At 34.7% G+C, this 72089-nt stretch overlaps 3 protein-coding genes and 1 long non-coding RNA gene across 14 annotated transcripts in view; 3 read left to right on the top strand and 1 right to left on the bottom strand.

Annotated features, from left to right (window-relative positions):
- Positions 1 to 13717: 13717 nt before the first annotated feature.
- LOC120080372 (putative disease resistance protein At5g66900) lies at positions 13718 to 26386 on the top strand. Of its 11 annotated transcripts, none has more exons than XR_016530285.1 (10): positions 13718 to 13947; positions 14060 to 14703; positions 14801 to 15210; positions 15315 to 15673; positions 16299 to 16507; positions 16606 to 17465; positions 23912 to 23927; positions 24037 to 24332; positions 25824 to 25993; positions 26186 to 26386. XR_016530285.1 is itself a non-coding variant. In XM_039035021.2 (6 exons), the coding sequence occupies exons 2-6, from the start codon at positions 14073 to 14075 to the stop codon at positions 17439 to 17441; spliced, it is 2445 nt and encodes an 814-aa protein (XP_038890949.1). In that variant the 5' UTR covers positions 13718 to 13947; positions 14060 to 14072; the 3' UTR covers positions 17442 to 17466. The 11 variants fall into 11 exon arrangements, 1 of the variants encoding a protein (XP_038890949.1); XR_016530293.1 differs by having other exon boundaries at positions 13778 to 13947; positions 16606 to 16804; positions 25852 to 25993; XR_016530290.1 differs by having other exon boundaries at positions 13810 to 13947; positions 14063 to 14703.
- Positions 26387 to 28055: 1669 nt separating this feature from the next.
- On the top strand, positions 28056 to 29080 carry LOC150035746 (uncharacterized). Its single transcript, XR_016530282.1, has 2 exons — positions 28056 to 28462; positions 28592 to 29080. It is a non-coding gene; the product is annotated as an uncharacterized LOC150035746 (long non-coding RNA).
- Positions 29081 to 55033: 25953 nt separating this feature from the next.
- LOC150035745 (uncharacterized) lies at positions 55034 to 57697 on the bottom strand. The gene is made up of 6 exons (XM_090314415.1): positions 57540 to 57697; positions 57291 to 57489; positions 56655 to 57104; positions 55773 to 55953; positions 55577 to 55674; positions 55034 to 55402 (listed from the first exon to the last, which is right to left on the bottom strand). Exons 1-6 carry the CDS (start codon positions 57695 to 57697, stop codon positions 55034 to 55036), a joined length of 1455 nt encoding a protein of 484 aa, XP_090170541.1.
- An 8380-nt stretch (positions 57698 to 66077) lies between these two features.
- LRS1 (Transducin/WD40 repeat-like superfamily protein) overlaps positions 66078 to 72089 on the top strand; it is a 16339-nt gene continuing 10327 nt past the window's right edge. Inside the window, exons 1-11 of the mRNA XM_039034146.2 lie at positions 66078 to 66377; positions 67156 to 67265; positions 68838 to 68993; positions 69270 to 69335; positions 69436 to 69525; positions 69694 to 69999; positions 70113 to 70210; positions 70845 to 70880; positions 71126 to 71246; positions 71388 to 71624; positions 72055 to 72089. The exon at positions 72055 to 72089 is cut by the window's right edge and continues 61 nt beyond it. Of these exons, the coding sequence (XP_038890074.1) occupies positions 67167 to 67265; positions 68838 to 68993; positions 69270 to 69335; positions 69436 to 69525; positions 69694 to 69999; positions 70113 to 70210; positions 70845 to 70880; positions 71126 to 71246; positions 71388 to 71624; positions 72055 to 72089 (1244 nt within the window). The 5' untranslated portion in view covers positions 66078 to 66377; positions 67156 to 67166. The remainder of the gene's footprint in view (positions 66378 to 67155; positions 67266 to 68837; positions 68994 to 69269; positions 69336 to 69435; positions 69526 to 69693; positions 70000 to 70112; positions 70211 to 70844; positions 70881 to 71125; positions 71247 to 71387; positions 71625 to 72054) is intronic.

The following is a 72089-nucleotide window of genomic DNA, read 5'->3' as shown; positions in this document are numbered from 1 at the left end:
CATTCTTTTTACTCGTCTTCAACCACATAGCACATCGAAAACCAAAAAAACAAACAAAAAATCATAGATTCATTTATCTCGCTCACATTCGCTCTCTCTGGTGTTGCTCTACCAATTTCACTCCCACTTATCTCGCTCACAAACTCTTTCTACTCGTCTTCAACCACAGAGCACATCGAAAACCAAAAAAACCACATCAGTGTATTTTTAAACCCAAAACGACCCACAAAGCCCCATTACCGATCAATGTAAGACATTTTCAAGCACATATTGAAAGATTTACCGATCAGATTCGATTTGTCGACGACAGTAGAATCGTTTGCAAGCCAAAATAGTTTTTTAGTTTATGAGCGATACGAAGCCGTTAGCCTTGGAAAATTTGAATGAATAATAGTTTTTAGTTTTGGTGGGTTCTCAATAAAAAGGTAAGAAGACGAAGAAGTAAGGGCAATTTACGTAATTTGGTATGGCGATGATGTCAGCAGAGGGTCAATTGATATTATTTTTTAAAAATTGGTCATTTGACATTTGGGCTCAATTTTTGGGTCATCGGTACAAATTCCCCAATTGGTATACATATATGAATATATTAGCGACTAAGAGGTTTGTGGTTCAAATCATCTATCTTTATTGTACTTAAAAAAACATTAGGAATTGTTTTAAGATTTATCATAAGTGTATGAACTAAATTTAGATATTAACATGTAACTTAAATTAAATAAAACCCAAAATACAAAGTTTAAAATGATATCTAGAGATGGTAATATGATAACATGACAACAAGACTTTACTTGTTATTATATTAGATAAATTATAGGGGTGAAGATTGAACTTCCAACCTTAAACATGAGAGTGAAGGTCATTTACCGTTGAGCTATGAAAAAAACAATTTATTGTACTTGAGAGCATATATTATATATATATTAAACATGACATTTGAGCTTCGTATCTCCTGAAAAAAAAAAAAAAAAAAAGGTACAGATCAACTACCATTAAATTATGTTCTCTTTTGCTTTATAACATGTTATTTATTCATGTGAAAGACTCCTTAATCCATGAAATTAATTCAATGGCACAAGCTTCAACATAGCTCAACAACAATCAACGTGTAACCTAATTCCTTTCTCAAAGTCATGTTGTTTGAGTAGGAATATCAGAATTTAAAGTGTAACCAACTATATATGTGTGTATATGTGAGGAACTTCATCGATGAAGTCAAAGAGCTAGCACTCTCTTTGAGTCCATCCACGTTGTCTATTTCTTTGTAGGATGAAAATCACGGAGCTCACTGTATTGCGGTGTTGCAATTGGTTTTGAGAAATTTTTTGAAGTGAATATTCCTTCCATTTCAGAAGATGATGATATTTTGTAGATTCTGTTTACCCTCAATTGGTTGCTAAATGTTGTAAATAAGGAGTTAGTGTTACCTAAATCTTCCCAACTTGATTTCTAATGAAGTTCTCTTTTTAAAAAATTATGGAATTTTTTGTACAGACGGCCTCATTTGGGAAGCCCAAATGAAAAAAAGCCATCTATAGAAAAAGTAATGGAAATGGCCTTCTGCTGACGTTGTCCACGTGTAATTTTACCGTTTCACCCCTTAGATGCACCCCGCGCACCTGGGCCTACCAAGGAACTTAATCCTCGACTCTTTGTCACTCGATCCTTGATTACTCATCACACGATCGTCATTGGCTCATTACACGATCCTTGATGCACGGTCACTCGATACCCGGATGCTCGTAACTCAATACGTGTGCAATCGACATGTGTATACTTGATCATAGCCACATCATACTTGATACTCGATTAACGTATACTCGATCATTTTGAACTTTTTTGAATTCTTAACCTGTTTGAAGTCCATTATTTCACCACTTCCTCGTTTTTTAGACTATTTTCTCTCTCTTCCGATTTTATATCCTCGACGATTGTACCTCACACTCGAAACTATCTTCCGATACGCTCTGCATCAGGTAATATTTCTTAACATTCTCTTTGTTTATATTTTTGGCATCATTCATCATATTTGTTTGTTATATTTTTGTCATCATAATTTGCATGTTCCTCGATATTAGACCGATACGATTTTCATTTTGGTTTTATTCTTATCTTGCATGTTTGGCTGGAGCTCAAATTTTTTTTCGTTTCAGTTTTCATATTTATGGTTATTTCGGATCTAAAGTTTAGGGTTTCAGTAGGATAAGTCAAGGAAGTAGAAAATCAAACCAAATGCTCGATAATCAACCATTTAGCCACATGTAATGTTTGAATAAGGGACACTATGCAGTGAATGGATAGAATCCCGTAGCGGAAGCGTTATGAACGCCTTGCATCTTGCAATTTGATTTTTACTTAAACAAATTCAGTATACTAAAACATAATATACAACATGTAATATAACATGCTTTAGGGAAAAAGATTAGAACCATTCTTACCTTTGTAGATTCCAAGCTTCACGAAACAACCTCTTTAAGTTCCGACAAATGGCTCCTCCAACGATCTTGATTATGAATGATTTCTTGAACAATCTCGAATATTACCACGAGAGTAACCCCGTTCTTCTCTAGGATTCCAATAGAGGGATTGATGGTATCCAACTAAAAGGGGAGGAGAAAAGAGTTTTCGAGAGTAAAGAAGATTCTCTTTGTGGCTTAGGAAAAATTTTTCGTACAATAACACTTGTGTGTTGTGTATTTCAGTGTCTGTCTCAGTATCTCCTAAAGGGATATAGGGAGGTTTTTATATAGAAAACCAAGTCCTTTTCCTTAATCCTTTTCCTATTTCCTTTTCCTTAATTAATTAATTAATAAATTTAATTAATTAGTTAAATTAATTAATTAACACAATTAATTAATACTTATTTAATTTAATTTGCACATTAATTAAATAATTATTTATACATTCAATCTAATTTAATGCGTGTATATATATTATATTATATATATAAATATATATATATATATATATATATATTTAATCATCATAAACATCGTATGTATATATGCAATACCTCTCTATTAATTAATTCTTTGTGAATCCAATTCACTTTAATTAATTAATTGAATCTCATTCAAATATTACTTTCCAATTTAATTTGAATTATAGATCATATCCATGATCAATTATATATTAATCACATTAATATATGGTTACCTCAAATTAGTTTGAACAATTCAAATCATCCCTCTTAAATATCCTTTAGCAAGCTACAAAGGGGCATGGTGGATCTGTAGATCAAAAGCTCTAACTATATGAGATTAATTGGCTTAAATCACTAACCAAGTTAATAAATATTCACTAACTGTGGTTACACTCTACTAAAAACTTGCAACTGCACTATTCTCACTACAGGCATATTTCTGTGTCCACGGATATAGACCCATAACAACAAATTAGTCCTTCACGTATGTTCGTAACTGCAATTGGGCTTTTACCTTCAGGTTACTTTTGACTGCTTAAGTACCAGTGCTTCTCTAATGAACAATCTGTTTATGGTCCAACGAATAAACAGAAACTCCTCTCGGGTCGATGAGAGGGTAGGGCCCTTTGTTCAAGTCCCAGAGACACCACTTAAGGAAACACTCATCTACTTGCCCCTAAGAGGGGAATTAGTGGATTCCATCTTGTATTATTATGTTTCCAGCTCCACACTTAGTCTTGTCCCCAAAATGGTAGGCATATTGAGTTGTAGACCCGACCACCCTTACCTATATAAATCAAAGGACAATCTCTCATGAACAGGAGTTCATAATGTACTCAGGATTAAGACTAAGTTGCCTAGGTCATCTAATTAATATAGGAACCTAACTAGTTAACGGTGTTACATCTAGTGGTTACTATTTCGCGGTTCAGTCTTATGCAAACTCATTGCATAGGATACTCTCACTCGCATATCAACTACATGAACGCGTTGGATCATTGCATTTATATCAAATACAAAGTAGGTCGTATCCATAATGTTACCAAGATAAGGTACTAAACCTTATCCCTATACTATAGACCATTCAGGCTCTATCTTGAATATTGATCCCTATATGTCTCCACATATTGTTCAAGACTCATAAGATAGCCTTGGATGTTAGTTTATTGGATTTGGGGTTATCAAGACAGAAATAGAAAAACAACACAAACAATAACATTTATTGAATTAACATCTATAACTCTTTATTGATGACAACCAATTAATAACATTTACTATTTACGAGTTTTAGGGCATAAAACTCAACATGCAACATGTATCGTGTATATGGTATTAAGCAAACGTGTATTGTGTATCGTGTATCGAGTATTGAGTATCGTGTCTCGTGCATCGAGTATCGAGTATTTAACAGAATGCTTAATTTATGGTGTTCTTTGTTATTCCGTGCAGTATGGCTAGACAATTTAAGATTCCTCCCCAGGATTGTTTCCCAAGCCAAGCGACCAGCTTATCCTCTCACATTGGGACGACTAACAAGAATATGAAAGAGAAGCTTACTCCCACCCAGCTTGTCCTCTTCAAGAAAACGGTATTTAGGCGATTCGTGGACATGGACATTATCTTCAATAGTCCATTTTTCCACTACATTCTATTTGTTGAGAATGTCTTAAACTCGCAGTTCGTATTTTTAAACATATTCTATGTTGAAATAAAAGTATTAATGAGACTTCATTCAATAAAGATGTTATTGAAATTACATTATGTTATAAAATCCAATAAACAAACCCAAGACTATGGTATGAATACTTAAACTTTATGAGAGACATAAAAGATGATCAAGTTTTAGTATATAGCCAAAAAAGTCTATAAGTATATGCATGAGGTTGGGCACCTCATCCAGGGGACACTATGGATACAAACGATGTGGTCCCAAAATTGTTCATGTGAAGACATACGAGTGGAGACATCCTATGCGAAAAACGTTTGCATAAGACCAAACCATGAAATAGTCATTTTTCTTTATAACAACCGTTTACTATTAAAACTGACTATTTCAAATCGATGATCTAAGATAACTCGATCTTAATCCTAGGCTAACTATGGACTCTTGTTTATTCTGGATTATCCTTTGATCCGCATAGGTGAGAGTGGTTCAACATCACAGCTTAATAAGCCTCCCATTTTGGAGATAAAACCAGATAGATAGTTAGGGACATAATCCTACAAGAAGGAATTCATTCCTACCCATCTTAGGGTTAGCAGATAGGTAGTTCCCTTAAATACTGATTCCTAGACTTGAACAAAGGGGCTCCGACCTCTCATGACAGAGAGGGACATAGTTTATTAGTTGGACTATAAACTAATTATTCAATAGAGGATTAGTGGAGACTTAAGAAGCAAGATGTATTTACATGGGTAAAATGGTAATTTTGACCTAGTTGTAAATATGAACGACCTGTGAAGGTCGACTTAATATTTATAGTTAAATCAAGTGGACAAAAATATATCTACAGTGAGAAGAGTGTAGCTACTGAGTTATAGCGGTATGTCTCAATAGTAAATGAATATTGATTAATTCGATTTAAAGAGTTTAGCCAATTAACCTCAAATCGTTGGAGCTCATGATCTATAGGTCCATAAGATCCCTCTACTATCTCGTAAAAGGATTAAACCTTAGATTAGAACATTGAATGCATTTGAAATGTTAATTCAAACTAGGATTTGGACAATTATATTCGATATAAAATTAAGCGAATTTTTGGAGTTCAAAATATTGATTATATGAATAGAGATTCATGTTTGAATTAGGTGTTTTATTAATTTAATATTTGATATTAAATTATTATTATCGAATGAATTAAATTTGTTTAATTAATTATTTAAAATAAATCATTTTCAATTTATATAATTCAATTTCAGAATTGATTTTTTGTTTTTGTTTATTTGATTTTAATAGAAAATTAAATTAAGTAAAAATTGAAATTGAAAAATATTTTTAAATGGATAGTGGATTTATCCTACATTATCCATTAATCAACACCTAATTAATTTTTGAAGTGCCGATATCTAAATTAGTTGATGATGCATGGTCAATTAGATTAAATACTTCATATTTCAGTTTAATTAATGGACATGCAAAATCGAAATTCTTGAAAAATTGAGCTGAAAATTTTGGTTCTCTCCCTAATTCTTCATTTCAACCAAGTTCCCTTCAATTGGAGTTCCACAATTCTTTCTAAGGCCTGAGAATTGTAGAGCAGACACTCTTGGTGGTCTATTGAGGAGATTGAAGGTCAAGTTCATGGATATTGCAAAGAACAAGTATAAATCATCAAAGATATACAAATTGAAACACTATTTTTGAAAACTATGAGTTTGCATGCTTGTTACTTAAATTAGCATAATTAGAGTACTTAATGATTATGTTATCTTCTATGTATTGCATGTTTGCTCTAATAATTGGTATCAGAGCATGATTTAAGCATTCAATTAACGTTAATTTGAGTATGGTGGATGAATTTCATGAGATGCATATTATGGTGTCTGATATGGTTTTTCTTCCAGATTTGGCATTAGATTCTTCTTTGATTATGTCATAATAATTGTAATTGGCTATTGTTTGATGAGCCTTAATGTGTGGTTGAGGGTCTGTAATTTTATTGGAGTCAATAGAGTTGAAATTAGGATATAATTGAAGATTCAAGCAAGCAAGGTTAGCTGGAGAAAACTGGATTTGGAGCTTTTGCCAAGCAGCATTCTAACACTGCCCACTGAGCGTTGCAACGCTGTTCTTGAAGGCTCGAAGTGTTACAACGTTATAATGGAACATCGCACCACTACTCATCTCAGCCCAGAAACGCTTGCGCACGAGGACCGGTTCGCAAGGGGGCTCGGTTTGACTGATTCAGTTGCTTAGAGGTCCGGTTCAACACCTTTTGGAGCATTGAAGGACCAGTTCGGGTGGTTCAGGTCCAGTTTGAGTTTGTTCGAGCAGTCTAGAAGCATTTTGAATATATATATATATATTTGTATTAAATATGTAATAATCAGCTTATTTGCTCTCTTATTGACAATTTTCATGTGTTGCTTCATAGACTACTCCCTATTGGTATTTGAGCATACCTACCAAAGAACGTATCAACTGTTATTGTTGAATTCTGTGCATTCTTTCGTGACTTATGTGCAAAAACAATACATGTAAGTAATTTGAATAGACTACAAGCAGACATCATAGTCACACTTTATAAGTTGTAGAAAGTATTCCCATCTGCTTGCTTCAACGTAATGGTACACCTTGCTGTTCATCTACCATATGAAACTAAAGTGGTTGGTTCGATTAGTTACAGTTGGATGTATCCTGTTAAAAGAAGTTTATAAAAATTAAAACAATTTGTACGGAACAAAGAACGTCCTGAGGGGTCTATAGCGAAAGCATATATATTGAATGAATCATGGAACTTTTGTTCGTGATATCTAAGTGGGATTGAAACGAGATTCAATAAAGATGAACGAATTCCTGATCATGATGAATGTGAATATTTAGGCAGAGAGTACGATCATTAGGGGCGTTAACTTTACAGACACTATTGACAGAGGAAAAGCGTATCGCAGATTGGTATATTCTCAACAATTATAAAGAGATAACAGATTATCACAAGTACGTTTCAAACTTTATAAATTTCAAAGTTCTAAGATAAATTCTTTGATAACTTTCTAATGATCAATTCTAGGCAATACTTGAGGTTATTTCATCGTGAAGCTCAAAGTGCCTCTAACTTATATATAAAACATCAATACAAATTTCCTAATTGATTCAGATCTTAGGTATACATAGTATTGAAAGTTAAGAGGTGATTCATTTTTTATTCATTTTTAATGTATAAATAATTATCAGGTTCGCAAGAGAGAAGATCTCTTTGATGATTTCTTTTCACTTGCAATGAGACCTTCGTCTGAGGTGCACTCTTACAATAGATGCATTCTTAATGAGGTACAATTTCACACTGTAGAGCGTGATAATTGTTGGCCAACACAAAATGGTGCAGTCCTGGTGCCCAGGGAGATCAATGGGAATAGAAGTGTGGATAACAATTCCTATGGTGTCGTAGAAGAAATATTACATTTCCAATATGCGAACAGAAGACATGTTTTTATGTTCAAATGTAGATAGTTTGACACAAAAAACAACAAAAGCAATAGGGCACATGTAGATTTAGAATACAAATCGATCAATACATCGCACTTTTGGTATGTTAATGAGCCTTTCATCTTTCCTATCAAAGCACAACAAGTCTTTTACCTTAATGACATAAAATATGGTAGTAATTGGAAAGTTGTTCAAGTAGTCCAAAATAAGTGAATATGGGATGTACCAGAAGTGGATGATGTTGAAAATGAACAACTAGATTTACTAGAAATTGTCGGTGGAGTTCGAGTGGATGAAACCATTGAGAAGGTTACTTTATGCAGAGTTGACATTGATCCTACAGTTGTGGAACGACCAATTATTCGACTTGGCGATGATGACTTCATAAATGATGGTGAAGAACAATTATCTCTCAGTAACAGTTCAAATGCTGATGAATAATTTGATTTAGATGACGATGATGAGTAATCATGTATCTACTTAATTATCTTTCTCAGTTTACACAAATTTAATATTAATTTTATATTGTTTTGTCTTTTTTGTGTTTGTATAGATATGATGTCAACCCCTAATAGGCAACATGAGACTGAAGAAGAATTTCGAGAGCAAAGATATATCTAGGCAACATGAGATCTTCTGTGGGTGACACTTCAGGTTAGTATTCGTACACATCTTCAGTTGACTGAAATACATCCTAAACTGTTTTAAAATTTTTATTCCTCAGATAGTAGCTCTCCACCCATTCGGAAGAAACGTGAGTATTCATGAAACATCGAGTTGGAAAAATACGTCAAAAAACCTAGGAGAACTCCAATTGTGATAAATGAGGCGGAGAAGAAGCCGATTTGTCAACATTCGATACGATTAGTAATGCAATTGGTGTTGTCGTCAAATCTGTATTTCCAGTATGATGTCATACTTTTGTTAATGTTCCAAAAAATTTTGTAGAATTGGCTAAGAGTCAATTGTTGGTAAGTTTATAAGTTTGTTTTCTAAGATTGTCATGAACATCATATATGCTAATTATTCCTTACTTCTTTTGTAGGTTCATTTCGTGCTTGATTTATCTCATCAACCACTTAATAATTTTATAGAACATCAAATGAAAAACTTGTTCAAAGAATTTAGAGTAGATTTACACAAACATTACAAGAAATGTAGCAATCCTCAGCAAGCACGTGCCAACCCGCCCAACTTGCTTAAAAATAAACTAAAAGATTGACATTTTTTGTGTGACCCTTCGAGAGTGAAGAGTTTCAGGTTAGAATAATTTAGGGCACGTATCATTTACTTCATTTACTATTACAAAATATATATTTTTTATTCGAATGTAGGAAATTTCAGAGACGAACGGGAAGAAGGGAGAAATTACCGTTCGACCACGTAGGCAGATTAAAGTCATTCCTGCAAATTCAATCTGAGCTGTAGAAAAAGCAAGGTCGAGAAATAGGACGTGTTGACCTATTTAAAGAAACACACTCAAAATGTGGCAAGTTCGTGAATCAGGCAGTTGAGGATACACATGTGATCAATTTTGTTTTAATTTCATTTTGTTTTTCATTTATAAGTTCAGTTGCTCATACTTACACACTTAATTAATATGTGTAGAATCGAATGTTAGAATTAAAATCCAACCCCACTCTAGAAGGTTCCAAACCACTAACCGGAGATGAAATCTGTGAGAGAGTTTTGGGTAGACGACCCAGTCATGTAAAAGGCCTAGGTTGGGGCCCTAAACCTAAGTCAAGAAGGGGTAACAACTCATCGAGTTCGTCATCTACTCAAGGAACGAAAAATAAGGAGGTGAGAAAATTGAAAGCCAATTTCGAACAGTCTCAATCGAGGATTAAGGAACTTGAAGACGTTAAAAAACAAATGAGAGAGGATCATGCAAGACAAATGGAAGAAATAAAAAAAATGATTGAAGACATGATACGATCACAAAGAGGAGGGCCATCGAATTAGGTATGATTACTTCATTATTTAGTTGTCTAATATGTTGTTATCCTGTAATTATAGTAGCAAAGTAATTATGTCTTACTAGTAGCTTTATGATAAAGAATTATTGGCTATCTTGCAGTTATGGTAGCCAAATAACTTGATTTTGATGTGTTTTTTGTCGTTATTGTGTGTTTGTGGATGTTTATCAAGTTTGAATGTTATAAGAGTAGGTAGAGTTTGGTTATACTCGTTTAGGAGTTAAACTTAGATTTTTTTTTTGTGTGTGTTCTTGGATGTTTATGAGCGTCGAGAATGCTATGGAGGATGGGTAGAGTTTGGTTATACTCGTTTTGGAGTTGAACTTGGAGTTTTTATGTGTTTATGGATGTTTATGAACTTTGAATGTTGTGAAGAGTAGGTTGAGTTTGGTAGTTGCTTTGGGGGGAAAGTTGGAATTTTTTGTATGTTTATGGATGTTTATGAAGTTTGAATGTTGTGGAGGGTGGGTTGAGTTTGGTTATACTCGTTTTGGAGTTAAACTTCGAGTTTTTTTGTTTGTTTCTGAAAGTTCTCATGACATTTGAATATTTTTGTTTTGTTGTAGGATATTGTTCGGAAATGAGGTTGAGATGTTGTTGGAGATGTTGTGTTCCATATGTTGTTTTCATGTTCTTTCTTTTATGTATTTGTGAAGACATATTTCTTGGCGTTGTTTTCATGTTGTTTCTTTTATGTATTTGTGAATATTTCTTTTATAAACTATCTTGTAACTTTTCTCTATTTTAGGTAACAAAAAATAGTATGAACTTTGTTTGTTTATTTTATTATTTCTTATGTGAATATGTTTGAGTTGCTTAATGATGTTTTATAGGTTATTCATATCAAATTTTAAAAATATATAAATTTAAAATTTAAAATTAATTTTTTTTAAAAAAATTACTATATAAGCCGTCGGGAGTTAGACAAACTCCCGACAATTAGAACATGTGCGTCGGGAGTTCCCAAACTCCCGACGCCATATTGTATGCGTCAGGAGTTTGTTTCAACTCCTGACACCTAGTATATGGCGTCAGGAGTTTGTGCCCAACTCCTGACGGTTGGGTTTTGGTGTCGGGAGTTTTATTCCCGACGGTCTTCTCCCGACCAATGTCTCGATCAGTACATCGTCGGAAAAGGATCTCCCGATGTGGTTTCCGCCATTTCTTGATGATTTTTAGCATCGGGAAAGGTGTGATGTCATGTAGTGAGTCTCGGTCCTTGCCCGTTTGTTGCGTTTGGACGTATCATGTGGTTTGTTGCACTTTTGTCTATTATGTCACGGTTGGTCACACCATCCACATTTCTTTAATGTGACATATTCTCCAACAGACGATATTATGTTTATCCTTCGTCTACCAACCTGTACCACTTTTCTCGGTAGGAGTATTTCTACCTCAGTGTACCCTGGTGGCTTTTTCTATTCGGATACATGACCAAGCGGGTTTATTGACTTCGCGTATGCTAGCACTAGAAAATTGACACTATAGAATCTGCTGCATAGAGTAAACAGATTGATATTGCGCTCTGTAGCTGCAACAATAGCATGCAAACATGAAATCTCCAAACATTGAAATTGTACGCAACTACATTCTCGAATGTTAAGGTTGACGATACCATCAATCCTCTATCCTTGACATGAAATCTATAGCATTCTCAATCGAGCACGTGTGACTGGACGTGCATTTTGTGATCTTGAAAATATCACATCCATCCATTTTAATTGCTCGAACGGTCCGCTTACATGTCGAGTGTAAACACCGAACAATATACAATTTTTTGTTCGATTTTTTAACCCGTAGCTCAAAGTTGTTCTTAATGGCCAATATTGCTAACCTCATATTCACATCACTCTTGCTTGAGAAATTTTAACCCACTTCAACGGTATCCCCTAACCCTATAGACGACTATGGTTGCATGATCAAGTCTTCTGTTCTGGCATTACTATTGGATAGTACATTGCATGGATTTTGGTGAGGCACACTCTCGAAAAAATAGCCAAAATCATTTGAAGAATCAGAGTTGGTTGTTTTTCATTCACAACAAAAGGACCACTCCCTAAAACAACTTGGGTTGGTTGTTCTTCATTCCCAACATCTTCCTTTTCTATCATCACGTTATCATTTACACATGTCCCAACCTCTTCTATTGTCACATTTGGATGCAATACGTCGCTATATTAACATCGATGTTGTCGTTTTTCAGTGAGACATCTGATGGACAAACATCATGCTCGTTGACATCCACTCCACATATGAGTTGGTCTTCTCTTTCTGGGTAATCAAATGTTGCCTCGCGATGAATTTCTTCAATTTTTCCAAGACTTACAAATACCTTCAATCTAGTACAGTCGTACTCCCAGAGGATAATTTAACATTAGCATCGTCCATTGAGCATACTGGAGGAGAATTAATATCTATCTTGTATTTAACCTTCGTTATAATCTTGAACTTTGTCGAACTAACTGGCATGATCTCATATACTAGCTTTATCAGCTCATTATATGTTATTGTGCGTGGAATTGGCAAACCCTTCAAACGACCTCCAATATAATGGTCTTCTATATTGCTCCATATACCACCACAACGTAAGATCATATATTTCTCCATCCTTCAAGAAAAACAATACATAAAGTGAGCAGTTAAGAAAATTGGTTATTGTTAAATATTTGCTATACTCGATCCTCACTACTCTCTTTTTGCTAATTGATACTCGATACTCGTCTTCAGATACTCGGTATTCTTAACTCAATGCTTACTGCTTCATAGCTTTTTCTCCCCTCATCCTCGCTCCAGTGGGAGCTACTCGCATGTCTTAGTGCACACTCACAAACTCACACTCGCTTGTTCTCTTTGCTACATTCCTATATTTCTCACAACGTCCAAAAAGTAAAAAATGCGAGCAAAAAATGATAAAAGAAACTAGCACATTTACTTACTTGAGGTGTGAGACAAGTGAAATAATCTGAATGCCTTTATAACTTGATCTTTGCTAAGAAAAACAGATTTTGTGAAGTGGGGTTTTTGGAGGGAAAGTGAACTCAATTTTCTCTTTTGTGTTTCAGTTCTGATTGTTCTACGTTAATAAAAAAAAACCACTTCACATTTCAAGAAATCGATTTGAAAGAATAGTGAGAATTTTTAAAAAATTCTCCAATTTGTGTATGTTCGTACATGAGCATTAACTACAGAGCAGGTCCTCCGATGGGCATGGACAATTCAAAATAATCGAGTATCGAGTATGACGTGGCTATGATCGAGTATATGCTTGTCGATTGCACATGTATTGAGTGACCATGCATTTGGGTATCGAGTGACTATGCATTGAGGATTATGTGAAAAGCCAACGAGGATCAAATGATGTGTAATCGAGGATCAAGTGATAGGTAATCAAGGATCGAGTTCCTTGGTAGGCTCAGGTGCACGAGGAGCATCTCAGGGATGAAGCGATAAAATCACACGTAAATGACGTAAGCAGAAGGTCACTTCCTATTACTTTTTCTACATGTAACTATTTTTTATTTGAGCCTCCCAAATGAGAGGCCCCAAAAAAATATGTGTAGTTGTATATTATAAAAAAAAAAAAACATAATTATTGAAAGAAAGATTTTCGGTACTAAAAAAAGAAGAAGAAAATATATCCTTAAAAAAAAGAGAATATTGAGCGGAAGATATGACCACGACCTTTTTTCGCACGTACGGACATCACTTTCGATTTCCAAAGTCATTTCCAAGAAGCTTCCAAAAGGGTTTTTTTTATGGTTTATGAGTAGTTACTAGTTACTTCTTCGGACTCAGAATTACGAGCTAAGCAATTGATCACCATCCACGGCGGTGCTCCGACGATCGAGCTGAGAATTTCACGTCGTTCGAAAGCGGAGCTCCGAGGGCAACCTGTAAAGGTATCTGAATCTTAGATGCTTCTTAGTTCTTGGATTATGTTTTGGTTTTACGATCGCCAAAGTAGGTTTCAGAGTTGATTTTATTCCTTTTTTTTTTTTTTTTTGAAAATAGAAGGAGAAAGAAAATGGCGGGAGCGTTAGTTGGTGGCGCGGCATTGGGTGTTCCATTCAACGAGCTAGCAACCATCTTGAAGAATTTTGGCGAAAGGGCGATCAGTTTCGATCCTGTTCTCAAGGAGACTCAATCCAAGGTAAATGATATAATTCCTCTACTTAAAGAGATAGATGATCTTAATGAGGCCCTGGAGTATCCAAAAGAAGAAATGGAGACGTTGAGAAATCTATTAGAAGTTGCTAAAAAGCTACTTCTTCGGTGTCTAAGATTGAAGAAGCTTGATTATATAAGGAAATCAACTCACACAGAAAAGCTTCGTGATTTGAATACCAAAATTGGAAGTTTCAAGGACGTTTTGTTGATGCAAATGGCTAGAGACGGGAAGAAGACATTGAAGATAGCGTCTGAAATCAAGGACGTCGTTCTCAGGCTTGATAGCAAGTTTGGATTAAGCAATACGGTGGATTTAATTGTGAAGGTTCCTGAGATTACAGAAGAAAGTGTTGGATTGGAAAAACCAGTTGAGAAATTGAAGGCGAAACTTTTCAGAGATGGGGTTCGATTGTTGGTAGTGACAGCTCCCGGGGGTTGTGGAAAAAGCACTCTGGCTGTAAGATTTTGTCACGACAAGCAAGTTAAAAGTAAGTAAACTAACTATTTCTTCTGAAAAATGTGTTACCATTACTAAAGTTGTTTGCAGTTCTTACAAATGCTTTCTGATTTCTGCATTTTTCACAGATAAATTCCAGAGGAACATCTTTTTCCTCACTGTTTCAAGCAAACCAGATACGAAACTCATCTTAAAATCTATAATCCAAAGCCTCGGGAGGTCTGTAGTATCTGATTCTGTGAGGGACGATGAGGCATTCCGGTGTTTAGAACTACTGCTGGGGCAAATGAGTCCAAATCCTGTATTGATTGTGTTGGACGATGTCTGGGAAGGTTCCGAATCAAATAAGCTTCTTGAAAAGTTCTCTCGAATGCCTAACTGCAAAATTTTGGTGACCTCTAGATTCAAGTTTCCTGCATTTGGTGAGTCATATGATTTGGAACTTTTGGACCATAAGGATGCAAAGGAGCTGTTTCATCGCTCGGCATCGCTGGATAACAGAATGCCACAGTTCCCAGATGAACAAATTGTGGAAAAGGTAATTAATTACCCCCACCACAAAAAAAAAAAAAAAAAAAAAAAATCTTTTTTCCATATCTGAGTCCTGAACTGCAACTGAAGTTTTGAATGACTGAATTGCAGATAGTGAGGGGTTGTAAGAGATTCCCACTTGCTCTGAAAGTGATTGCAAGATCACTTTCGGGCAGAGCTGCTTCAGTTTGGAAAGTTCAAGAGAGGAAATTATCTAGAGGAGATTCTATTCTGGGTTCGGAGAAAGAGCTTCTGGAATGCCTCAAAGGCACCTTAGATGCAGTCCCAGATGACAAGATGGTACTGAAGGAGTGTTTCATGGATTTAGGTTCATTTCCTGAAGACCAGAGAATTCGTGTGGCTACCTTCATTGACATTTGTGCAGTGTTGTATGAACAAGATGAATGTGAAACAATGTCAAACCTTGACGAGCTCTTCACCCGGACTTTAGTCAACACTATCTCTTTGAGGTAAAATTCTGGGTCTTCCAAGTTGTGTTTGGATTATGTTGATCTTGCTTCTTGACTACGTAATTGATGTTATTTGTTGTAAAAACTGCGTTTTATTATGGTTTGATATGCACGATGCAGGCAAAAAGTTGATGTTTCCTTATTATTTTATGGATGTTGTTGTAAAATATTATGTAGAAGAAAACAAAGGAATTCCTTTGGGTATGGTTTTATTTCAATTATTTACCAGAAGGATCTTGTCTATTATTGATTATATATAATATATATATATATAATCTTGAGTTTCTATCTTTTGGACTAATTTGAAGAACTATAAACATAAATTGATCATTGATGAACACCCAAAAAAGTATTACACATTATCTCACTTGAACATTTACTTTATGAACATAACACAAGGAATGGTAGAAAGGAAACATATTCTATTATTGATTTAATCCCCCTTTTTTCTGGGAAACAGTCTCTAAATCAACTTCAGATTTGACTCTCCAAGACACTTTGAGTAATCATAATGACTAAATCATTTTTAATGCATAAGTTTCTGAACATAAACAGCATGTGGACTGTGCTTGATAACCATTTGGTTATGAACTTGAATTACTGTAGTGTTGTGATAATTTTCCAGAAATGAAGCACATCAAGACGATTACTACAGCGAGTCCTATATTACACAGCATGACATGCTTAGAGAGTTGGCTGTCCATTTGACTAATGAGCAGCTAATAGTCGAAAGGACAAGATTGCTTGTGGATATTAACAGAAATGAATTTCCCAAATGGTGGTCTGAAAAAAAGACGCAACCTATGAAAGCCCGCCTTTTGTCCATAACAACAGGTCCGTCCATGTTTTCTCTCTCTCTCCCCTATGTTTGGCATGTCATATTCATTATCTCTTTGTACAATCTAAAACTGAATGGGATGTTGATGGTGCAGATGAGATGTTCTCATCATGTTGGCCTGACATGGAAGCACCTGAAGTTGAGGTGTTAATTCTAAATCCTGGGTCAAAAACTTACAACTTGCCCGATTTCATGAAGAGAATGAACAGATTGAAAGCTCTGATAGTCAGGAATTACAGGTCCTTTCCAACTGAATTGACAAGTGATTATCAACTAATCAACTGTTTGTCAAGGTTAGAAAGAATCAGTCTTGAGCGAATTTCCATTCCTTCTTTTAGTGACGAGAACCTGAAACCACTGTTTCATCTTAAGAAGCTATCGTTCTTTATGTGCAAAATTGATAAAGCTTTTACGAACTGTTCAACCCAGATCTCATCCGTGTTGCCTAACTTGCTTGAAATTTCCATAGATTTTTGCAATGATTTGGTGGCCCTCCCTGTTGGACTATGTGAAATTATCACATTGGAGAAACTGACCATTACAAACTGTCACGGATTATCTTCATTACCCGAGGAAATTGGGCAGTTAATTAATCTAAAAACTCTAAGGCTTAGATCTTGTATTCATTTGGAGAAGTTGCCAGAATCAGTCTCAAGGCTCCGAGAATTGATGGATCTTGACATATCTCATTGTGTTGGCCTTACCAAACTTCCAGATAAGATTGGCAACTTGCAGAAGTTGGAAAAGCTTTATATGTGGAGTTGTCCGATCATGCACAAGCTTCCACCATCACTAAGAAATCTAAAAAACTTGAAGAAAGTAGTTTGTGAAGGGGAGATAGCAAAATGGGTAAATATTGTCTCACCTCGGCTTCGCAATGTGGTAAAAGAACACCAAGAAGAAGTCAACTTGGATTGGCTATTAGCATGACAGCTTCTTATAGAGCTTTTTAAGGTACGGATACTGTTGAAAATGTTGTTTAGCCCTACATTTTAGTCTTTTTACGTGGTGTCTACAGTCTAGGGTTTCTTATCATTGGTTATTTATATCTGTCCCTGTATTGTGTATTGTGTATCAGAAATTAATAAAAGACTCTTATCATGATTTTTTCTCCCTGGTTTAGGGTTTTCCACATAACTTTGGTGTTTTCTCTTCTACCCTTTACTTTTCAATATGGTATCAAAGCACAGTGATGAGACCGTAGCTGGAATAGAAGAAATTTAGTCATCAACCCTAGCAAGGAATGGAACTCCGGTGAAAAATTCTCAAAGTGCTGAAATTAGGGTTGCCATCGACCAATATTTACACTCGTTACTTGGACCATTACAGATCCAGCTGTTCGTAGGGCAGACAGTCGCCGATTGAACAGACCCGACTGGCCATTCTTCTTTCGTCGCGCAGCCGTACAGTAGGGCGCCACCGATTGGGCAATATTTCTAACCGCTGCCGATCGAGTGATTACTCCAGCTGCTGTCAGAGGTCCTCCATCGCAGCCGTCACCTCTACCCAATCACAGCCAGGTCTTCTTTCGCAGCCCAGACAGGGTCGGCCTTCAGTCGTAGCATCCTCCATCGTAGACGAGCCTTCCATCTCTTCTACCCAATCCTTCGAACCAACCGGTCCAGCCGAACCCGGTCCAACAAGCCCAACAGAGACCGTCAACAGACTTCTTTCCCCACGCTCCTTTCTTTGGTCAGCCGGCCCATCAGGCTTCTTTTCCCATGCCAGCAGAGACCGGTTTTTCAGGGGTTTATGGGCAGAAACAACCCATAGTGGGTTTTAGTGGGACCATTGGGTTTCAACAGTAACTGACAAATTTGCAGTAGCAGATTTTTTGCGCTTGGGGCAGCCGTTAGATTAGGGATGGCAAAATTTCCCGGGGGGTCGGATCCCTGCGGTATCGGGGCGGGGAATCTTCGATTTGAACGGGGATGGGGTCAAACCGGGATCCTTTTTAGGGTCCCTAAACCTGGGATGGGGGGAATGGGGAGGGTGTCCCCGCTTCCGCCCCCGCCCCGATTAGGATTTTAAATATTTTTTCTATATATATAATTAGATTTTTAAATATTTTCTCTCTATATATATTAGGTATTTAACTTTTGTCATTTAGCTTGATTTTTAATTTAGCTCAATCTAAGCTCAACTAAAATGTCAAAGCCCAAACCAAAGATAATTTACAAAAAAAAAAAAAGTGCCCATAGGAAAATAAAAAGGAAAATGGGGAATGGGTCCTCGCAGGGACCCGTTTCCCCGACGGAGAAGCCTTGTCCCCGTCCTCGCCTTGAAATGGCGGGGATGGGGGCAGGGATGGGGATGGGGAACCCTCCCCCGCCCCGCCCCGCCCCGCCCCAACCCTGTTGTCGACTCTACGTTAGATCCACAGCAAATCCTTCGACTGACTTTCATCCAGATACGTATTCGGGCTTTCCATTATGTTCAGAAATACCGGTAAATACTTACTCTCTTTTACCTATTGCAAACATTATGTCTGGTTTTGTGGGCAATTCTGTAGGAATATCTATCGGAGAAAAACTTAACGGCCAGAACTATTTATCTTGGTCGCAATCTATGAAAATGGTCCTCGTGTGACGGCACAAGTTCGGATATCTAACCGGGGAGATACCCAAACCGAACCTTGGGGATCCTCAGGAACGTATATTGAAGGGGGAGTATTCTCTCCTCCGCTCGATTTTGATAAACAGTATGGAACCCCAGATCAAGAAGCCACTACTTTATTCAGCATTAGTTTGGGATATTTGGGAAGCTGTCCATAAACTATATTTGAAGAGGCAGAACGCTTCACGACTTTATACATTGAGGAAACATGTACATGAGTGCAAGCAAGGGACTCTTGATGTAACGTTTTATTTCAATAAATTGTCATTATTGTGGCAAGAAATGGATTGTGTCACGAAGTAGTTTGGAATTGCCCAGTCGACGGGGTTCAGTATTCGAAATTGAGGAGGCTGACCGTGTATATGATTTTTTGGCTGGCATAAACTTGAAATTTGATGGCGTCCGGAGCCGAATTTTGGGACAAAAGCCGATGCCGTCCCTGATGGAAGTTTGCTCAGAAGTCAGATTAGAAGAGGATAGAACCAATGCCATGAATGGTACAACAACCACCACCCTAGACGCTGCTGCGTTTGGAGTCAATTCGTCTGGATCAGAGAATGACAAACAGAATTGAAAGACCCCTCCCATTTGTGAACATTGTAAGAAACCATAGCACACAAAAGACCAATGCTGGAAATTACACGGTCGTCCACCAAATGGCAAGCGGCGCCTTCCAAATGATAAGTCTAAATCCAGTCGAGCCTTCGTTGGTGAAACGGTTGATGGTGCTCCTCAGGTGGCCACCCCATGTGGATCCAGGTACAGTTGGAACCGACAATATTGTCCAATCAGGTACTCCCCAGTCCATTAGTTTCTTTGTTGAAGGGAATGAATCCTGGATTCTTGACCCATGAGCAACTGATCACTTAACTAGATCACATGATCAATTCATCTCCTATTATTCAAGTGCTAGAATGAGAGAATACGAATTGCAGATTGATCTTTTGCTCCTGTTGTTGGAAAGGGTCATTTATCTCCGATTCAGGGATTGATTTTACAGAATGTTTTCCATGTGCCAAAGATATTTTACAATTTGTTATCGGTCAATAAAATAACCAAAGATTTGAACTGCAAAGTTGTTTTCTCACCAGATGATGTTTTGTTTCAGGATCTGAGCTCGGGGAAGATGATTGGCACTGCCCGGCACAATAGGGGGCTCTATTTCCTCTCTGATGATGCTTCTTCTAGGAGTTTGTCTAGGACTAGTTTATTATTTTCTCTTACTGTTTCTGAAACTGATTTTTTATTATGGCAGTTCCATCTTGGACATCCAAACTTTCATCATATGAAATATCTGTTTCCCCACTTATTTCGTAATGTGAATGTGTTGTCTTTATCTTGTGATGTTTTATTCGTGCAAAGCAACCCAGAGCTTCATTTACTTCACAACCCTATAAAACTTCCCGACCCTTCCACTTGATACATTGGGGTCCGTCTAATGTCACAACTGTGTCAGGTAAACGGTGGTTTGTCACCTTCATAGATGATCACACCCGTCTTACATGGGTATTTCTTCTTACAGACAAATTTGAAGTGACGACGGTATTTCAACAATTTTACACTACAGTCGAAACTCAATTCAATACCAAAATTGTCATTCTTCGGAGTGATAATGGGCGTGAGTTTATTAATCAGTCCCTCTGTGAGTTTTTAACCTCTAAAGGTATCATCCACCAGAATTCTTGTGCTTATCCCCCTTAGCAGAATGGGTGGCTGAGCGAAAAAATCGTCACTTTATTGAAGTAGTCTGATTTCTCATGATACTTGCATCTTCACCCTCGTATCTATGGGGAGATGATGTACTTACTGCAGCTCATTTCATCAATCGAATGCCCTCCCGTGTGCTCAAATTCCAAACCCCCCTTAGAATGTTTTAAAGAGTCTTTTTCGTCCACTCACCTTTTCCCAGATGTTCCTCTTTGGGTGTTTGGTTGTATTGTTTTTGTTCATAATCACGGTCCCCACCAGGGTAAATTTGCTCATCGGGCTAAAAAATGTGTGTTTGTTGGGTATCCACTCTATCAACAGGGCTACAAGTGTTTTCAGTCTTCCTCTCGAAAGTATTTTGTGACCATAGATGCCACCTTTCAAGAGGACAAATTCTTTTTTCCCGTTAGTCCCCTTCAGGAGGAGACCACTAGTGAAGAGGCTAATGCATCCACCTACTTTGTTCCTTTAGATCTGTTTCCTAAGCCTATTCCTGAAACAAATGATCCCGTCCTCCTTACAAAACAAGTACCTTAGATAACCTACTATAGGAAGAATCTTCGAAAGGAAATAGTTCCCGAAATAATTCCCCCTGTTGCTCTGCCGGAAGGTGTTCAAGAGTCAGAACCAGAACCGGCTCAAGGTACCTCTATTCTTGATGATAATGAATGTGTTGAAAGTGATGTAGTGAACTCTGACAAAGTTAGGATCGATGATAGTGGTGAATTGCCAGGAGATACACAGGGAACTGAAAATGTGCAACAGGTGGGTACAGATGAACAGGTAGACAAGACCAGTGAGATTGATGCTACCTTGGGTTTACCGATTGCCCTATGGAAGGGTACGAGATCGTGCACCAAGCACTCTATGAAAAGCTTTTTGTCCTATAGTAACTTGTTTACGAGATTTAAAGCTTTCACTACCAGTCTGGATACTGTGATGATTCCAGGCAATGTGCACAAGGCACTAGAAGTTCCTGAATGGCGAGCCACAATTATGGAGGAGATGCAGGCCCTTGAGACAAAGAGAAGATGGGATCTGGTTGTTCTTCCAAAAGGTCACAAAACAGTAGGATGCAAGTGGGTGTTCACTGTCAAATACAAGTTTGATGGGACTTTTGATAGATATAAGGTCAGGTTGGTTGCAAAAGGATTCACTCAGACATATGGGGTGGATTACTCAGAAACCTTCTCGCCTGTGGCAAAACTTAACAATATTCGTGTTTTCTCTCCATTGCCGTTAATCAAGACTGGCCCTTATATTAGTTGGATGTAAAAAATGCATTTTTGAATGGTGAGTTGGAAGAAGAAGTCTATATGAACTCACCTCCAGGTTTTGAAGCACGGTTTGGCAATCAGGTTTGCAAATTAAAGAAGTCTCTGTATGGCTTGAAGCAGTCTCTAGAGCCTGGTTTGATAGATTCACTACCTTTGTCAAGTTCGAGGGGTTTGTTCAAGGGCATTCTGATCATACCTTGTTCACTAAGAGGTCAACACGAGGGAAAATAGCTGTTTTAATTATCTATGTTGATGATATTATCCTGTCAGTGGATGATTCAGGAGAGATTGGTAGGTTGAAACAAAGTATGGCAGATGAGTTCAAGATCAAAGATCTTGGTGACTTGAGATATTTTCTAGGAATGGAGGCAGCAAGATCAAAGGAAGGGATCTTAGTGTCTCAGAGGAAATGTACACTAGACTTGTTGAGAGAAACTGGAATGACTGAGTGCAAATCTGCAGATATGCCAGTAGAAGTCAATAACAATCTGGTAGAATCAGTAGATGATGTTCCTATTAACAAGGAAAGATATCAAGGGCTTGTGGGGAAGTTGATCTATCTTTCGCATACCAAACCCGATATATCGTATGCAGTTAGTTTGGTCAGTCAGTTTATGCAGGTTCCTTATGAAAGACACATGGAGGCAGTTATGCGGATTCTGAGATATCTGAAGTCTATGCCTGGAAAAGGCTTGGTGTTCAGAAAACATGACAAAAGATGATTGAGGCTTACACAGATTCAAACTGGACTGGTTCTATTACTGATAGAAAGTCTACCTCGAGATATTGTACTTTTGTGTGGGGAAATTTAGTTGCCTGGTGGAGTAAGAAGCAAGGTGTCATGGCTAGGATCAGTGCTGAAGTAGAGTACAGAGCTATGAGCCTTGGTATTTGTGAAGAATTTTGGTTGAAAAAGGTTATGGTAGATCTTCTAGGAAAGTCATGAGCCGATGAGACTTTATGGTGATAATAAAGCTGCCATTAATATTGCTAACAATCCTGTTCAACATGAGAGAACCAAACATATTGAGATCGATCGACACTTCATCAAAGAGAAACTGGATAACGGTAGTATATGCATTCCCTATGTTCCTCCAGTAACAAATTGCGGATGTCCTCACCAAAGGGTTATCGAGACAGACATTTGACACCTGTGTTAGCAAGTTGGGTCTCATTGATATCTACGCCCCAACTTGACGGGAAGTGTTGAAAATGTTGTTTAGCCCTAAGGGCGTTTTAGTCTTTTTACGTGGTGTCTACAGTTCAGGGTTTCTTACCTTTGGTTATTTATACTCGTTCCTGTATTGTGTATTGTGTATCAGAAATTAATAAAAAAAATTTATCGTAGTTTTTTTTCCCTGATCTAGGGTTTTTCACGTAATTTTGGTGTTTTCTCTTCTACCTTCTACTTTTCAATAGATACAATTAAAAATTATGTATCATGGGAGAGTGGCTATGTATTTATAAGAGATCATCTTCAAAATATTGTTATGGTGGGAGAGAAATCAGAATTATTCAACAGCATGAGGGAAGAGATTTTTGTAAAGCTAATTTTAAGGTTCTTAAGCTATCACTGCAATAAACGACCTTTATCGTCAGATTCGCTAAAGAATATGTACATTTTCTTATCTTAATTTTACTATTTTTACATATTTTGTCTAGCCCCTCAAAAGATGCGTTCTTTTCCCCCACTTTTCTTTTGTATTTCCCATCCTAACTAATGCAGTCTCCAGCTTTACTCCCTCTCCTGCTCTCTGAATACTTACTACTTCAATTTCTTCATCTCAATCCTTTTTACAGGACAAACAAAATCTCGGTACAGTAATCATCCTTGCAATACCTGTACATGGAATTCTCAAAATTGAAATCGAACCCAGTTGTTCATTTTCTTTCTTTGATTCCTAATGGGATGGTTGACTTTGCAGAAAAAGAGAGGTGGAATTTGTTTAAGAGCCATTGAGTGCTAGAATTAAGAAGGACCATATATACCAATCCACGCTGTTGGATGATTCCGGAGTCAAATAACTGTTTTGGTCAGGACAAGGAAAGGGTTTACTTAATTGGAGATGGAATCCAGAAAAATGAAAGTTGTCCGGCTTTGATCCCCAAGGCATTGCTTCAACTTCTTCGTGGAAAGAAACTTTTCTTTATTGGTGATTTATGGGTGATTGATTCTATGGGCAGAAATCGTATGGAGTCTTTTATTTGTCTCCTGTCACAGGTCAGCTCTCTCTAGTCTCTACTTTATAAAATGGAAAAAAAGAAAAAAGAAAAAAGATCGATTAGCTCTGTCATATCATGTAAATTTGTTATATATGATTATTTGAAGCTTATGATTCTTGTTATCATCTATAACTAATTCTTATGCTGAGTAATTTTAGGAACCATAGCATTTTGGAAAATTTACATAGCTTTAACCTCTCTTTAAATTCAGTTAATGGGAAATACCAACGTTGGAGATTTCTTTTGTTTGAGTTCAACAACTGTGGAGGTGATGGTTGTCTTATGTACTGAGTTATACTTGGATTTGTCATTAATGTGTTAATTGTGGGAAAAGTAATTCTGGTCTTTTATGTCATTCTATATCGACTAGGTTGATTCCTGACTCCCCTTATAAATTTAAATCCATCATTTTCTATGCGTAAGGTTGATTATTGAAAAATTCTTTCTTGAACTGGAGTCAGATTTAAATTACTGCACAGATGTGTGGAAGGTAATTCATGTCAAGGTGAACATGTCAAATTATTGGAAGCATACTTTAGCCAAAGAATTCCACCTGAATCCTACTATTAGACCTTAGTATAGAATGATGTGTGATTGCAAGTTCTCTAAGTAGTTAGTATTTCCATTTCTTGACCTAATTAAGAAAAAAATATTGAAAATGTTCTCTGCCACCAGTTCCACTGAATCTGAAAGCTATTTAGAAAATGAACGGAAAAAAAAAAAAAAAAATTCATTCTGTTTCTATAGAACTTCAATTTCCATTTTAGATATGTTCGGAATGATTTTAAAAGTGCTTAGAAAACACATTTTTAACACTTAAAATACTTTTGTAAGCACTTAGAATGTCATTTCAAATGAGCCTTAGTATGTGGTTCATGTAGAAGCATCTTGAAGTTGAAGAATTTGTTCTTAATATCTAAATGGAGGTTCTAGGTGGATAGAAAATAATTCATATGCTATCTAACCCAACTAAAAAAATCATCAATACAGAACAAAACAGAGATTGTGGGTGAATTAGGAAGATGATGGAATTTGAAATTTTTAAACAGTGGCTTATTTCTTCAGAATTCATCGGAGGGAAAAGTTATCAAGCAAATAAAATTCGAACTTGTGTGGGTTCATATACATGAATTATCTGGAATTAGAATCCCAAACTAAGCAACATATGGATGAAACTTTGAAATTTTTTGAGTTCAATAACTGTAACTGTTGGCTGGCCGGAAATCGTATCATCAATCATTAGAATGATAATTGATATTTACTAAGATTGATAATTGATATTTAGTTTAGATTGACTTGAAAATTTAAAATTATGTTTTACTACATTTTTTAGCTAAAAGGGTATCACTGATAGTCATATGGCACATAATTGAAATTCATGAACGTGAACTTTTATTTTGATATTATGTTAAATTTCCACTTGATAATATTTTAAGTTGATAAATTATGCCATTATGATATAACTTATATTTTAATACATTTGTTACAGTTGCTTTGTGAACTATATGAAATTTTAGGTTTTAGCGAAATGTAGGGCGAAATTCTAACGGAAGTTAGAAGAAATATGCAAGGTTTTGTATTGTGATCTCACCAACATGTTAAATGAAATTTTGGCAATGGATTTTGATGCTCATTTCAGCTCAGAAAATCATATTAAAGGTAGAAAGTTTTGAGTTTTGTCAACTCTTTTGTGTGTGTGTGTTCTGTTTTCTCTTTTTATTTTTTCCCCCGAGTTTATAATCTTTATATTTCATGCTGTATAAAGTGGTATCTTTAATTCTTTTTTCTCATTTTAGTGCCTTTAAACTTATACCTTAACTTTCATGTTTCATTTCACAATTGAATTTGTAGGTACTTTCCAATGAATTTGAAGAATACCAACATAAAGAAAGGAGTAATGGTTAAATTTTGGGTAGTAATGTATTCGTTGTACGAGATTGAATTATAAATTTTATCATTAGCTCATACTTTGTGTCGTTGTGTTAAGCTCACTTGGGCATATTAAAAATTTACATAATATCAATACAAAAGGGATAAAATATATTTGAGTTAGATTTTAAGATGTACATGTTTTAACATTCTTTTTACCTATTTCAATTAAACAAGGGATCTTATAATATCCCGATAAACTACCCATTCGAATTTGGTTATTAATGATTTGTGACTAGGGGTGTTCATGGGTTGGATTGTATTGGGCTGAAAGACTTTTTAGATTAGATCCAATTGTTCTGGTTGTAAATTTTTTAATCCAAATAACCTTATTAAAAAATCAATCCAACCCAATCCAATCATGAAATATTTAGGTTGAGTTGGGTTGGATTAATTGGGTTATTTATTTAAAATTTTGTTCTAAAATGAAACAAAATATAAATATGTAAAAATCTAATTTAATTATTTTTATATATTGAATTAAGATTAATAACTTAATTTCAATTTTATAATGAAAATTTTCTTTCTAAAGTGTAAATAAATTATTTTTAAAAGTTGATGAAGAATAAATTATTAAAAAAATATTGAAATTAAATAAAATTATATATATATATATATATATATATATATATATATTGTGTTATAAGTAATAAAAAAATATATTTTAAAGTTAATAATAAATTCGGATTGGTTCGAGTTGGTTTGAGTTATATTAAGTGAACTCATAAACCAATCCAATCCATAAAATTTTCATTTATTTGAATCTAACCAAAATGAGTTGATAACTCAACTCAAATTACACAGGTTGGATTGGATTGATCGACTTTTTTCGAATCATCGAGTTTTTTTTTAATATTTTTATTCGTGGTCGTTGTTTTGTATGATGGTCTCATTCATTTTATTTGTTGCGTTATTTTGTGTACACATATATGAACATGTAGATAATAAGATTGTGAATGAGTATAATGTTGATATAATTAATATTTTATATTGGGACATGAAGATCCATAATTAAACTGAACTTTTATTAAGGGGGTGCTCCTGAGCTATCTAGGCCATTATTTCTGACCTTAGGAGCTAAATTAGTTTTATGTAGGGACATATGAGATCAGACATGGGTATCTAGAGATGGATTTAAAATGGTCGTAACTATCTTTGTGCATCCCTTTTCACCACTCACATAAAAAAAATTAAAATATTTAAAAAGGGAAAAAGGTAAAATTTGCCACATGACAAATTATAACGGGTTAATTTAGTGGTTTACATAAAGATAGGTGATATCCAATATGTACTTAAGTATTTTTCTTTAAAGTTAGAAGAGAAAAAAAATTACTCATTCACCATTTATGCCTTTAGCTTATATTTCTTTCTCAACACCTTTCTACTCATAATTAAATTATATAAATATATATGTTTTCCTTTTTTTTCCTAACAACAATACAAAGGACTATCCACAAATATGACATAATTTAGATATGTAATACAAAAATATAAGTTAAAAGAATAAGTTTTGATGTAAAGTAATTTAAATATATAGGTTACTATTGTTAGATTATATTATGGTTAATCGTTAAGTAGATTAATTAATAATTCGAATTTATTAATAGCTACCATATAAAGTTAAAACATAATTTAGGGCCTTATGCATTAAAAAAATATGGAAATTGAGTTAGTCAACAGTTTATAATTTTTCTTGAAAAGAATTGGTTTATAATTTGTATTTTTTAAAAGAAAAAAAAAGGACTCAAGCTTACCAAATCAAGTTACCTATTACCAATACTACAAATGAAATTTGATCGAGATAATTTGCAGTTTTGACAAAAATTTGAGAAATTGTAATGGTAGGCAATTTAAGAATAGATTTTAGCAAGCATGTCTACAACTTCTGAAATTTTGCAAATATGGCATTATTTGTAATTATGATATTTCTCTTTTCCTTAATCCGAAATTACCCATATAACCAAGACCAATTCTATTCTTTGTGGTTTCATTAGCTTCCTCTCTTTCATTTTTCTCTTGTTTTCAACAATTGCTATCTAATTTCGATTTCGTCCTTGAAAGATTTATCCCGTTCTGTGTTCGACTTTGTCTTTGAAGATCGGTGTCGCCCTGAAGATCGCTATTTATTTCTTCTTTTCAATTTTTTTTTCCGTTCGAAAGATTGTTTTCATCAAGATCGATTCTGTACTCGCTTCAAAGGTTCTTTGATTCTCTTTGCTTGTATTTTTTCTACTTTTCTTCATATTTTCTGTGTTTTTTCTGTTTTGAAATTGTAATATGAAATCATAAGGGGTTTTCATCATTTTTTTTTTTTTTTTTGGATTTAAGAGTCTGGAAGAGATGGAGATTGTGGAGGAAGAAATTGATTCAAAATAGAAAAAGAAGCCACAAAGAAAGTGAAAATTAATTGATTCCAAATTGCAAATTGATTGATTCAAATTAATTCAATGGTAGAGCAAGAAAGAAGGAAAGTGATTAAGGTTCCAATTCTCAATCTTCTTCTCTGTTTTTTTTTTTTTTCTTTTCAAATTTTAGTCTTAAGAGAATCAAAAGGGAAATTGGAGCTACGGTATTGTACTTTTCATCGAGTAATTGATAAGAATCACTACTTCCAAAACCAATTTGGTGAGTTTTTTTTTTTTTTTTTTTTTTTAATTGAAAGTTTTTTTGTTCAGTTTGGTGGGTTTCTTTGTTTCTTATTTAGGTCATGACAAATCGTTCACATAATTGATATATACATTTATCAAAGTGAAACCAAAGTGTATAGTAAGATGATATAGACAATATCAAATTTTATCAGTAAATTTATTTATTTAATATCAAAGTGCAAAAGTACAAAAGTGCATCATTCACATAATTGATATACCTAAAAGAGAGTATATCAATAAAGCATGCATGTTTCATTTTATAAACATGATATTTCAGGTGTAGACGTACCATATAAAATATAAGACATCAGTGTATTAGATATCAATCAATAAATACTTGAAGTATGACGTGAGTATATTAGCAGTGTATCTGACAACAATCAACATTCAATTAATAAGTTGTTTTGAAGAATTAATAAGTTGTTTTGAAGAAAAGTCTGCGTGTTTCATTTTATAAGTATGATAGTGTAAGTGTATCAACAGTGTATTAGAAAGACGAGAGTGTATCAATAGAATATCTAACAACAACCAACACATTCCATGTATATCAGGTATCAATCAACTTTTAAGTGTATCAATAGTATATCAAAAGTATATAGTATTATTTATCAATCAACTTTGAAGATATTAATACTATATAATAAAACTTAGAAACGAAGGATCAAGTTAAAATTATTAAAAGCAATGAATGAGAAAAGCTTACTCTAATGCTACACTTTCAGTATAATCACAAAGAGTTTAAATATCCAAAAATTTACATGAAAGAGACTAACAAAATATCATGTAAAATATGCTAACCACCTAACAACTTTTATAACAAAGTGCTGAAGAATAGATTAGAGAAAAACTAACAAAAAGACCCCTATTGTTGCTTTAAGTACATTCCCCCACAAACTTGGGTGATTGGATCACACCAAATTTGGATCGAAGTGCACAAAAATGAGTTTCAGACAGCAGCTTCGTCAGACTATCAACAAGTTGATGAAGAGAAGGTACATATCGGATATCGAGCTGTTTATCAAGGACTTTATCACGAACAAAATGAACATCTAACTCGATATACTTACTTCGAGCATGAAAGATAGGATTACCAGCCAAATAGAGAGCACTAACATTATCACACCAAATAATAGGCAATTTAGGAGAGCATAAGCCAATTTCTCGTAACAAGGATTGTAACCAACTGATTTCAGCAGCAATTTGAGCTAAGGATTGGTATTCGGACTTAGTATGGGAACGAGCAATGACACGTTGTTTCTTCAATGACCAAATAACCAGGGCATCACCAGGAAAAACATAATAAGCAAAAATGGATTTGCAATCATCAAGGCTGCATACCCAGTCCACATTTGCGTAAGCTACTAATAATAAGAAATCTGACTTTGGAATATGTAAACCAAAGTGAAAAAGTATCCTCAAGATATTGTAAGACACGCTTAACTGATTTTCGATGAACATAGGTGGGCTTGTGAAGAAATCGACTAAGCTTGTTGACAATATATGATATGTCAGGACATGGATGAGAAAGGTACTAAAGAGCACTAACAACTGTGATACAACATGGGGTTATCCATAGGATCTCCTTCAGAAATAGATAATTGTTTATAAAAATTATGTCAAATATCAAACAACTTCTAAGTTTATCAAAAGCATAACATTACATATTGAACAACTTTAAAAAGTATCAATGATATATCGACAGGATATCAATACATATCAAACAACTTTTAAGAATCTTAATAGTATGTAAAAGCATATCCCGTGTCAATCAATATATTGGCATTTTATCACATGTCAAACAACTTTCAAAGTCTATCATTAGTATGTTAGCCGTGTACCAGATATCAATCAATTTTTAAAGATTTTTCAGACTTTTCAAGTTTGTAATTGGGTTGAGCTGAATATTGTTGCCATTTCTGCAAAATCTGAACCACATGAGACACGAGTTTTTTTTTTTTTTTTTGGTTAATTGTGCAATGGGCCTAGAAATTTCAAATTTATGGGGTTTTACTTTTAATCTTTCAAATAGTTGGTTTCAAAATCTCATATTATATAGTCATCCTCAATAATAATATATAATTTCTTAATTAGGTCCCATCACTTTTATGTTTGGCAATGAGAGAGAGAATTAATGAGAGAAAGAGAAAAAAAAAAATAATCAAACTCATTTGGTCAATATCTCATAATGTCAAATGCCCAAAACACTACCTCAAAGTGGGGATTTTTTTTTCGTTGATTCCTCCAAAGTGGTCCTTTTGGTTACTTTAGTACCTAATAATATATTGCCCACACCCTAAATCCATACACATCACATCACTATGCATGCGAACCCATTACCAAGAGTTCTTTCTTTTATGGCATTGTTTTTCAAATCATCAATGAGAAACAATGAGAGAGAGAAAGATTCTAAAAATAAATTCCACTAGTCCATTTTTTCTTTCATAGAAAAAATTAAGAGCAAACAAAAATTAGGTTTGAATTGGATAATAATTCCTCAAATTTTTTGTTAGAGTCGTTTTCAGAGACGTTTGGGGTGCGAAATTGATTATTATATTCGATGGTTTATAATAATCTATGTTATAATAGTTTGTATTTAAGATGTAGACTATAAGTTATAATAGCACACTTCATCCCGTAGAAGACCCAAATGGTCCTTTTATTTTCAAATGATACCAGGTTTTTTGGGTGAAATCAAAAGTAAAGCCACATGGATCGTTGTCCCTAACAATTATCATGTTTGTGTCCTAACAAATATCTTTGTTTATTTTTATTTTTTTAAAAAAAAACTTTATTCAAAATACTATTTGCTCTTTATTTTAAATCCTTTACTAGCAATTAATACATCTACGAATATGATCTAACATTTGACACTTAACGTACCCTGCGTGATTTCATACACTTATTTATATAGATTTGTGTTTATACTCAGATTTATAGAAATATCCGAAATGATCTTTAAACCAACGTTTATAATTTAAACAAATTATTGTAAAAGTTGAAATAAATTTGAGAGTTGATGGAAAAAAAGTTAAATCATTTTGTTAAAATTTATAATTCCCCCCTAATGAATTGGCACATGGCTCAATTTTCTTTTTCTCACACATATTAATCCATCAAAACTTACTATAGATGGATTTGGTGTACAAGTTTTGAAACATAGAGTGATGGTCTTAAACAATTCACAAAGATTTAGTTTTTAAATTATCATTTGAATTTAATGGGCTCTTTTTTAGTTGTCACCCACTATGCTACTAGTTATTTGAGGTGGAATTAAAAGTGTCCTTTCTTGGTTTCCTTGATGGTTGAAAATTGAGATTTCACAAGGTTTGACTTTTTGTATTGAATGAATAATACATATTGTTGGGCTTTTTTAATTCATAAGGTGAAAGTGATATTTATCAAACATTTATCCAAAATCTTTGTTCTTCTACTCCTAATTACACCATCATCGTGTCCTTAGAAGATTGTAAACGTTGTTAAAAAGTATTCGAGGCCATCTGGAAAACAATCTAATGTACGGAAAATTTATTCTTAGTATTCTCATTCATAATTTGACGTGCATAAGATGATATATTAACTTATTTAAAAGATTCCACATAATTTAAGTGCAATTTTTTGTGACAAAAGTAGTATAAAATTTTTCGTACTACAACATTTTGTAAACTTTTTCTAGATAACATTAGATAATAGTGGCTTTTTGCTTTTTTTTTTCTTTTTCTTTTTCTTTTCCTTTGTCAATATGGGAATAATGTGGATTGAGTCTTTAACATTTAAGAGAAACTAGTTTGATACCCGTGCGTTGCACGTGTTATCTAAAACTTAAAAACATAATTTAATTACAAAAGTTAGATCTAGTTTAGTAATCATTTTGTTTTTTGTTTTGGTCTTTAAAATTAAATCTATATCATTCACATTTTTAGCATGATTTGCATCTTTCTTAAAGTACAAGGGTTGAATTCTTAGCCAAATTCAAAAAACTAAAACAATTTTTTTAAAGCTACTTTTTTTTATTTCTCAAAGTTTGACTTGTTTTTTAAACTATGGGTGAAAAATAGATAACAAATGAAAAAAATTGGAGGCGGAAGTAGTGTTCATATATTTAATTTTCAAAACAAAATGGTTACCAAATGGAGCCTGAATAATACAACTTTAATTTATGAATAAGAGAGTTTGAAAGGAAAAAAAAAATAGGAGCTATATGTGAAGATTAAAAAAACCAAGATTATCCTTCCTAAATTTATTGAATAATTTTATTACACTCTTAATTTTAAACTTCAAATTAAACAATAATATTTTTCTATATTTTATTTATTTTGAATGGAATGATTTGATTATTCTCTTAGTTTTAAACTTTAATTTAAATAGAAATATTATATTTTTTCTATTTCCGTATAAAACAATTTCGTTCAAACAAGATGATTTGATTATGCTCTTAATTTTAACGTTTTTCAAATTTTAATTTAAACCAAAATATCATTATTATTTTTTTATGCATACAGAAACTCTTAAAACTGGTTCTTTTTTGTAGATTTGTAACGATCTTCCTTTTGATTTTAAACTTTATTTTGATTTTACACATTATTTCAAAACTATACAAAGATGAATTGGTGTGTGTTGGGTTTTATGTCTTAAAATTCGCAGTTTGTAAAATGATAAACATTTTCTATAATCAATAAACTTATTATTGGTTTTATAAATTGTATGAAAGTCTAAATCCAATAAACTAAGACCTATGACTATTACATGAGTACTTGAACTTTATGTAAAGACATAAGAGTGAATCAGGTTCGAGTAAATAGTCAAAATGATCTATAGTACATGAATAAGGTTGGGTATCTTATCCTGGTAACACTATTGGATGCAGCCTACTCTGTAGTTGTTACAAAGAGTTGTAAAGTGCTACATATGATGTGATCCTAATTCGTATATGTTATGACATGGGGAGTGGGGGCGTCCTATGCAATGAGTTTGCATAAGATCGGACCGAGAAATAAGTCACTCTTACTTTATAACGTTATTTACTGTATAAGACTGACTATTTCACCTAGATGACCTAGGCAACTCGATCTTAATTTTGAGCTAACTATGAAATCCTATTTATTCGGGATTATCCTTAGATTTGCATAGGTGAGGGTTGGCTCAATAGCGCCGACTCAATAAGACTTCCATTTCAGGGGTAAGACCTAATAGATAACTGAGGACATAGGGTGCAAGATGGAGTTCACGCTTACCCGATTTAAGGATAGGAGAAAGATTGTTCTCTCAAGTACTAAATTCGGGTCTTGAACAATAGGTCCACCCTCTCACTAGGCTGAGAGAGTTTGGTTTAGTGATTGGATCACAAACCAATTGTTCATTAGAGGATCAGTAGGAACTTGAGGAATAAGCTCGAGGGTAAAACAAATATTTGACCCAATCGTTATTACGAACATGTGAAGGGTCGATTTGCTAATTATGGTTAAATCATGTGTTACAGTGAGGGAGTGCAACTATGGGCTTAAGTGGAGTGACCCATTAGTTAACGAATGGAGATTAATTTGGTCTAATGAGAGCCAATCAATCTCGGATCGTTGGAGCCCATGATCTGTAGGTCCGCGAGGTCTCTCTTCTAGCTCGTAATGGACTAGCTCTAGAATAGCGTGATAAGTTAATTTGAAACGTTCAAATTAGAATTAAGGAAATTAGTAATTATATGAGATATAATTTCTTGTTTAATTTGAGAATTAAATGAAATAGGAGAATTTATATTTAAATATGATTTAAATATATAAAGATAGATGTGTGTAAAAATTAATTTAATGTTTCATATTAAATTAATTAAGTTTTAATTTTTTAAAAAAAATTATAAAACTAAAATTTTCAGTTTTAAAATCAAAATTTAATTTTGTGATAAAATTGGAAAATTAGAAAAATAATACACAAATGGAAAAACATGTTTTTCCATTATCCATCTTCTTCATGCTCACACACTTTTCATTTTCTCTTCTTCATTTACACCAAGCATGAGCTTCAACTCATGCAACGTTCTTTCTTGCATGATGGTCTGCAATATATTGAAGAGTTTGGAGTGAATTTCGGGCATGCAATCAAAAGAGAATTTTAGAGAAAATTCGTGTTGACGAAAATATTATTCAACCAGATTTCTACTGTGAGCAATTCTCCTTAATCCCTTGGTTCAAACTTGTTTTGAGTCCCACAACTCAGTCTAGAGCACCAAGAGAATTGTAGGGAAGATCTCGAGGTGGTCTGCAACAAGATTCGGAGAAGATTGCAGTTGGAGATCGAGCTTTGAAGAGGTTCTACAAAGGTATGTCATAAAACTCACTTTTTTCTGCAAGAGCATGCTTTATATTTTGCCAAAATTAATGAATTAGAGTGCTTAAATGATCCTTGTTGCTCCTGTTGTTGCTGATACATTCCTATAGTGTGTACTCACAATAAATTTGAAAAGACAAGAAAAAGAACAAAAATATATAATAAAATAGTAAAAATTATTATAAACCCCTAAACTCATTGGTACGAGTTTACAGAAATAAAAATGTAAAAAGAAAACTAAAAAACATAAAATAATCACTTTCTTCTCTGTCACCTTGATGAGCTTTAAATTGCTTGAACTTTGAGAAATTTCTTCAAAAGCAAGTATTTTCTCCACCTTCTTCAATATGTGAAGATTTGCGAGTATAGAAAAAAAAAACTATAAAGCATATTAAAAAGCTACGTTAAATAATTTTATATGTTTTTACAAAATTGAAAGGTGAAAAAAATGAAAACGAGGATCTCAAAAGAGAGAGATGTGATATCTTCTTATAGAAGCTATAAGAGATACTTGAAACAAGGAAATTAAACTTCAAAGAAGGAAAAGAAACATTGGAAAGATGTTGCTAAAATTTCTTAAAAGAAAAAAAGAAGAAGTAAAGGAGATACACGATAGAAAATGGGGGTTGAAATTAGCTACATATATAGGAAAAATTTAGATCTCAAATCATGATTTGATTTGATTTTTTTTTTATTTAATGTAAGGTAGAGATTATTAATAACATGTGACTTTAAAAAAAAGAAAACCGTGAATAAAAGATTAGAGGATAAAATGTGATTTGTTTTAAATGTGTTTTCATTTTATCTAAGATGAAGTAGATATTGGAGAAAATATGAGTTAAAAGAAATCATGAATAAGATATTTGGAGATAAAATTTAATTATTTTTTAAAAAAATCATATAGATTATTAAGGAAAAAATTATGTCTTTAATGATTTAATCGTGAAATTACGTAAGATATCCATATGATCATAAAGGGGCAAAAGAGGAAATCAAATATTTTTCAAAAAAATCTGTAGAGATTATGATGGATAAAATTCTATGATTTTTTTTAAAAAATAATCTAAACACGAACTAACTTAAGATATCCTTATGATCATCATCAACTAAAAGAAATAAAAGGGAAAATAAAATGTTTCTTTCCCATAATCTATTTTAGATAGTATAGATTACTAATATTTTGGTCAAATGAACTAGAGTAAGGATAACAATGGGTTGGGGCATGGGATGTACTCCCCATCCTGATCTCTATAGAGATATTTCATCCTCATCCCCACCACATTCCCCATTGTGGGGAGTCGATTCTCCATTCGGGGATTCGTCTCCATGGAAAAAGTTTCTATTTTTTTAAAAATTTTATTATTTATTATTTTGTAATTTAAAATCAATTAAAATTTTTTATATTTATATTGAAATGATAGATACCTTATGTAACAGCTAGTTTTATTATTGTTTTATATATTTAAATGACTATTTAAAAAATGTTTGTCTTTTTTATTATAAATTTAATACAAAATTAAAATTATTATATTGTGAAATTAAATTAAAACAAAGAACACTAATAATAGCTTAGAAATTATATTATAGGTATGTATGTATAATATTATTTATAATACTGGGAAATATATTATATATAATAACATTCTAGTTCTTTTAGAATGTTTGTTTTATATTTAATTACTAATCCTAAAAATATTGTCAATTACAACTATTTAATACATTTGTCAAAATAAGTCTAACTCAATTTATTCACTTTCTCAATTCACTTTCTCAGTATTCAAAATTTGAAAATTTAAAGACAATAACGAAGTTCTTTTCCTAGGCTTGGGCTTGATTCTTTGCTTTAAGGTTTTTATATTATACCCTTTCAGGATTAAAACAAAAAACAAAAACAAAAAAAACACAACAAAAAAACAAAACAAAAAAAACAACAACGTAACGATTATAAATATAGTCATTGAAGAAAACCTTTCAAAAACAAGTTATCGAAGAAAAATATGACCACCTTTTCGCACGTACGCTTACATGTTCCAAAGTCATTAAAATAATCAAATATATAACACAAGAGTAATTATACTATCATTTGAAAAAATACTAAAGGTATGATCTTTTTAAATTATAGCAAAACACATGAATATCGTGTGAGTCTAATTTTCTAAAATCCTAAAATACTCTCATGTTTGTTTTAATTGTAGTGTAATTAATTCGACATTTTATTAATGAGCTTGTAATTAATTGCTCAACTATATATCCATCATATTTTCAACGTCAACTAAGACCATCATTTCAAGCGGATAATTTGTCATACTTCTCGTGATTTAATAGTTATTTTGAATTTTCAAATTTTGTACATCAACTAATTTTCAAATCTTGTTTGAAATTTAAAATATCATATTATATCAATTATCTTAACTAAGATTTATTATTTTTATTATACTTTCTATTAATCTTAATCAAGATTCATGAGTTTTAAATTATTTTAAACATTACATCTATTATCCTTTTGTTCCAAACATAAAATATTATACTTTCTATTAATCTTAATCAAGATTCATGAGCTTTCTTCATCCCAATGCTTTCTTGTTATGACTGTTTAACAATTAAGTGTTTTGTTTAATGGTAAGTGGGATGAAAACAACCACTATCACAACTTCCGATTTATTGAAGTTTATGTTGCTTCGAACAAATTTTTTTCAATTCTCATCTTTTTTTTTTATTGATTTTACTTTTTGTTCTCAATCGACGACAAGTCTACTTTGGAGGTTTGACTTAATCGATCAAATCCATTGGTTTATAGATGAAAAACTCGACTTAATCGACAATCAACCAAGAGTTAAGTCGCAAAGTCTTCTTTCTAAAGTGATTCCTATCATGCCATTGTGAAAATATAGGCCAAGCATATGGACGGTGTTGGTATTAACCAATTTGCCTTAGAGGTATTAAACTCACCTTGACTGATTTGATCAAGGAAGGATGTACCATCGTCGAATATTGTTTGTTTCTCTTCTGTTCATGAGATCTCCACGATTGACATCAACACCACATCATAATTGGTTGGTAATTTCAATGAACGGTTTTTAATTGGGATATTCATACCCAATCTAAATCGGTTTCTTTCTTTATGAATGCAATTATTTAAATGAAGTTTTTATCAATCCAGCTCTCAGTTTCTAAACTGATATTTTGGGCCTAGAACAAGAAAAAGTATTGTTACAAAATTTTGGATAAGTTCAAAAGTAATTTAGATAGTTTGGTTAATTGATTTTCAATTGTAGTGTATTTGATTTTAAGTTTAGTGTATTTGTTGGGCTTAATTTGGAGACTAATTACAGTGTATTTATAGGTCACGTAAATATCTCATCGGAAGTATCGCACAAACTTTCAAAATACCTTTTATAACTGAAAATCCTCATTTGAATTATAGCATAACTACTGTTTTCCTTTGCACGTTTCTTTTATCATACATCATTATTTTCTCCTAAAATATCTCCCTTATTTTAAATCATCAAATCATATTTTTATTATTTTTTTTCAAATATCGAAATTAAACCAATTTTTTTCAAATATTATTTTATTTATTTGTTTTGATTTTTTAAAATCTTTTTTCCACTTATTTTATGTTATTGCATTATGATTTTTTAATTAGTTTGAAAAAATTATACAGTCAAATATCAAATTTTTTAATTAGTTTCAAATATTTAGAGCGAGAGTGAAGACAGACCAATCGCATTCAAAGTAGTAGGGTGGAGGAAATTATGGCTGCGATGATAGATTGAGAGACAATGATTTTATTCATGATAGCACCATTGTTAGGAGTTGAGGTCGACAACGGAACATGTGTCGGAGGAGTTGAGAAAGAAGAAGATGGAACTAGAATAATCACTAGTGGCTCCAAAGGAGCAATAAATGAAGTCGGTGGAAAAGGAGTCGAAGTCGAAGCTGATAGTGAAGTATTGATGGAAGGAGAGGGAGCCACGCTCGACGGAGCAAGAGATGAAGATTGAATTCAAGTCAGAGGTGTCGCCACTATTGGTGGAGAAGCTGATTTCGGAGAGGAAAATGGCGGCAACTTGGTTGGAGAAGAGGTCGGTGCGGTGCTCAAAGCATGGCCAACCGATAATTTTTAGATGTTTGTTTTAATTACAGTGTAATTACAAATATATCTTAATAAGTCAATTACAATCTCATTTGTATGGACGAGGGTAGTTTAGACTTTTGTAAATTCGTTTATTTTTTTATTTTTAATTTGTTTGACTATTTTTACAAATAAAATATTGATATATTATTTTTACGAATGAAAAGTTAAAATATGTCATTCTTCTTGTTAGCCCAAAGTCATTTTCAAGAAGCTTCAAAAAAACGTCTCTTATGGTTTATGAGTAGTTACTAATTGCTCCATAACTATAAGCTAACGAATTGACCACCGTCCACCGTGAAGCTCCAACGATCGAGCTGAGAATTTCATGTCGTTAGAAATTGGAGCTCCAAGGGCTAACTATAAAGATATTTGATTCTTAGATGCTTGTTGGATTATATTTCTGATTTTACGATCGTCAAAGTAGGCTTCAGAGTTGAGTGTCATTCAATTTTTCTTTTGAAAGTAGTAGGAGAAAGAAAATGGCAGGAGCGTTAATTGGTGACGTGGCATAGGGTGTTCCATTTAACGAGTTGGCAACCATCTTCAAGAATTTTGGCAGAAGGGCAATCAATTTCGATCCTGTTCTTAAGGAGACTCAATCCAAGGTAAATGATAAAATTCGTCTGGTTAAAGAAATAGATGATCTTAACGTAGCCTTAGGGGGTATTTGGGGCACAAAGTAGGTTATTATAGTATGTGGGTTATAATAAACTGTCTGTTTTTATAATCTGTATTTGGGATGTAGACTATTATAGTCTCGTTTATAATAATCTGTGTTTGGAGTGAAAATTATTACCGTCTCAATTAGAACAATATATAATTTGAATGTAGATTATTTTAGACCGTGTGTAACTTTTTCTACTATCATATTTTATAATACTAATAATGATGCATATTAAATATCATATTTTGAAAATATAATTATGTTCCACCAATTTATACAAAATTAATTTGATTGTAATTTATGCTAAAAATTTACCACCGTTTTTTTTTTTCATTTTGGGAGGTACCTTGGTTAACATGGCCAAAAAGGAAAAAAAAAAGTATGACTTTTAGATGCAATTCACGAGTTTCATATATAAATCTCTCTTTTTTGGAGGTACAAAAACATGTAAGACAAAATAACTAACTCATGATTGCATGATTAAAATATGACTAAGAAGATTTAATACCAAATTTACTACAAACTTAAATACATAATTAAAATAAAGTAATCATTGTTCATTATTGAAAAACAATCCAAAATACGGGTTGATTAAACATTCTCTTCAAGGAGGAAGTTGCAATAGTCCAACTTCAGGATTGTGGGAACGAATAAGAAGCTCTCTGAATCTTGCACATTGGGAATATGATTTGCATAAGCTTCGCTCTCTATCGGTTATGCAATTCAGGAATATCCTAGAGTTGGTTTCTGCACGTAGTTCGACTTCGGCTGCACGCTTCTCTTTCGGCTATTTTGCAATCGCCTTTAATTGGTCATTTGCAAACTCCATTGCATTTTTAACAATCTCTATCGTTTCATATTGATTCTCACTTCACTTCCTCTTACTTCCTCTCGAAGCCTTTCCTCCTTCAGTTCTTCAACCAGTACGTGGTCCATGCATGTCATCTTGTGGCATGTCCATTCCCTGACTAGACATCGTGAGGATGTTCAAATCCTATGATTCATGAATAGGAACATCATCAGTCATATAGTTTGGCACATTAGACCCAACGTCCGCAAAGGTTTCTGATCATCCTCCCGTAGCCCGATCCTTGCCAAAGACGTAGGGAAAATCATTATAGTATGGGAACGACTTGTGTAGAAGCCACTTTGCTACAGGATGACTCTACATGAAGGGTGCAATGGATGTTATGATTATGTTACCCATATTCGTAATTAAATTTAGATAAAATTTTACCTTCACTCAACCATCGAATAACTCTTGCTCTGAAGTGATGCATTAGAATTCCTTATTCCAGTAGAATCCACTACAAGTCAGTCTTCTCATTTTTGCGATCGCTTGGTAAAGTTTTTTAGGGATTTGACTCGACAATCTTTAGTTGGTGATCCTTGGATATTACAGTCGGGTAACTTCTCGACCATCAAACGTTGTAGTTGTGCCAAGTACCAGGTTGAAACGTCTCATTGTCTGATCTCCATCCACTATATGCAACCAACGCCACCAAGCACTCGACCAACTTCATTTCTTCCTCTTTAGTCCAAGTGTGCTTTGGGGCTGTTGAGGAACTAGACATTCTAGTGTATACTGTACACATTTTAATACAATTAAATAATAAACAAAAATATGAAACATAATTAACAGGTAAAGTGAAATACAAAATATAGTAAATATAATGAGAGAGTTATGAATGAAGTCATTTCATAATACAGGACAAAGAAAATAAGCGTTCTAATTGATTAAAGAAGTATAAAGATACTATACGCTACACAACTCCCATTCAGTAAACATCTGTTGCATCAATTCATCCCTCCATTGGGTCCATTCATTTAAACTTTCGATATAATTGATCTCATCCTCCCTCCCTCAGTTGTAGCAAAGCTTGAATCCACCTTATCCAAATCCTCGGTCAGTTTAATGCTAGTTATCTCCCTATTGATAAGATTGTGCAGAAGGCAACACGCAATGATGGTTCGACATTAGATTTACATTGGGTAGTATGATTTTCCTCGCAAGATTTCCCATCTATCCTTCAACAACTTGAACGTTCTCTTGATGACATTCCGTGCAGAAGAATGCTTCATGTTAAAGAATTCTCGTGGAATTGTTGGTGCATTATCTCCTCTACACCACTCTGAAACATGATATCTTTCGCCTCTATATGGAGTCAAAAAACCCTATGCATTTTGGTATCTGACATCACATAAATAATAATACCCTGTTGAACGTCCAATCATTTCAGACCTTATATTAGAAATACAATGAGTGAGAAGATATAGTATGTGTAGTAGTTACCCTTTGGAACCTTCAGTTTGTTAAGTCGTGATATTGCATCTCTGAGAACTCGAGAATCAGCTGTGGATCCTTCCCACCCGAATAAGACGAATACAAAGTCACCATGAGTAAATTTTTTGCAATTTCACCTTTTTGCGTCCTATACCTTAGGCGATCAGTTGCACTGACATTTACCTTAATGTACGTGCATTTAATACACCCAGACAATTTTACGGTGGAACAAAATAAGAAATATTCATGCACATACGTTCACCTAACAAATAAGTCACGTCGAACTTGTAGAATTGTATCAACAGCAGTGGAAGCACAAGGATCATCTAAGCATTCAAATTCACTTATTTTGGCAAAATATAAAGCATGCTTTTGCAGAAAAAGTGAGTTTCAGGACATACCTCTTGTAGAACTTCTTTAAAGCTCCTTCACCAGCTGCAATCTTCTTAAATCTTGTTGTAGACCACCTCAAGATCTTCCCCACTATTCTCTTGGTGCTCTATATTGAGTTGTGGGACTCAAAACAAGCTTGAATCAAGGGTAGAATGAGAAAAACTCACTATAACAACTTTGTTGAAGAACCCTTTCTTTAATCTGAATTTTCTCTAAAATTCTCTATAGATTGCATGCCCGATTTTCACTCCAACCTCTTCATTATATTGCAGATCAACATGCAAAGAGAAAAGTTGCATAAGTTGCAGCTCATGCTTGGAGAAGACAAGGCCAAGATGTTGCTTCATGTGAGCTACTTAAGTGATGGATAATGGAAAAATCCTTTTTCCATTTTGTGTGTTTTGATTTTCAAATTTTCCAATTTTATCTAAAAATCAAAATTTGATTTTATAAAATCTATTTTTATTTTAAAAAGAAAATTTAATTAATTTCATAAATTTCTTATTAAATAAAACTTAATTAATTTAATATCAAATATAAAATTAATTTTAACACATATCCATCTTTATATATTTAAATATAAATTCTCCTACTCCGTTTAATTCAAAAATTAAACATATAATTGTATCTCATATAATTACTAATTCCTTTAATTCTAATTTGAACGTTTCAAATTAATTTATCATGCTATTCTAAAAGTAGTCCATTACGAGCTAGTAGGGGGACCTCGAGATTAAACATATAACGTTTCACGGACCTACAGATCATGGGCTCCAACGATCTGAGATTAATTGACTAAACTCACTAGACCAAATTAATCCCCATTCGTTAACTAATGGGTCATTTCACTAAAGCCCATAGTTGCACTCCCGTAGATATATTATTTCCCCTGTAGATATATTATGTCCACGTAATTTAACCATAATCAGCAAGTCGACCCTTCACAGGTTGTTTGTAATAACGGTTGGGTCAAATATATGTTTTACCCCCGAGATTACGTCTTATTCTTCAAGTCCTTACTGATCCTTTAATGAACAACTGGTTTGTGATCCAATCACTAAACCAAACTCTCTCAGCCAAGTGAGAGGGTGGGACCCCTTGTTCAAGACCTGGATTCAGTACTTGAGAGAACAACCTTTCTTCTATCCCTTAATCGGGTAAGCGTGAACTTCATCTTGCACCTTATGTCCCCAGCTATCTATCTGGTGTTACTCCTGAAATAAGAGTCTTATTAAGTCAACGTTGTTAAGGCAACCTTCAACTATGCAAATCTAAGGGCAAACTCGAATAAACAGGAGTTCATAGTTAGCTCAGGATCAAGATCGAGTTACCTAGGTCATCTAGATGAAATAGTCAGTCTTAAACAGTAAACAACGTTATAAAGTAAGAGGTATTTCTTGGTCCTGATCTTATGCAAACTCATTGCATAGGACGCCCTCACTCCTTATGTCATAACATGTATGAATTAGGATCACATCGTATGTAACACTTTACAACTATTTGTAACAACTACAGAGTAGGCCGCATCCAATGGTATTACCAAAATAAGGTACCCAACCTCATTCATGTACCATAGATCATTTTGACTATTTACTCGAACTCGATCCACTCTTATGTCTCCACATAAAGTTCAAGTACTCATACAATAGTCATGGGTCTTAGTTTATTGAATTTAAACTTTCATACAATTTATGAGATCAATAACAAGTATATTGATAACAGAAAATGTTTATTATTTTACAAACTGCGAGTTTTTAGGATATAAAACCCAACAAAACTAATGTTGGTGTAGTTGAACTGTACCTCAAACCATTTTGATCGATGATTTGTACACGAGTTTGTGGCCGACAAAGATTTTTTTAACATGTCGTGTAATTGTAACACCGCTAATAAAATGGTGTTGAAATGCTTAGAAACAATCTCACCATACCGTATAAATTCTCTTTGAACTATCCAGTTCTCAATGTTGTGGGCTAAAATATGTAAGAACATGACAACCATCTCCTCTACATCTATAGCTTCAGTTCCAACTAATCGGCCAGTTGTCTTAAGTACATGACACAAAATGGCAAAACATCTTCTATCCATTATTATACTTTGACGACGACATAAGTCGGACTCATGAATGAGTCGAAAGTATGCTAATTGTTTAATATGATGTCTACTGTCGTGTGATGTGTTTTCTATCCTCCTATGTTCATTCAGTAATAACTCTTGTGTTAAAAGTAACTAACGTTGTGGAGTTATGAATGTTATTAGTATCGTAACTATTTTTGTTGGGTCCATTATGCACTCAAAAAATTGGATTTGGCCTTGAAATAAAAATTCTAGATCATAAAATAATTACAATACCAATTTTTTATGTTTTTTTTTACATTAATTTAAAAACAAATATACTATCAATTGGCATTGTATTTTTTAAACAAATCCAACAAATTGACTCTTTTTTTTTTTTTCATGTTATTCTAGAAGCGAATTAAATTGTTCTTTTTTATACACTATTGATTAGGACTCTTTTCTTAAAAAACTGTTTTTTTTTAAACTTTTTTCTTTCATATTGTTCTAGAACTATTTTAGGCACAAATTATTTTAATTAATCCAAAATTTCAAACAACTTTAGTACAATGGTTGAATTCTTAATCAAATTCTTAAAATAAAAACAATTTTTTGAAAGCTACTTTTTTTTAATTCTCAAATTTTGCCTTGATTTTTTAAATCATTGTAGATTTTAAATTATACATAAATTTTAATTTCTTGTTGTCCAATTATCTATTGATTTATGGATTTTGGTGGTTTTGATTTGAATTTGAGACTTATTTTAATTAATCCACAATTCTAGGATTTCAAACAACTATTTTGTTAAGTACAACTATTTTAATTAATCCAAATTTTCAAACTTTAGTACAATAGTTGAATTAGTCAAATTCAAAAAATAAAAGTCATTTTTTTAAAGCTACTTTTTTTAGTTCTCAAATTTTACCTTAATTTTTTAAATTATTAGTGAAAGGTAGATAATAAAGAAAGAAATTTAGAAGTGAGAGTGAAACAGTTTTTTTTTTTTTTTTTTAATTATTACAACCAATCATCCAAACATAGCAACAAGTATAAAGTAATGTTATTCATCCAAACGTAAACAAGATTTATAAAACAATCATCCAACTATAAATTCATCCAAACAGTCATATATTACTATTTCCATCATACAAACAACTATAATTAAGAATATATGAATATTCGTCCAAATTATTATGGATTCTTGTTAACGAACCTCACGCAATGCTTGAATATGCTAATAGTTCACCCTGACAAGAGCACACAAAAAGTAATGATTAGCAATAAATATAAGTAAGATAAAGAGAAATATGTAACCTAAACCCCGAAAAGGATTATATAAACCATAATAAAGACAGATAGTTATCACCTTAGCAAGAGAAAGTTGGTAAATAGGGTTTGATCCGGCTAATTCGTAATGAGATCAACCCTAAAACAAGTTACAATAAAGAATATCAGTACTATACTTAAGAAGTTATAACAAGGAGGCACTCACAAGGAGGCACTCGCCAACACCCGTGATAAAAAGTATGTTGGATAAAGAGGGAGAAGACATACCATTTGCATTTATGAAATAGATGGAATGTGTTTGTCCTTATACTTGAAAGCAAGTGAGAGCATAATTATAAAGTGTAAAAAAAATGAATAGAAAAAGGTCTTGCCTCAGAGTTATGAAATTCATTCATTGAAACTTGAATTTCAGATAATATCATGAATAATGAGAAATGAGAAATCAACAATATAGATCAAACAACCAACAATTGATTTTAAATCATAGACAAACAATGGTAAATTATTTCATTCAAGGAAGAATAATTGAAAATTAAAGACAAACAATAGAGACAATAGAAACCAAAAAGATGCAAAGTTCATGGAAACACTGAATAAGAAAATGTTAGAGACAAGATAAATGAGATGTCAATTGCATTAAACAAGTAGGTGAAATGAGTTTGGCCTAAGTTGGAGTGAAATGAGACACATATATAGTTGTGTGAACTATTGGCCCATGAATTTTTTTATGTGAGATGCACATATAAATAAAAGTCAATGATTTTGAAAAAAAAAAAAAAAAAAAAACTACCCAATAAACAGTAACTAATAACCACTATCAATAAGTATACAATAAACCATAAAAAAAAGATATAACAATGATGAATACAATAAACAGTACTTAACAACCACTGTTAATCAATATACGATAAATCATCCTAAAAACAAAGGATATGCTAATGATGAATATAGGAAATAGTACCTAACAACCACTGTCAATCAATATACAATAAACAATAGTCAAATGGAGGCCAAAAGTTACAAAATGGACAAGCAATGGACAAACAGAGACTGAAACGAACAAACAGTTACCAAAATGTACGGAAATGGCCAACTAATGGATAAAAACAGAGGCCAAAAGGGACAAACAATTAATAGATAGTGACCAAAATTGACAAACAATGGACTCTAATTTATAAAATGGACAAATAATTAAACCAAGAATGGACATAACACTATAGACAACACAGTGAAAATACCCTAATCAAAATCCATTCTTCTTCATCGGTCTAATGAAGAACATAACATATAGACAACATATGAAAATAACCTAATCAAAATTATCAATTTTCATCAAATTCATCAAATAACCTAATCAAAATTACCAAAATCCATCAAATACCCTATAGAATCAACAAATAGAGACGGTAGGCAAAATAATGAACATGAAACGAAATTCATAGCATAATTTCGAAGCAAAACGATGAACATGAAACAAAATAATGGACAATAGTGGAGGAACATAGAGCATGATTTACAAAATTTTGAGCTAAAATTGGAAAAAAAAAAAGAAAAAAAAAAAAGGACCTCATCATTGGCGGGGAAAGGAAAAAAAAATATTACCTTCGATCTCCCCCTACCAAGCTCTAGATCTCGTCCTTCACACTCTACCACTCTCCAAACGATAACCTCCACCCCTACCAAGCACAATCGTCCCTCAACCAAACAAATTAGGGCCTATTTTGATAGAGTTAGAAGATCAGATAAAGCATAAGAGAGAATAAAAGGTTTGGAGCTGCGAGAGAGATTGTTTGGAGCGGCAAGGGAAAGAGACACGATCTATAGATCTGTGAAGAGTCTAGAGAAAAACATGCAAGAAAAGAATGTAGGAGTATATCAGCATGTAGCGGAAGCAATAAAGATCAATAAGCATTCTAATTCATTAATTTTGGCTATAAATAAAGCATGCTCATACAATAATAAGAGGGTTTCAAGTCATACCTTTATAGAACCTTTGGAATCTCGAATTCAGCTGCAAATCTTTTCCAAATCTTCTTGTGAACCACCTCAAGGTATTCCTTACTATTCTCTTGGAGCTTTAGATTAAGTTGTGGGACTCAAAATAAGCTTGAATGAATGGAATTTGGAGAAGAAACACATTGCTGCAACTTGAAGAACTCCTTCTTCGACCTCTCAAGTTTTTCAGCAAAGACTCAAGAATTGCATTAGTTTTCATTTCCGATTTCCACTTCAATCTTCTCTATTTATTGTAGGACAATCATGCAATGGCGAAGGCTGCATGAAGAACACCTCATGCTTGGAAATTTGAATCAAGAAGTGGTGGAAAATGAGTGAGCTCCTTTGATGAAGAAAGTGGAATTCTCCCACTTTTCATTTTCCAATCCTTTCCAATTTGTGTTTTACAATTTTAATTTTGTTTTATAAATTGATTTCCAAAATCAATTTAGTTTTCAAAATTAAAAACTTTATTAATTTTACAAAATTAATTTTCTAATAAAAATACTAATAATTAATTAATTAAATAATTTAATTAATTCTAATTAATTTAATATTAAATATTAAATTAATTTTATACAGATTCCACCTTCATGAATCTTTGTTCATGAATTTAATATTTAAATCATATTTTAATATTAATCGATTCTCCAATTCCGCTTAATTTCAAAATTAAATGCGTAATTATATCTCATATAATTACTAATTCCCTTAATTCTATTTGAACGTTTCAAATTAACTTATCTTGCTACTCTAAGGCTAATCTATTTACGAGCTAGTAGGGGATCTCGTGGATCTACAGATCATGGGCTCCAACGATCCAAGATTAATTGACTAAACTCTTTACACCAAATTAACTCTCATTTGTTAACTAATGAGTCAATCTACTAAAGCTCATATTTGCACTCTCTTTACTGTAGATATATTATGTCCACTCGATATAACCATGATTAGTAAGTTAACCCTTCGTAAGTTGTTCGTAATAACGGTTGGGTCAAATGTCTGTTTTACCCCTGAGATTACCTCTTGTTCCTTAAGTCCCACTGATCCTCTAATGTGATCCAATCAACAAACCGAGTCCCTCTCGAGCCAATGAGAGGGTGGAGCCCCTTGTTCAGGACCCGAAGTCAGCACTTAAGGGAACAACTTCTCTACTATCCCTGAAAGCAGGTAGGAGTGAATTCCATTTTGCACCCTATGTCCCCAGCTATCTACCCAGTCTTACCTCTGAAATAGAGATTTATTGAGCCAACCCTCATCTATGCAAATCTAAGAATAATCCCAAATAAACAGGAGTTCGTAGTTAGCTCAGGATTAAGGTCAAGTTACCTAAGTCATCGCTTTGAAACTGACAATAAACAACATTATAAAGTAAGAGTGATTGATTTCGTGGTCCGATCTTGTACTAACCCATTGTATAGGACGCCCCCACTCCTCATGTTATAACATGTACGAATTAGGATCACATCATCTATAGCACTTTACAAGTCTTTATAACAACTATAGAGTAGGCCACATCCAATAGTGTTATCAAAATAAGACATCCAACTTTATTCATATACTATAGATCATTTTGATTATTTACTCGAACCTGATCTACTTTTATGTCTCCACATAAAGTTCAAGTACTCATGTAATAGTCATGGATCCTTTTAGTTTATTGGATTTCTAAAACGAAATAAGCAATTCAAATATTCAATAACTTATTAAATTTTCAGAATAAGTTTTATTGTTTACAAACCACGAGTTTTAGAATATAAAATCCAACAGAGAACCACCATCTACAGATCTGGTTTCGACGACGATGGAGCTGATGGAGATGAAGAAACACGAAACTAGATCTGAAGACGACACTGAAATCAGATCTGAAGCCAGAGAAGTAAAGAAAGAAGGAAGAACGAAACCAGATTTGTGCATACTGTTCGATCGAACAAGAACAGAGATAGAAATGAAAAGAGAAAAGAGAGGGGATGTTACAAATAGTGAACGACGTTGATCATGAGGTTCGAAACAATGTTCCCTAAAGTTATAATCTGAGGATAAATTGGAGCTCCAACTAAAAATAGTTAGAGCCCCAAACACGGAGTGAGCTATTATAGCCAATTCCACCCCACTCCACTCTTAGGCCCAAATAGGCCCTTGGAGTATCCAAAGGAAGAAATGGAGAATTTAAGAAACCAATTAGCATGTTCAAACATAGATATAAGAAATCTCAACATCTAAGACTACATTTGGTAACTATTTATTTTTTGGTTTTTTGTTTTTCAAAATCAAGTCTATAGACACTAGTTCTACCTTCAAATATCTTATTTTATTATATATTTTAGTTTAAAAAAAATCCAAATTTTGAAAATAAAAAAAAATGTAGCTTTTAAAAACCTTTTTTTAAAAAAAAAAAATTGGCTAAAAACTCAACCATTTTACGTAAGAAATATACAAATCATTGTAAGAAATGAAAGGAATTATGTTTAGTTTTCACAAACAAAAAACCAAAAACAAAATGATTACCAAACGGGGTCTAAATAATCAACTAATTTAAAAGTATCTTGAGCTTGGAAAACAATCAATTTCAAATAATACATATAGATACTCACAATTTCCCTATAATATTTTCAATTCTTACACCATTTTTCTCATAAATGAAACACAATTAAGAACTTTAAGTCTGTGTCAAAATCCCACAAAACCCCAAATTAAAGTTTTTCCTTCCAGGTTGAGCAAAATTTTGACTCTTCAATACCAAAAGACATGACAAAAGGAAAAACCTCGAGTAGACTAACTTGAATTGCAAAATGATCAACAAAGTTTATCTCTACAAGTTTGGTAATGAACACGTTTTCTTTCTTTTACTCGTTAGCTTAAAAATTACGACCAATTTTCTCAACCTACCTCTCGTTTTGTGTATTAAAACTCAACATATTAACCACTACTCACCTATTTATGCACGACCTTGTTAGAAGTAGAATATTTAAGTTATAAGATTCTTTACTGGTTCTATTATTTTCATTTATCTCTGTAGTTGAAGAAAAGAGGAATGGAAACAAATGTTTAAGATGCATTGAAGAAAAGAGGAAAACAATATGATAGATAGGGAAGTGTTAAGGCATATATCGAAAGGATGAGAGAAAGAGGAGATGAAGTTGAGATAAACAATTTTCCTCTATACACCAGCAACAATGACATTTTTTAAAATATTTTTTAAGGTTAAGTGTATTAATACAACTTTATAAAGTTTGGGATATTATTGAAATAAGGTACAAGGTTCAACGAAATTTTATACAAAAATAAAAAATATTTTATTTTAATTAATGTTTGAAATTAAGAAGATAATCACATCATCCAAATTAATTAAAAATATATATATATATATATATATATATATATATAAGATTATAACATAAAATGTAATAATACTTTGATTTAAATTAGAGTTTAAAATTAAGAGAATAATCGAATCATCAAATCCAAAATAAATAAAAAAGTAGAAAATATTTTGATTTAATTTAAAGTTTAAAATTAGGAGTTTAATCAAATCATCCAATAATTTTCTTTTGATGGAATAAGAAAAAATATCACTATATATATATATATATATATATATATATATTGATCTAAATCAAAATTTGAATTTAACAAGACAGTCAAATCCTTAGAGGAAAAAAAAAACTAACTAATAGATTATTATCATGAAATAAAAAAAATAATTATTATTATTTTGATTTAATTTAAAGTTTAAAAAGTAAGAGGGTAATCGAATAATCCAATAATTTTTTTTTAAAAAAAAGAAAGAATTATCACGAAATTTTAAAAAAGAATCTTGATTTAAATCAAAGTTTAAAATTAAAAAGATAATCAAATCATAAAAAAGTAGTACAAAATTGAAAGATTAATCAAATAATCCAAATTCAAATATCAAATACATGTTTTTTAAGCAAATGACCACGAATTTTAAAATAATAATAAGGAAAATTATTTTAAATGATAAAGCTGTTGAAAATATTTACAAGTAATAGTAAAATATCACAATTTATTCTAGGAAAATTGCAATATTTGTAAACATATTGGTTCATTTTCCTATATTTGAAAATAGCCATAATAATAATTGTAACGACCCTAGTTTCCTACCACATTCTAGGACAATATTTCATGCATGCATGGGCTTAACCGTACATTTTCTCTTAAATCATCAAATAAAAGAGCCAAATTTTATTTAATAATGCTCAAATGAGCAAAGGTATAAAAACATAATTAAATAATAATAAATAAACTAAAACAAAATAAAATAAAATTTACCAATCGGGGTACCCCTAAACCCTACTTTAAAAATGAAGGAAATTAAGTAGTCAAATAATAAAATTGATGTATTTTGCAGGAAAGTGTAAGACACCTAACTCCTAAACCAAATTTCAAAACATGATACTAGGTGCGGAAGCAGTAAATCGTCCTAATGGCCAAGTCACGGATCTCTCTTGTCATGCACCAGTCTGTCATTACCCTTACCTGAAAAATAGGGAAAGAAAAGGGTGAGTATAAAAATATAGTCAGTAAGCAGCCCACTACTAGGCTCACTTAGTGATCTGTTAGTCTATCCATTAGACCAAAATGCACAAGGTCATCATAGACATAGACATAGGCATAAAGGGCCAACCCGAAGGCACGCTTTCATAAGTAGTGACACAAAGGTCATAGACATAAACACAAGTGGTGATCCCAAAAAAGATACCGTACATAAGCATAAGGTGTGGCCCAAAAGCTCACACATGCAATGTGCATAGCCCAATGGTAACACTAACAGCCACTAAAATCTCATATGAACATAAGCATACAAACAGTCAACAAACAGTCAGTACAATCTCAGACATAAGCATGCAATCAAGGCCATGAATCAACATCAAACTTTAACACCGCTACCCATACATCAACTTCACTCATACATTAAACCTTATCACAGTTTGTTCATACATCAACATCAATACCCTATCCCCAACCTACTCATGCATCAAACCTTATCACAATGTTCAGTCTACTTTTACATCCAACTTTACACAGTACTTGATAACTGGCAGAAATGCCAGTTATTATAAGCCTTTTATTTAGAATTATGAGGGCTAATAGGTAGAAAACGCAGTAATAATACTTGGAATTTGTGAAAAATTAAGTTTTGCGTCGATTAGCACCTAAATCCTCACTGACCTAATATTATGTGTTATTCCGTGCCAAAGTGTTTATATTTGTAGCTATCGCAGGAATCACACGCATGCGTTTGAAGCTAACAATCACAGACAAATGCATGCGATGAAGCCAGTCTACTGCAAAGACGACGCAGACGACAATCACATGCATCTAATGTATGGAAGTTGCGGTAAACACATGCGTCTAACGCATGGAGAAAGCGATGAACAAATAAAGAATGCGGCCACAGATTGACAACCATAATAGAAGATCACAAGATGGGTAGAACGCATTGATAACTTCAGCTGAATTAAGCTCGGACGCATACCTTGGGAGTATCAACAAGATAAGGTGATGTGACAACGCCCATACCGCAACAAAAGCAGCAGTGAGCCATACCTTCATCATTACAGCTATCGGCATCCAAACTCTATAAATAGCCCTTGAGATCTTCATTTTAAGACATCCGAACTTCTGCCTCGGCAGAAGTTTGTGATCACAGATGAAAGCCTGAAAGAGATTTCCAGTGAGAATTCATCATCTCCATAACCCAGACCGAGTGACGATCAGAGCATTCGCTGGAGATAGAGCTCGAGAGAGACATCTCCACCATTCAACCATGGCACCACTGACAGTCTTGACGCAGATTCCTTCATCTCCCTTCTAATCTCTGTATTGTATTATATTTTAGCTTGAGATATTAAATATTTTGTGATCAATGCAAGTCTTAATTCCTTCATTACCGTCTTCTTCATCATCTTCATCTCTGTCATATTTTATCTTCAGTGTTTATTTATCAAAGTCAATCGCATGCTCAATCATGTAACCTAGAGATAAGACGCATGAAGCAACCCACCGAGAGGTGTGCGTTGTGCGAGTATAGTGAGTTAATCCTCTTTGCTTGATAAAAGATTGTAGCAACGCTTGTCTATGGGATGTTGCATTGCTTGTCTATAAATTAAATAGCCGCATCTAACTGCCTGAGAAGGTAAGAGATGGAATGCACTAAGCAAGGTTCGCATTATTCCTAGAGATAGGCACAATCTTGTGCTCAACGCAACCATGTACTATAGAAATATAGTCATGCGGCTGACCACCAAGAGGTGAGATGCATTAGTGCAACAAGTTGGGATTACTGGGGCGATTTAAGATAGTAAACATTACAATGCGTTATTGGTTGTTATGTTTCTACCTATTCTCATTGTAAACCTCCTATTGCTCAATCTGTTTAGCTAGGAGTAGGAGTAGTGTATAAGTCATTTAAACTTTCTTCACTTTATTTTTATTCTTATTCCTCGCCTCAAACGCATCACTTCACAAATAGTATTGAGTGACAAGTCCCCGTGTTCGACCTCGGATTACCCGAGAAACTTCCGTTTGTGTTATACTTGGCGCAAGCGTAAGAAAACTTGTGAAAGGAACACGTGGTCATTGCATGCTAAGATTAACGCATCATCATTCCGATGCATGACCTTAGACACATGGGAGCAAACGCATCAGTTATGTCTAACGCATGATTTCATGTTCAAACCTATCCATCCTTAATAATTAAAATAAACCAAATACTTCCTCAGCATGGAGACATGAAATACATTGTGGACCGCGGAGAGAGACGGTGGCAAGGCCAAACGGTAAGCCATAGAGCCGACCTGCTCCAAAATCTCGAATGGCCCTACAAAACGCGGACTTAGCTTACCCTTCTTCCCCAATCTCAGGACACCCTTCATCGGCGCCACTTTCAGGAACACTTTGTCACCTGCTTCGAACTTCAGATCTTTACACCTAACATCCGCGTAACTTTTCTGTCTACTTTGTGCCGCTAGCATTCTAGCCTGATCTTCTGCATGGCTTCATTCGTCAACTCCACTAACTCAGTTCCCACCAGTTTTCTCTCCCCAATCCCACCCCAAAAAACAAGAGACCTGCAACCTCTGCCATAAAGAGCTTCAAACGGCGACATGCCAATGGTAGCCTGATAGCTATTATTATAAGCAAACTCTGCCATATGTAAGTGGGAACCCCAACCCCCTAAGAATTCCAATGCACAAGCGCACAATATGTCCTCCAATGTCTGATTTAAACATTTTGTTTGCCCATCAGTTTGGGGGTGAAACGCTGTACTGAAGTTTAATCGCGACCCTAAAATGCCTGGAGACTCTTCCAAAAACTGGAGGTGAAACGAGGGTCCCTGTCGAACACAATTGATACTGGCACACCATGCAACCTTACTATCTCCTTCATATATAACTGAGCCCACTTACTCACCGCGTACGAGGGCTTTCCTGGAATAAAATGTGCCACTTTAGTAAATCTGTCTATCACAACCCAAATCATCGAGAAACTCTTCGCTGTCCTGGGCAACCCCGTAATAAAATCCATAGCCACGCTCCCCCATTTCCATTCTGGCATATCCAATGGTTGTAGCAAGCCTGTTATCTTCTGCCTCGGGGCCTTCACCCGCTGACAGACTAAACATCTACTGACATAGTCAGCTATCTCCCTTTTCATATTGAGCCACTAGTAATACCGTTTCACATCTTGGTACATTTTGGTACTACCTGGGTGCATCGAGAATGAAGAGTTATGAGCTTCTGCCAACAGTTCTCCTTTCAGGCCATCATCTACTGGGACGCACAACCGTCCCTGATACAAAAGATCCTTGTCCACTGACATAGAAAATTCACTTGCCTGACCCGACCCTACTTGACAACACTTCTGAACCAGGTCGGGATCACCCTGCTGTGCAACAATAATCCGTTGCCTCAAGGTTAGTTGCATTGTCAACTGGGCTAGCTGCTAAGTGACTTCCCCCACTGCCACCACAATCTCTGCTCGTTTCAAATCTATAAACAACTAAACTTGCTTAGTAATCAAGGCGACCAAATGAGCTACCTTTCGACTGAGGGCATCAACTACTACATTCGCCTTACCTGGGTGGTAGAGGATCTCGCAGTCATAATCCTTTACTAACTCGAGCCACCTGCGCTGCCTCATGTGTTAACTCTTTATGGGTGAAGAAGTATTTCAGACTCTTGTGGTCGGTGAACACTTGGATCTTTTCCCCATATAAGTAATGTCTCCATATCTTCAGGGCAAACACTACCGCTGCCAATTCCAAGTTGTGGGTAGGATAGTTGCGGTCGTGGTTCTTCAATTAGCGGGAGGCATAGGCAACCACCCTACCATGTTGCATAAGCACACAAACAAAACCCTTCTTGGAAGCGTCGCTGTAAATCACGAAGTTCCTGGAACCGTTTGGTACGGTGAGAACCGAGGCTAAAACCAACCTCTATTTGAGGTCCTGAAAACTGTCCTCACATGTTTTGCTCCAAACAAATGAAGCACCATTTCCTGGTTAGCTAGGTCAATGGCGTGGCCATGTTGGAGAAATTCTCTACAAACCTACGATAGTATCCAACCAATCCCAGGAAGCTACGCACCTCACTGACCTTTGTAGGGTAAGGCCAATTGGTAACGGCCTCAAACTTAGCTGGATCAATTGAAACCCCATCCTTCGACACCACGTGCTCAAGGAAGGACACCTTCCATAGCCAGAACTCACACTTAGAAAACTTTGCAAACAGTTTGTTTTCCCTCAGTGTTCCTAAGACCTTCCTAAGATGTTCCTCGTGTTCCGCCTCTGTCTTAGAGTATACCAAGATGTCATCAATAAAAACGATTACAAAGGTGTCTAGGAAGTCCCTGAACTCCCGGTTCATCAAATCCATGAATACCGCTAAAGCATTGGTCAGACTAAAAGACATTGCAATGAACTCGTAATGCCCGTATCTGGATCGGAATGTAGTCTTCAGAATATCACTGTCCCTGATCCTCAGCTGATGGTAACCTGGCTGTAGACCAATCTTGGAAAATATGGTGGCATCTTGTAGCTGGTCAAACAGGTCATCGATTCTAGGAAGCGAGTACTTATTCTTAATGGTTACCTTATTCAACTCCCTATAGTCTATTCATAAACGTAATGACCCATCATTTTTCTTCACAAACAACACTGGTGCACCCTATGGAGAAACACTGGGTCGTATGAACCCTTTATCAAGCAGTTCCTACAATTGAACCTTCAGTTCTTTCAATTCTGCCTGAGCCATTCTGTACAGAGTTTTGGATATAGGAATAGTGTCTGGCTTCAGTTCAATCATAAAATCAATCTCCCTTGGTGGAGGCAATCCTAGAAGTTCTTTCGGAAATACATCGGGATAATCTCTCACAACTGGTTCAGATGTTAGTGCAACCTTGGTTTCCCTTGTGTCAACTACGCTAGCCAAGATACTCCAGACACCTTAGTTAATCAATCTTTTGGCCCTAACCACTGAAATACCTTGGGCAAAACTACTGTCTCGGCCCCTTTGAACTTAAAGTTGGCTTTTCTAGAGGGGTTAAAATTCACCTCCTTATGAGAATAGTCTATACTAACATGGTTGGTAGCCAACCAATCCATGCCCAGAATTACATAGAAATCACGCATGTCTAATACTATAAGAGTCACATCAAGGGTGTTGTTTGCTATTTCTAACTGACATGCTTTTATCTTTTCACTTGCTATCATAATTTCTCCGATGGTGTAGACACTGATAAAACATAACCTAAAGGTTCAAAAACTAACATGGCATGCTTTACGAACAACGAAGAAATGAAATAGTGGGATGAGCCAGAGTCAAACAACATCAAGGCATAGTGCCCCAAGATTGGGAGCGTATCTGTCACCACTGTTCCCGAGTGCTCAACTTCCCGACGAGTGGTGGTATAGATTCGACCCTGCTATTGCTGTTGGTTTGAACTACCCTGATACGAACTCGGAGCTGACCCCCGCACATCTGGAACCACTACTAGGGCATTGGTCTGCCGTATGCCCTATCTGCTTACATTTGAAACAAGTTCCTGTGCCAATCAGACAGCGTCCCCAATGGCGCTTCCCACATGACTTGCACACCGGCTTTTCCCTCTGAACTCCTCTTGAACTCGTAGCTTGTCGTTGGGCATGCCCTACTGACCTACTTGTACTCTAGACCTTCTATAGAGGTCCCAAAGCTTTCTGCTTAACCTTCCTCTTCTGGCCGGGGGCCAGTTCCTCGTCAAGGACTTTAGGAATTCTATCCCTGAAGGACAACCCATACGAGCCGCTGCTCGAAAGGTTGTAGCATAAGTGGGAGACTCTAGGGCCTGCACAATGTCTCGTACCCCATCTCGGAGTCCTTACACAAACCTTTCGACCCTCTTTGCTTCGGTAAACACTAGGTCAACGGCGAAGAAAGACAATTTGTCAAACTTCTCTTCATACACTTCTACTGTCATGGTCCTCTGCTTCAAGTTCATGAACTTGGCCTGCTTATTGTACCTCACATGAACAGAGAAGTACTTCTCGTAAAACCGCTCCTTGAACTGATCCCACGTGGCTTGTCTTCCACCGGCTTATATCATTCTCTCATTCGAGTGCCACCAACGCTTGACGTTGTCGATGAGAACGAAAGCGGCACACTGAAGCTTCTGCTCCTCTGGACACCTCATGTACTGGAAGATCCCTTCAATAGTGGACAATTACAATTCTGCTTTTGTGGGGTCTTTCAGAAACCCGTTAAATGTCAGGGGATCATACTTCTTGAAACCTGGTGGGGGCATAGTCGAAGCTCGAGTCCCGCTTCTTGGTCTAACCCTCTTCCAAGTTGACCTAGAGGGGTCACGAGATGGCGGGTCCTGCACCTCTTGGCTCTGCACCTCGGGTTCTTACAGGTCGGGGTCCCGCTCCCCAACTACTTTCCTACCTCGACTACCCCTTCTTCTAGTTCGTGGTGCCATACCTAGTGACCACACGCAACACTTTAAACTTTAAATTAAATCAAAATAATTTCATACATATATATATTTCCCTAAAGGTTTTAAAACAACATACTGATTCTTGAATTTTATGAAATGGAAATTATGGATGATATGTGTTGGTGGATTGTGTTGTGCATTCAAGTTTCCCAGAGGAATCCAAGTGTAAAGATGAAGTATAGAATAACAATGCAAGTATAGTAAAGAGCCTGGAGCAATTTCTTACTGCCAGGCGTTACACTGTTTCTACCCGTGCTCTAAAGATATTTTTGCTTTCGCGAGAGTCAACCCACTCTCTGCTCTTACGCCCTAAGGTTCTCTCTCGAGCTGCCTTGGTCAATCTCTAGTGTCACCACTTTTCTCTTGCTCCACCGTAAAATGGAAAAGAAAACTATGAACAGAGGTATGAACTTGTAATGGTGATGAGGTAATCGACTGCTTAACCCCTTCTCTGAATAATGCACTTGGTATTTATAGGGCATCAAAGGTGAAATGCGGCTTCTCTCTCCTGGTTGTATAGATGAGATAACTTTAGTTCCTGACTGATGCGCCGGATAATTGTCACCGATAAAGTTGGATGTACTTTGTGACCGTTATCGGTTGTCAACTTAATTTGGATCTGATTGCCGTCAGCTTTCTGTCCCATCAATCTTAATTGTCCTTTCGTCCGGATGCGTCCACCATGTTTGCGAGCACGATCAACGCAAAGTCTTGTGGTGAAGTTGCGCTCGACTATTGTATTCCTATGATCGCATTCTTTGCATTGCGTTAATGCATTATTCTGCATAAAAATATAAAGATCAATTGCTCTAATGCATTGGACGCATGCGACCGCAAATTATAGAATTTATGCTTAATGGATGCAATTTAACATATTTCATCAACGCAATCTAACATTGTTTAAGGATTTAGCACTATAATAACATGCATTTCTGCCCGTTATCACACCCCCAAATTTAAACAATGCTTGTCCTCAAGCATAAGCTAAAGATTCTTTTAGCAAGTTAGCTGCAAAGTTCTTTCCCTAGATTTCTCAATGATACTTCGTTCAAATCCTATATGCCAGAATTTCCTTAAGTCTTATTCAAATCTCTTCCTAAAATACTTCTAACACTTAGGGATTGCAAGCTTTAACTTTCAAAAGGACTTTACTGAATTCCGGAACATATGATTTATTTCGAAAAGAAAATTTTCCATCGAGGTGCTAAATGATTTATCCTTGCACAAAAATTTTCTTCATTGCTATTTTTTTCTCTGACTTTGCGCCAATCCGAGTGTCTTGCCTTCTTTTTGGCTTGCCCCCACGTGTGTCATACAGACATCCAACTACGAGCAATGCACACTTTCTTAGACTAAACTCATACCAACTTGGCAGTGGAGTTGCGGTCATTTATTTATGCGTTTATCCTGCTGACTTACTTTTGTTTTGGCTTGCCCCCACGTGTGTCATGCGGACATCCAACTACGAGTAAGTGCCTTTCACAACTTAACTCTTACCAACATGGGTTTCCCATTGCGTTGACAGTGGAGTTGTTATAATTTTTTTTGTAGCAAGGTCGGAAACAAATACCCCACCCCCAAATTTAAAATACGGCAATGTCCTTATTGCCAAAAGATTAAAATAAGTCTTGGGATGGTCATAGAATGCGTTGTAAAGAAAATTTGAAAGAAAGCTAGCAAACCCCTAACTTCGAGAAATATTTCATGAAGTGACTATCCTAAGATTTACGTTGACTCTAGTATATACGTAAGAGATAGAAGCATATTTTTCATCATTAAAATCATACTTGGCAAAGAATATATGCGGTAAACTACTAAAATTATCTACTTGTGATATGTGTGTGCTAGTCAAAGAGGATGTGGTGATAAAACTTTGAAAAGTAATATGCAATGTGATAGTACAAAATTTGAAGTAAGGATAAGGAAGAGTACACCCCCAAATTTAGCGTTGTCGTCCGCATTGTATTGACGCATCCATCTTGCGGCGATCATTCGTCGTTGGGTTGCAGTGATGGAATAAGATAAGTGCTACCTCGTGTAACATTTCCGCAATCCAACACCTCGATTGTTGTAAGGAAAACAAAGAGAGAGTCAAATTATTTTAAACAAAATAAAAGGCTTTTTTTTTTCTTTTTTTTTTCTTTTTTTAGAAATAGAAGTGACAAATGAACATATAGTAAAGTAAGGATAATTATGAGTAGTGGAGAAAAAAGTTGAAGACTTAAGATTTTCCAAAACTTTGTGTCCCTGATGATGATCATCTGATAACACAGGGACCACCTACTTCCTTCTTCATTCAAGGTTTCTTAATTCCATGGAGTTGACTTGGCGATGCCAGTCTTCTCCATGGTATGCCTTAACTCGCTGCCCATTGACCTTGAATATGTCAGTTTCGTCGTTATTTGATAATTCCACCGCGCCATGCGAAAGTACTTGTCGAATTATGAATAGTCCGGACCAACGAGACTTTAGCTTTTCGGGGAAGAGTCGTAGACGTGAATTGAAAAGCAAGACTTTTTGCCCGACTTAGAGGTTCTTACTGCATATGCGTTGATCATGCCAGTGCTTGGTGCGCTCTTTATAAATTTTCACATTTTTATATGCGTTGTTCCTCCATTCTTCTAGCTTGACCAGTTGCACTTTCCGCGCTTCCCCTGCTTTTTTCAAATCAAAATTCAGTTTCTTGACCGCCTACAATGCTTTATATTCCAGCTCCAAAGGAAAGTGACACGCCTTGTCGAATACCAACGTATAAGGGGACATACCTATAGGTGTTTTAAATGCGGTCCGATATGCCCATAATGCATCATCAAGCTTCATTGCCCAATCCTTACACGAAGGATTGACTATCTTCTCAAGTATCAATTTAATTTCTTGATTGGACACTTCAGCTTGGCCATTTGTTTGCAGATGGTATGCGGTGGCCACTTTGTGGAGGATATTATACTTGCGCAGCAGCTCCTTTATATTGTGGTTGATAAAGTGTGATCCTTCATCACTTATGATGGCATGAGGAGTGCCAAAATGCTTGAAAATATTTTTCTTCAGGAACTGGGAGACTACTGTTGCATCCTTTGTGGCGTATGAAATTGCCTCTACACACTTGGAGACGTAGTTAATGACTAATAGAATATAGTGCTTACGGTTTGAATAAGGGAATGGTCCCATGAAATCAATCCCCCATATGTCAAATAGTTCTAGCTCCAAGATGGCATTCATTGGCATTGCGTTCTTCCATAAAATGTTGCCGGTGCGTTGACACCAATCACATTTCATTGTGTAGTCAGCAACATCCTTAAATAATGAAGGCCAGAAGAATCCACTTTGTAAAACTTTGGTTGTAGTACGTTGTCCTCAAAAGTACCCTCTATATGGCGAATCATGGCATTGTGATAATATGCGTTGTTGAGCAGCATTTGGAACGCATAATCGAATGATTTGGTCTGCACCTCTTTTATATAGATTCGACTCATCCCAATAATAGTGTTTGCATTCATTATTGAGCTTCTTCTGTTGATGGTAGGTGTAATCTTCAAGAAATTGTTCACAAACCAAATAAATAACGATGTCCGCATACCAGGGCAGTTCTTCTATGCGAAACAGCTGCTCGTCCGGGAACACAACACTCACTTCAGATTCATTACGGTCAACCTCAGGATTTTCTAATCTGGACAAGTGATCCGCAACTTGATTCTCTGTTCCCTTCTGATCAATTATCTTAATATCAAATTCTTGAAGGAGGAGAACCCATCTGATCAACCTCGGCTTTGCGTCCTTCTTTATCATCAAATATTTGATTGTCGAGTGATCAGTGTGAATGAGTACCTTGGTTCCCAATAGATATGCCCGAAATTTTTCCAACGCAAAAATCACAGTCAGAAGCTCTTTTTCAGTGGTGGTATAATTAAGTTGAGCAGGATTCAGAGTTTTACTCGCATATGCAATGGGATGCAAAATATTTTTCTTCTTTTGCGTTAATGCAGCTCCCATCCATACCCGCTTGCGTCTACATGAGTTCGAATGGGAGTGCCCAATCCGGCGCAATCAAGACAGGTGTGGTAATCAGCGCATATTTTAAAATTTTGAATGCATTGAGGCAATTGTTGTCAAATTCAAACTTCATGCTTGAGAGGTATGAACTTGTAATGGTGATGAGGTAATCGACTGCTTAACCCCTTCTCTGAATAATGCACTTGGTATTTATAGGGCATCAAAGGTGAAATGCGGCTTCTCTCTCCTGGTTGTATAGATGAGACAACTTTAGTTCTTGACTGATGCGTCGGATAATTGTCACCGATAAAGCTGGATGTACTTTGTGACCGTTATCGGTTGTCAACTTAATTTGGATCTGACTGCCGTCAGCTTTCTGTCCCATCAATCTTAATTGTCCTTTCGTCCGGATGCGTCCACCATGTTGCGGTGAATTTCTTGGGTGAATGTTTGCGAGCACGATCAACGCAAAGTTTTGCGGTGAAGTTGCACTCGACCATTGTATTCCTATGATCGCATTCTTTGCATTGCGTTAATGCATTATTCTGCATAAAAATATAAAGATCAATTGCTCTAATGCATTGGACGCATGCGACCGCAATATTATAGGATTTATGATTAATGGATGCAATTTAACATATTTCATCAATGCAATCCAACATTGTTTAAGGATTTAACACTATGATAACGTGCATTTCTGTCCGTTATCACATACTTGACGATGATGAAAGATCCATTTATGGCCATAAGGAACAAATTAGACTCACAATGTAAGTCAGTCTACAGAACCTAAAACTTAGGCTCTGATACCAACTATAACGACCCTAGTTTCTTATCACATTATAGGACGCTACTTTATGCATGCATAGGCTTAATCGTATATTTTCTTTTAAACCATCAAATAAAAGAGCCAAATTTTATTTAATAATGCTCAAATGAGCAAAGGTATGAAAACGTAATTAAATAATAATAAATAAACTAAAACAAAACAAAATAAAATAAAATAAAATTTACCGTTCGGGGTACCCCTAAACCTTACTTTAAAAATGAAGGAAATAAAATAGTCAAATAATAAAATTGATGTATTTTGCAGGGAAGTGTAAGACGCCTAACTCCTAAACCAGATTTCAAAACATGATACTAGGTGCGAAAGCAGTAAATCGTCCTAATGGCCAAGTCACGGATCTCTCTTGTCATGTGTCAGTCAGTTATTACCCTTACCTGAAAAATAGGGAAAGAAAATGGTGAGTATAAAAATATACTCAGTAAGCAGCCCACTACTGGGCCCACTCAGTGATCTGTTAGTCTATCCATTGGACCAAAATACACAAGGGCATCATAGACATAGACATAGGCATAGACATAAGCGGTGAAGCTGAAGGCACGCTTTCATAAGTAGTGACACAAAGGTCACAGAAATAAACACAAGTGGTGATCCAAAAAAAGACACCGTACATAAGCATAAGGTGTGGCCCGAAGGCTCGCATGTGCATAGCCCAATGATAACACTAACAACCACTAAAATCTCATATGAATATAAGCATACAAACAGTCAACAAATAGTCAGTACAATCTCAGACATAAGCATGCAATCAAGGCCATGAATCAACATCAAATTTTAACACCACTACCTATACATCAACTTTATCATAGTTTACTCATACATCAAACTTTATCACAGTCTATTCATACATCGACATCAGCACCCTATCCCTAGCCTACTCATGCATCAAACCTTATCACAGTGTTTAGTCTACTCTTACATCCAACTTTACACAGTACTCTCATACGCCAACTACATTTACCCATATCAAATTCCATCACAATTTACCCATAAATGACACAAAAATTTTCAGCTGACTTAACAAGATCTTAGGGCAACCGGCAGTAAACCACTTACCTCAGGATAACGAACTGTCCCAAAACGAGACCTTACTTCTCTTGCAAACTTCCTTCACCGTCACACGTTCCTGAAACCAATTGCAAAATCCATAGGCAAACGTTAGCTTAGGCCCAAAAATCCCCAAATGACAATGGGCTGCCAAAAAAAGAACCGAACTTACCCCAACAGACCGATCGGTCGGACTGCCGCGATTCGACTGCTAACAGAACCGACGACAACAGGTGGATAGAGAATGGCGCTTGGAAGAGAATAACCCGACGCGACTGGAACACCCACGATAGAGCAACGACTTGGTTGATGGCGCGGACGATCGCGCTGGAAGACCCATGATCAAGCGGCGGCTTGGTTGACAACAACAAGGAGGCAGATGTGGTCGTTGGAGGTCGAGCTTTGCAGCGGCGCGAACCAAGGCTTCAGCTAGGTGGCGCGCGGTCGACGACGGAGAAGAAGGAAAGCAACGATCGGCGAAGAGGCACGCGGCTAGAGAAGGAAGAAGAAGAAAAAAAGAAAAAAAAATCATTTTTTTCTTTACACGCAGCCCGAGGTCTCCAATCTTACCCTAATTCCTTCTTCCTTTTCCCAAATTAACTAACGATTTTCTTTTCTTTTCCTTCCCTTTTTTTTAAAAACTTTGAGGCGTCACAATAATAATATTTTTGTTCATATCAAACTTCGAAATTAAGAAGGGAATAAAACCATCCTGATTAAAATAAAACAATATTATTTTACTAAGATGGTAGTTATCACAATGTTTTTAAAAGTATAAATGTTTAATTTATATATTTTTATATATTACATTTTATTCTCAATTAAAATAACTATTATTTTTCCTCAATTAACTTCCAACATTTTTATAAATTTATTTTGTGACTTATTTAAAAAATAAATCCCTCGTATTCATAAATCAGCGTTGTAGTTTTAAAATTTTATAATTAAGTTCTAACAAATAAATCCCTCTTAATCATAAATTAGTGTCGTAGTATTAAAATTTTATAATTAAGTTCTCTGCAACCACGTGCAAGCATCAAACTAGTGGTCTTTAAAAAACAATACGGAGATTGTTAGAAATGTAGGGGTGAATTTGTAATTCCGCCTGGTTCAGTGTACAGTATACCAGTGCCGTTGATTTGTGCTCAGAGGCCGGCCCCATACGAACAATCTAGGGCTAGGATCGCGAGTACAGATTATCTCTATTATCGAGCGCGTCGATTTTGCATAGTTTTATCTGTTTTTTGTGTAACAATTTTACCCTCGATCAATCCCAAAAACCGAGTCAAAGACTAGGCCACAATAAAATCGAAACAGAGAGAGCCCAGTTCATAGTTCTCTCTCTCTCTTCAACGGGATTTTCTCTTTCTAAAAATATTTTGCAACTTCCGTAGTGGAACAAGAAGGACGAAACCCAGAATCGTTGAATACAGCTTCTAATTCAATTCTGAAGGTTAGGCTTTCGTTTCATCTACCGTAATTTTCGTGCTCTTAAGTCTGATTTTCTTCTCTCTCTCCCTTTCTTTTTCGGTGGGTGTTCGTCGATATCATCATACGTACATTTATTTTGGTCTGATTTTTGTTTTCTGAATTCCGTGTTGTGGAGTTAGTCTGAATTTAGTTGCTCATAGGCCTCAAATTTCACTTCTGTGATCTGATTGCTGTGTTTTGCGAAGATCAATTATGTGGGCTTTTTGTGCTTTTTTCTTTTCTATTTTAGTTTTGTCCTCCTTGGCTTATTTGGGTGTTTGAGAACTCTAATGGGTCTGGTTTAGTTTTTGGTGATTTGTTCTGTAGCTTTGGTGTGGTATTGGAATTTGAAATTGTTCTTGGTTAGTTCGGGATGTTTATTGGAAATCTATTAGAGAAGCCCGCTGCCATATAATCTTTGGCAGCGGTTGGGAATTTGGTTTTTCATTTATGATTCCTTATTTTAAGATTGTTTTGAAGCTCAAATAAGTTCAGAGGAAGTTTTCCCTCTTGATACCGCATATGTTATTTTGAATCCAACATTAACTTTCTGAAGGTGATTGGGTTTTTCATTTTAATGCTTTAAATGATATTTATAATGATCGGTATACTAGTTGGTGAAGTACATGTTATAGCATATTAAGTGATGAAGAAATAGTTTCCTATTGGACATTTAAGTTTTGGTTTGCTGTGTTATGATGCTGGATGTTTGTATTGCCATAGTACCTTGCCAGTTAATTGTTTGTTTTATGTGTTTTTAGTGAGCTCTGCAATGCACCGAGTGGGTAGTGCAGGGAATACATCCAATTCTTCTCGCCCCCGCAAGGAGAAGAGGTTGACGTATGTCTTGAGTGACGCCAATGATAGTAAGGTAATGTTTTTCCTCTTTTTTTTTTTGGGTTTTTAAATTTTATTACTGTATCAAAATCATATTTCCTTTTTGCATACCGATTGATTTCAGGCCTTTATCATCGTCGTGATAAGAACCACTATTTGAAAATGGGACTAAATGTACATTAATTGGACATCAATTTGTGAAGCTCTCATGAGGATATTTATTGACATGTCATGCTTTTGTATGCATATACAGTACCAAAATTTGAAAAACCTATACATGAAATTTGCCTTCTTGTGGAGCATCAAGCCCTTGTCTATGTCCTTTTCTTATGCTACATGATATATCTAACTTTTGCATTTGACACGAGTTCATAAATTAACTGGAACTTCTTATGCAATCCTTCATGTAAATTTAACAAAGATGGCTTGGAAACTGAGGGAAATGCGATCTTTTTATTCAATGCTTCAATTATTTCCCATGAAGGCTTCTGGTTCTGTAATATGTTTCTTATTTGAGTTTACTATTACATATGAGCTTGTAGTTTACATTTGCATATGAGCTTGTAGTTTACATTTGTTTATTTACTTTTAGTCTGAGAAGGAGCTTATGAGAGAGCTATCATGCCTAGTATCTGATTATGTTCCTCCAGAGATCTCTATTCTTATTCCTTTTCCATATATTTTTATATATATAATAAAGGATAAGGTAATTAAGTTGAGCTATACAGTGTTTTTTAGAGTTCAAGGTGCACTGAAGTGCAATAACTTTCTGTAGCTTAAGTAGGAGGTGCAAAGAAGGGGTGAAGTTCTAGGGCAAGGGCTTCTTTAGAAGAATTTTTGCTTTTAGGGTTAGCAAATTATATAAAGAAGGAAAAAAAATCATAAACGCAAGGTTTCTTATGTTTATGGTTAATCTTAGCATGAAAGGAATCAAATATTTTGTATTCCACTGTATAATCATGAGATACAAAGCCTTCTTATATAGGAGAATAAAAGGAAAGTATCCTATTAAGAATAAAATAAAATCTTTAATTATTTTACAACACATCAACATATGTACAACCAACAGTTAGTTATTTTTCATTTTAAAGAAGCAAAAACCCTAAAGGCAAGTGTTTTTGCATTTACGTTTAGTTAAACTTATTATTATTTTTCTAGTTAATGAAGCTCGGCTTTTCAATTTAGGGCTTCACTGGAAGGCACATGTATGTGTGTGCTTCAAGGCTCTTTGTATAGCACTGGAGTTAACTTTTTCATGGTTCATAATCTACACTTTTCCTTTAGATATGCTATTTGCTTTAGTTTAGATTCTTTTGAGTCTATATTCATCTAAACTAAAATGTAATTGCATTGCACTCCCTTTTTTTTAATTTCTTTTTGAGAAGTGAAATGATGAATGAAATAAAGGAGTAAAACTCCAAACACCTAGAGTTGTATTACAAAAGAGCCTTCCAATTAACAATTAAAGAAGAAAGACTATATTCCGAAAATGGGTGTTGACATTAACACCAATAAATAGCATGAAAGGTAATTAGATCCATAGAACTATAATCCAAATGCATTGCACACTTAGTCTTACAGGTTTTGTATCTTTCAATTTATGTAGCATTCTGCTGGTATAAATTGCTTGGCTGTGCCGAAGTCTTCTATTGATGGCTGTGATTACCTTTTTACTGGGAGCCGTGATGGTACATTGAAAAGATGGTCACTAGCTGAAGATGTAGCCTCCTGCTCCGCCACCTTTGAGTCTCATGTGGATTGGGTATTTCTATTTTACGTTTTCCTTTCTCCCATAGGTTTCTCTGTTCTTAATAATAGTTTATTGTGGACTCATAGTGCTTTGATGCCTTTTTTGGTTTCTATATAGCATCTAAGTCTTTTTTTTTGGGATAAGACTAGGTATTATTTCAGATTGAGAAGGAATTGTTGGTGATACTGGAAATAGTAATTCAAGATAAAAAGTGATAATGAAATAACATAAGAGAAGGTATTGCATCTAAAAGATTAACTTAACAACAGCACTTTTCCTACTTTTCAGGTTAATGATGCGGTCCTTGTAGGCAATAATAGGCTTGTTTCTTGTTCTTCAGATGGCACTGTGAAGGTTTCTTGGTTTCGATATTCTTCATTCTATTTTCCATCTCCTGTCATGCTGTTAATGGTTTGATTGAATTATTTTGATATATTGTTTTGTCCTATGCTAGACGTGGAATTGCTTATCTGATGGAGGTTGCATTAAGACTCTGCGTCAGCATTCTGACTATGTGACTTGTCTTGCTGCAGCAGAAAAAAATGTAATTTCTTTGCCAAACTTGTGTAAACCTTGTGGTATCCCCTGATGAAAAGATTGCTGTATGTGAAAGCCTGTAGTGAGTTTGTTGGATTTTGTCATGTTGTTTGGGACTAGTATTTTATTTTATGTGGGTTGTTTTCTGATCCTATCGTAGTATCATGCATAATAGAGCAATGTTGTTGCATCGGGAGGTCTTGGAGGGGAGGTTTTCATATGGGATTTGGAGGCTGCATATGCTCCAAGTTCGAAGTCAAATGATGCAACTGATGATGAGTGTTCAAATGGTATCATTGCTTCTGGAAATTCACTTCCAGTTACAAGTTTACGCACTATCAGCTCTAGTAACAACATTTCTACACACGCAAATCAGTCTCATGGTTATGTTCCAATTGCTGCAAAAGGCCATAAGGAATCAGTTTATGCGTTAGCAATGAATGACAGCGGGACGCTTCTCGTCTCTGGTGGAACTGAAAAGGCATATTCTGACTCCTGCACACACTTGTTTGGTTGACATATTTAATTATCCCAAGCTTGCAAATTGGACTTTACTGTCAGTTAAAGTTAGCTGTTTCTTCTCACTTCTGCTAGGTTGTTCGTGTTTGGGATCCAAGAACTGGTTCGAAGACTATGAAGTTAAGAGGACATACGGATAATATTAGGGCTCTACTTTTGGACTCAACTGGCAGGTTGGTTATCTGGAGTCTTTCTTTTCTCTTTGGACAATTTTTTTTCCTGGTGTTTTACTAAAACCTAGTTGTCATGACAGTAAGTTCCATTCCTTGAAAGTGGTTCCATAAATTTCTCGGAAGTGTCTATATGTCAAGTCATCACATTATTCATATCTCTATTAGAAAGTGAAGTTCCAAACTGCGCATTGTATCATGGTTCTATTATTTTCGGGTTGTTGTAGGGAGTTGTGTTTAAGAATGTTTTCCAATATAAAAAATCAATGAAAACGTGTTTGGCAGTGTTGTTTTTCTTATGTTTCATCATTCATGGGTGACTTATCTTTCTTTCTTCTTCTTCTTCTTCTTATATATATATATTTATGAAAATAGGTGACTTTTCTTTTTCAGGAAAATGATCATTATTTTTCTTTCTAAATTCACAAGTTCCTATTAAATAGTGGTTTTCAATGCATACGAACTTAAATATTTGCTACTTAACTGATGACTTCTGAAAAAGAGCTTGAGCAAACTGCTGGAAACCACCCCTTTCTCTCTCCTCTTGGAGCTATCTTTTGCAATTGTATCACTCTTGTTGCTTTGTCCATATTATTTTTATTTTTTTGGAATTATAATAGTATTTTCATGGCTGCAGGTTCTGCCTATCAGGATCTTCTGATTCTATGATCAGGTAGATGAATCTTGCCACTTCATTTATTGTAATGTTTATGTAACTCGAATCAATGTTGTGTTTTCCTTCTCTCATAAAATTATTTCAAGCATTTCCCTGGCCCGTCAGGTTGTTCTCTATTTTTTATTTTTTATTTTTTTAAAATTTTTTTTGAGAGGAAGTCTGTCTTTCTGATGTTTCTTATAAGAAAAAAATGAAAATATTTCAAGCATTATAATATGAAGCCGGTAATTCTCTCCTTGCAGACTTTGGGATCTTGGTCAACAACGATGTGTGCATTCCTATGCAGTACATACTGATTCTGTTTGGGCACTAGTAAGCACACCATCATTTAGCCATGTTTATAGTGGTGGTAGAGACCTCTCTGTAAGTCCCCATTCTGTTAGATTTTTCTTTCTTTCCATCTTTCCTCTCATTTTTTTTTTCCCTTCCTCTTCTTCTTTCTTTTTTAAAAATTGATTCTTATGTTTAGTTTTATCTTTATTGACCATTTCTGTTTATGTTCAGTTGTATGTAACAGACTTGTCGACGAGAGAGAGTCTTTTGCTTTGCACAGGGGAATATCCCATTCAACAACTGGCAATACATGATGAGAATATATGGGTTGCAACTACAGATTCTTCTATCCATAGATGGCCAGCTGAAGGGCGTAACCCTCAGAAGGTTTTCGAAAGGGGTGGTTCATTCTTAGCTGGAAATCTATCATTTTCTAGGGCAAGAGCTTCCTTAGAAGGATCTACGCCTGTGAGTAATTCTTTTAGTTATTTTTACCTGATTACATTTATTCAAGGTTTTGCTATCTCATTTTTCCTAATGACTAAGTTGTGTATGTACTCATTTCTTGTTTCGTTGTACTTTGGTATTTGGATATTATTTTTTTTAGACACAACTTGTCTTTTATGGTTGTCAGTTGAACAGCGCTTTTGTAATTTCTCTGGGTTTTGTGGGGTTTTGGCCTTTTTTCCGTCATATCAATGAAATTTTTTGTTTGTTGTAAAGAAAAGGTTACATATGTGTTCTGGTCTTCCACTAACTTTCCACTAAATTCTACGGTTTTTTTGTAGTTCTGGTGTGCGTGCTTGTGTTTAATATTTATAATTTCAATGATAGTTTTTATTATGATTCTTGGACTTGGGAAAAATGAGGTAAATGATTTTCTTAAATTGTTTTATAGGTTCCTGTATATAAAGAACCAACCTTCACCATTTC

Source organism: Benincasa hispida, chromosome 6 (genome assembly GCF_027475165.1).
Source record: "Benincasa hispida cultivar pf3 chromosome 6, pf3_genome.v1.1, whole genome shotgun sequence".
Classification (NCBI taxonomy): Eukaryota; Viridiplantae; Streptophyta; class Magnoliopsida; order Cucurbitales; family Cucurbitaceae; genus Benincasa; species Benincasa hispida.
Note: the sequence above shows the minus strand (reverse complement) of the source record. Positions and strands in the feature narration are given on the sequence as shown.

Bases quoted from the DNA above. Each gene is read 5' to 3' on its own strand.
- LOC120080372 (XM_039035021.2), top strand. From the start codon at position 14,073: ATGGCGGGAGCGTTAGTTGGTGGCGCGGCATTGGGTGTTCCATTCAAC. The intron at 14,704-14,800 runs GTAAGTAAACTA...CATTTTTCACAG, and splicing joins TCACGACAAGCAAGTTAAAA to ATAAATTCCAGAGGAACATC. The intron at 15,211-15,314 runs GTAATTAATTAC...ACTGAATTGCAG, and splicing joins ATGAACAAATTGTGGAAAAG to ATAGTGAGGGGTTGTAAGAG.
- LOC150035745 (XM_090314415.1), bottom strand. From the start codon at position 57,697: ATGCGTGATTTCTATGTAATTCTGGGCATGGATTGGTTGGCTACCAAC. The intron at 55,675-55,772 runs GTAGTACCAAAA...TTAGTCTGTCAG, and splicing joins TTCATTCTCGATGCACCCAG to CGGGTGAAGGCCCCGAGGCA. The intron at 55,403-55,576 runs GTTGCCCAGGAC...TGTGTTCGACAG, and splicing joins GCTATGGATTTTATTACGGG to GGACCCTCGTTTCACCTCCA.